The sequence below is a fragment of the Sarcophilus harrisii genome, chromosome 3 (assembly GCF_902635505.1).
Source record: "Sarcophilus harrisii chromosome 3, mSarHar1.11, whole genome shotgun sequence".
Lineage (NCBI taxonomy): Eukaryota > Metazoa > Chordata > Mammalia > Dasyuromorphia > Dasyuridae > Sarcophilus > Sarcophilus harrisii.
The window spans coordinates 519,209,578-519,281,666 of record NC_045428.1 but is presented as its reverse complement, the minus strand read 5'-3'; the positions used below and the strand labels follow the sequence as shown (position 1 = coordinate 519,281,666).

Here is a 72,089-nt window from a genome sequence, read left to right as displayed (position 1 = left end):
GAAAATGATGTTTGAACTGGGTCTAGTAAAATTAGGAATTCTTTGAAATGGAGGAGAGGTAGACATGTTTCCTAAACATGGGGGAGGACCAATATAAAAATACAGAGAGCAGTTCATATTTTTTTTCTTTTTGTTCCCATTTTCCCCTTTTGCTCGCTTTATTTTTCTCTTGTAGTTTTTCCCTTTTATTCTAATTTTTCTCTCCAAACATGATTAATAAGGAAATGTATTTTTTTTAATTAATGTACATGTATAACCAGAAAAATAAAGAAAACATTAAAAAACAGAGAGGGCAGAAATAGAGTTCCAGGTGTAAGGAATAATAATAAGGTTAATTTGGATAGAGTCTCATTTATATAGAGGGCCATAATGTGTATAAAGATGGAAAACATATTAGAGTTCAAGCTATAGACTTTAAATGCCAAGCAAAAGAATTTTTATTTGAGTCTAGAGGTAATAGAAAAGTACCAAAGTTAATTTAAGGGTGCAAGTAAATGACAAAGTACAGAAAGCACTGACCCTGAAATCAGGAGTATCTGAGTTCAAATCTGGCCTCAGACAATTAACACTTAGTAATTGTATGACCTTGGGCAAGTCACTTAACCCCAATTGCCTCAAAAAAGTGATTTAGTAGCAGAGAGACATGGTGGGACTTTTAACTTAGGAAAATAACTTTGATCATTGGGTGGAGGATAGGTTAAGGTACAAGAAGACAAAATAAGAGTTTTTTGTGAAGGTCCAGGATAAATATGACAATGACTTGAATAAGGTCTGTGGTTCTTTAAGTAGAACAGGAAGAGGACATGTTATGAAAGTAGAAATGATAAGATGTGGCAATTAAGTAAGTCTCTGGGGAGCTTGAGAGTGAGGAAAAGATGACACTAGCATTGTGAACCATGTAATTTGACAGTAATAAGGAAGTCTGAAGGAACAATGTGTTGGGCAGGGGAAGAAGATGAAGAATATTAATTCTATTTTTGAATGCATTGAGTTTGTAAATTTATGAGCCATCTCATCTGAAATGTTTAAGTGGTACCTGTTGATGTGGTATTAGAGTTCAAGAAAGTAATCAAGGTTTGGGGGTAGAGAGGGAGGAAGGGAGGGAGGGAGAGAGGGAGAGAGACAGAGAGACACAAGGAGAGAGAGGGACAGAGAAACAGACAGAGAGAGAGAAAGAGAGAGGGAGAGAGAGAGAGAGAGAGAGAGAAAGAAAGAAAGAAAGAGAGAAAGAAAGAAAGAAAGAGAGAGAGAGAGAGAGAGAGAGAGAGAGAGAGAGAGAGAGAGAGAGAAGGCAGGTAATGGAAAGAATTGATTCCTTGGAAGCTATTGAGAGCACTAAGTGAAAGAGTACAGAGAGAAAAGGAAAAGTACCCAGGATTAAATCTTGGAGTACTTCTATTGTCAAGGAACATTTTGTAGATGACGAGCCAGTAGAGGATACTAGGAGGAATCAGTCAGTCCAGGGAGAAATATAATCAAGAAAGGATATTATTAGAAAAATCCAGAGACAAGAATAATCAGCAATGTCAAATGCTATATGGAAGTCAAGAAGAATTAGAATTGAGAAAATTTGCCAATGATTTGGCAATTCAGAAATCAATCATAACTGTAGAGAGAATTGAGTAATGAGAACAGAAGCCAAATTTCAAAGAACAGAGAAATAAAGAGAAATAATGTCAATGAATATAGATGGGAGTCTACATTCCTATATAGGAGTGTAGTTTTTTCTAGAATCTCAGCTGAGAAAGGCCCAAAAGATAAAAGATGGAGAAGGATTCTGGGAAGATGGTGGAGTAGGTTGGTAAATTTCAAGCTCTTCCATTTTCCCCCACAACTAGAACAAATTTGTGTCTCAGGGCAAACATAGACTAGTGAAAAATCAAGAAAACTTGGGGCAGAATTGGCTTCCCCTTGATATAATGCAACAAGATTTGAAGAAAGACCCTGGTCCAGGATTAGCCTTCAGAAATACAAATACCTCCAGGCTAGCTCTGCAGAAACATCAAGTGGGAAATCCTTGGGGTAGCTGGTTGTGGCTAGAGCCTTAGCAGGAACCACAGAGACTTTCAGCTCCAGCACCATTTGTTGAATAGGGCTTTGAGTAGAGGAAGACAGAGTGAACCTCCACTGATTGGGAACACCATGCCCAGCTATGCTACTGAGACACAGCCCTGGGCTAGAAGGAATAAGTACCTGGTGAGTGCAGAAGCAGCAGGGATAGGAGCACTGCTAGCTGTGAGCACTTGCAGGAGGGTGGAGCTCTTATTTGTGGTTCCTGGTCAGAGTAGAGAGCTAAAGGGAAATTTGAAGCACCATCTTCCCCTCCAAACTCCCCCATGATTAGAGGTGCTTACTTGAATGCTTCTTATTAAACAATGCCTGGCAAAGAAGAAAGAACTTTACTATTTAAACATATTATGGGAACAGGGAAGACCAGCATTTATCTTCAGAGGAGTGAAAAAAGCTTCTACTCTGAAGACTAATGTGAAATGGTTCACTGCCCAAAGAAAATTTATAGAACTCAAAAAAGAATGCAAAAATCAAATGAAAGACATTGAGGAAAAACTAAAAAAAAATTTTTTTAAAACCATCCAGGAAAAGCAAGAAGATTATAAAAAAATGTTAACCAAGTAGAAAAGAAGGTACAGAGTCTCAAAGATGAAAATAACTCTTTTAAAATTAGAATCAGGCAAGGAAAAGTCAATGAAGCTATGGGAAATCCAAAAATAACAAAACAGATGGTTACAAATGAGAAAATATAACAGAATGTGAAACATCTCATAACAAAAAAAAAAAAAAAAAAAAAAAAACCAGATCTGGAGAATACGTGAAGAAGAGAAAATGTAAGAATAATTGGAGGCCAGAACAAAGAGAAAAATTTACAAGAAAGAAGGAAAAAAACCCAACCATTCAAATAAGCTGCAGCTACAATTAGAATTGCACAAGACTTCTAGCAGCTACAATAAAAGACTACAGGTCTTGGAATCATATCGACAGACAAGAAAAGAATTAGGCTTGCAGTCAAAAAATCATATCCAGAAAACAATCTATATTTTGAATGAGGAAAAATAGACATTTAATGAATTTGCAGATTTTTAAAACTTTCTATCAACCAAATGTTAATTCAGCAGAAATTTTACAAGAGCCAATATCAAAGAGCAATTTTAAAGAACTCAACATGGACAAACTGTATACAAATTATGTTTTTTTTACATGGGATATATATATATATATATATATATATATATATATATATATATAATGTTTAGGGCTTACACCAACATTAGGGTAAACTCAAAAGAAAGATTGACCTCCACATATAGAACTCAAGAGAAGCATAAAAAGATAAAAAGAACTCTTAAGAACTGTATTTCTGTTATGGGCATACATAAAGAGCGCGTGTCTAATTTGATTTTACTATTATAATATAAAATAGGGGATTAGAAGTGGAAAGGGGTTTTATCAGAAAAAAGGAAAAAGTGTAGGTAAAAAGAGGGAAATTACATCTATAAAGAGGCAAAGGAAACCTATCATATCTGAGGGAATTAAGGAAGGGGGAGGAACATTGTGTGAATCTTACTCTCATCAGATTTGGCTCAAAGAGAAAATATTAGACATATTTGGTTTACAGAGAAACTTCTCTCACCTCATTAAAAAGGGAAAAGAGTAGGCTAAATAGAAGGGAATACAGAAAATAATAAGGGAAAGGTATAAGAAAGGTGGAGGGACTCAAAGAGGGTGGGAGGGATCCTAAAGAGGGAGAGCTGCATGAGGCAAGTGGTTCCCATAAATTTAATCCTGGGGAGGAGGTTAAGGGGGGAAACAAAAAGAAAAGTATAATCTGGGGATAATAAGATGGCAGGAAATACAGAATTAGTAGTTTTAACCATAAATGTGAATGGGATGAACTCTCCCATAAAGCAGAGGTAGACAGCAGATTGAATCAAAAGCCAAAATCCTACAATATGTTGTTTACAGGAAACACATTTAAAGGAGGGTGATACATACAGGGTAAAGGTAAATGGCTGGAGCAGAATCTATTATGCTTCAGGTGAAGTAAAAAAAGCAGGGTAGCTATCCTTATCTCAGATCAAGCAAAAGCAAAAAATGATCTAATTAAAAGAGATAAGGAAGGAAACTATATCTTGCTAAAGGGTAGCATAGACAATGAAGCAATATCAATACTAAACTTATATGCACCAAGTGGTATAGCATCTAACTTCCTAAAGGAGAAGCTAAGAGAGCTGCAAGAAGAAAAAGACAGCAAAACTATAATAGTGGGAGATCACAACCTTGCACTCTCAGAATTAGATAAATCAACCAAAAAACAAATGAGAAAGAAATTAAAGAGGTAAATAGAATATTAGAAAAATTTAGTTATAATAGATCTTTGAAGAAAATGGTATGGTAACAAAAAGGAGTACACTTTCTTCTCAGCAGTTCATGAAACCTATACAAAAATTGACCATATATCAGGACATAAAGACCTCAAAATTAAATGCAAAAAGGCAGAAACAGTAAATGCATTCTTTTCAGATCATGATGTAATAAAAACTACATTCAACAAAAAGTTAGTGGTAAATTGTCCAAAAAATATTGGAAATTAAATAATTTCATCCTAAAGAATGAATAGGTGAAACAGCAAATCAAAGACACAATTAATAATTTCACCCAAGAGAATGACAAAAAATGCGAAAACATACCAAAATTTATGGGATACAGCCAAAGTGGTAATAAAGGGAAGTTTTATATCTCTGGAGGCTTACTTGAATAAAATAGAGAAAGAGAAGATCAGTTAATTGGGTTTGCAATTTAAAAACTTAAAGATCTAGAAAAAGAGTAAATTAAAAACCCCCAATCAAATACTAAACTTGAAATTCTAAAATTAAAAGGAGAAATTAATAAAATTGAAAGTAAAAAAAACTTTAATTAATAAATAAAATTAAGAGTTAGTTTTATGAAAAAACCAACAAAATAAATAAACCTTTGGTAAATGTGATTAGTAAAAGGAAAGAGGAAAAACAAATTGTTAGTCTTAAAAATGAAAAGGGAGAACTTTCCACCAATGAAGAGGAAATTAGAGCAATAATGAGGAGTTACTTTGCCCATCTTTATGCCAAAAATTTTGATAACCTAAGTGAAATGGATGACTACCTTCAAAAATATAGACTGTCCAGATTAACAGAGGAGGAAGTAAATTGGTTAAACAGTCCCATTTTAGAAAAAGAAATAGAACACGCTATTAATCAACACCCTAAGAAAAAAAAAATCTCCAGGACCAGATAGATTTACATGTGAATTCTACCAAACATTTAAAGAACAATTAACTCCAATGTTATATAAACTATTTTAAAAAATAAGGAATGAAGGAGTCCTCCCAAATTCCTTTTATGACACAGACATGGTACTGCTACCTAACCCAGGTAGGACAAAAACAGAGAAAGAAAATTATAGACCAATCTTCCTAATGAATATTGAATGCAAAAATCTTTAAAATATTAGCAAAAAGGTTACAAAAAATCATCCCCAGGATAATACATTATGACAAGTAGGATTTATACCAGGAATGCAGGGCTGGTTCGATATTAGGAAAACTATTAGCATAATTGACTATATCAATAACCAAATTAACAAAAACTATATGATCATCTCAATAGATGCAGAAAAAGCATTTGATAAAATCTAACATCCATTCCTAATAAAAACACTTGAGAGTATAGGAATAAATGGACTTTTCCTTAAAATAGTCAATAGCATCTATTTAAAACTATCAGTAAGCATTATATGTAATGCAGATAAACTGGAACTATTCCTAAATAAATCCCAATAAGGAGTGAAACAAGCTTGACCATTATCACTGATTTTTCTTGTTCAGCAAAATAACTGTATGGATATGCATGCATATATTGTGTTTAACATATACTTTAACATATTTAACATGTATTAGTCTACCTGCATCTAGGGGAGGGGGGAGGGGGAAGAAGGGGAAAAGTTGGAACAGAAGGTTTTGCAAAGGTCAATGCTGAAAAATTACCCATACATATATCTTGTAAATAAAAAGTTATAATAAAAAAATTTAAAAAAGAAATAGTCTCACTAACTCTCATTTTCAAAGATAAATTATGATCCTATGGACCTGTGAAGATAAGAGCAGTGAGTACAAGTGATCAAAAAAACCTGAACAGAACTGAATAGTGGATAGGAAAAGAATATAACCCTCTATAGAATGCCAACCAAATACTGGGACCCTCATTACAGAGCAATCCTTTTGGCCTTCAACTATTTAGAGCTCTTGTTTCAAAGGACATAGTGAAATATTATTGTGCTGTAAAAAAAAATTATGAAAAGGATGATTTCAGAGAAAACTTGGAAGACTTACATGAATTGATACAAAGTGAAATGAGGGGAATCAGGAAAAAAATTCATACAATAACATTATAAACCAAACATTGAAATGTGTAAGAATTATGATCCATTCACTGAATAACTATGATTCCACAGGACCAGTGCTGAAGCAGGTTACTACCTCTCTCCTGATAGAGATATTATATCTTCAAGATCCAGAATGATGCATATATTTTGGATATAGAATTAGATTTGCTTGACTAGTCCTATTTGTTACAAAGATCTGTTTTGTTTTGTTTTTTCCTTCTCCAGGATCCAGGGAAAAGGAGGGGAGGAAGAGGAAATAAATCTTTGTTAATTAAAAATAACATTTAATTTTTAAACTTATCTATACAAGCAGAATATGAACTTACCTCAATTCCTCAGCAAATATTATACTGGCAAATTCACTAAACAAGATGTTTTGATGAAGAGAAAGAGCAGACATGCCTGGTATAATTTAGGGAGTAGCACAAAAACTAGTTTCTTCTGACAATATTTATAAATTCATGGACAGATATGAGCCTGTGTCCACATTACAAATACCCTTGATTTGTCCCCACTAAAAAAAATAAACCTGAAAACTAAAAACTAAAACCTATTTGTTGCCAGGTTATCAGAAGCAAGAGAGGATGAGTCACAATTCTAACTCTTCATTAGTTTAATGAGAAGAGAGAGGTAGGAATAGAGGGAGCTTGTTTGGGTAATTTTCTCACCGTTACAATCAAAAAGGAAATTAAAACAAGAAATAATCACTGTCATGTCTCTGCATTGGTAAATTCAAGGACTTTGGCCTAGAACAGTATAACCACTATATGAAAAAGAGAAAGAAAAGAACAGGAGCTCATTTCAGCAATTTTCAGGACAAAGGGAAAAACAGAAATTTGATTGTAAGCCAAATGCATTCAACCACTGAAAGTGAAGTGGTTAGGGTCTGAATATTCTGGTCCACTCTTATCAACAAGGTTCAGGGAACTCAAGGGACAAAGACAGACACTCAGAGTCAGCCACTTTCACATCCCTTAAACAACCTACAAGGTTAATCGAAAAAAATAATAATCTGAAAGCCTCTAGGGAAATGACACTATAAACAAAGTATGTGTTAGAATTGAATTCATTGCTTTCCCTGGGACCTTTTTGGTTCTGGTCAAGGATAGTGAAGCAGCATGTATAAACCATTAAATTCCAGAAATTTAACTTGATCAAGGCCTTGACTTTCTAGATGGCTGCATATATTACTTTATAATATAATCCTTTATAATGGGGTAAATAAAAGAAGTTGGAAGCTATGAATCATTCCAACTTTAGGGTAAATATATTAGATTAAGCACAGGGGATGGAAGGATTTATTGGGAGTCAAGAGCTAAACTCATGAATATTCATCAATGACACTGTCTCTACTGACATAGGCAAAGCAGTCTAGTCTAAGCAATCTGCACCATTGTTTTAGTGCAGATCCTCATATGTTAAATAGAACATATGCACACATATTACATGGTACCTGTCCTATAGGGTCTAGAAGACTATGTTCTAAAGCAATATAATACATATATCTTGGGAGCAGATGGAAAGAATAAAGTTTTAGACATGTGCTTTTATCAATATGAGAACTCTCAATGAGGAATAAAGATCAGTCACTACTCTGTAAATTATATATTCTTAATTCCCTGAAGAGAATTTAGAGATAAATAACTCTCGATGTCATCTATAATTATCAGTAAATAGATATTGGAAACCAATTCAGGTTAATTGTTTTATTTTATTGTTTCTTTTACTTTATTTTTATTAACTTTAAAAAACAGAATAAAATGGTTATCATGAGGAAATACTAGGCTCAGTGAGTATGAGGGAAGCTGGAGTAATTTTCTATATTTTTCATAAGGCAGATGTTAGGATAGCCACCAGTTGGTACTATCTCTACTTTAAAATCACCTAAGAGAAAGAAAATGTCTAAAGGCAAAATAGTAAAAAGAGCCCAGAACTATCCAGCAAATGGAAAACTTAAGCTTTTAGTACTGATTCTAAATCTAAACAGGGACATAAAAGACTACTTTTTCCAATTATTTTTGCATATAGTAAAACCAAAGGAAAAAATGGTTTGATGGACTCTCCCAAATTCACACATTGACAATATGAGTAATATAGTTCAATTTCCTATGAGCTCCTTGAGGGCAAAAGATTGGTTTTTGTTTTGTTTTATTTTTTTTCAGTCAGTAAGTTTATAAACACTTATTAAGTTCCCATACAGGTGGGGCAGTAGGTGGCAGGTAGATAGAGCACTGACCTGAAGTCAAGAAGACTCAGCTCCCTAAATTCAAATCTGGCTTCAGACATTTATTATCTGTGTGACCCTAAGCAAGTCACTTGGCCCCATTTGCCTCAATTGCTCATCTGGAAAATGAGCTAGAGAAGGAAAAGACTAACCAATTCAGTAACTCAGCCAAGAAAACCCCAGGAGAGATCCTAGTCATAGGGATATTGACTGAAAAGACTAAACAACAAATCTCAGGTATTGTACTAAGTTCTGTGAATACATAAAGAGGCAAAAAGTCCTCAAGAATCTCACTCTCTTCATATATTAGGACAGTACCTGGCATATTGTAGGTAGTTCATAAATATTTATTGACTTGACTTGACTGAGATGAGTGTCCTAATTTTTTTTTTGTTGAATTGAATTGAATTTATTAACCATGATCCCCTAGTATCTCTCTTTCAGATAATACAATTCTGATTCTTCCCATGGAATTATAATTAGGTGTCACAATGGATGGAGTGCCAGATCTGGACTCAGAAGGACCTGAATTCAAATCTCTCCTCAGATATTTTCTAAGTGTGTTATCTTGGACAAGTTAGTTATGTTCCAATTTGATCATCTGTAATATGAGCTGGAGAAGGAAATGGCAAGCCAGTTCAGTATCTTTGTGAAAAAACAAAACAAACAAACAAACAAAAAACAAATGGATTCATGAAAAGTCAGATACAGCTAAAAATGACCACATATATCTTTTAGACAATGATTAATCCTATCCTATTGTATCATATAACCAAGAGGCTTCCTACTTGCCCAAGAATGAGCATAAGATTGTAGAATTAACCAATGAATTCAACATAGAACACCCAGGCAAGAAAATCTTAAATCAACTTGGTTGTCCTCTACAGAAGAAGACATAGCTCTTTTGGGAGTCCATTAGAGGGTCAGATGCTTTAGTCCACTAGAGAGACTCCTGAGGCAAATTAGACCAGGAAAAAAATAGCTATTAGCTTAGAAAGTTTGGGTCTTGCCACTCCAAATTACCTAGAAATAGAATATTTTTTTCTGAATTTGAATTTGCTTATGCTCTCTTTCTGTGTGAATAGATCCCAGACATACATTTATGATCTGGATGGTGTGATAGCAAGAGGATAATTTTTTTTTTTTTGCAGGATTCAAGCATCTAGTTAGAGTGGCAAGAGAGAGACAATAGGCAGCTAATTAGGAATCATATATGAGAGATCTCAAACTGTGGAAGACAAGTAGACTCAGAGACAAAAACAACTCTGGGAACTTTGAGTTGAAGTTTATATTTTAGAAAATGTTTATAAAATAGGGGACTCCTTACCTCCTTCACCCCTTATCAGCTACAAGCAAGATCTGTATCCATGGGGAACTGATTCTGATTAGTGAGTCCTTTACTTCCATCAAAGGCTTTTTCCTATAACATGGCAGATTTGATCAACAACAATGTAACCTATATTACTGATACCAACCTAATATCAGCACCTAAGTCCAGGACCTACACATTAGATCAACTAATGGGATTTTAGAATTGGAAAGGAACTTGCACGTCATCTACTACAAGGCTCTTGTTTTCAGAAAGGGAAACAGTCCCAGAGAGGTTATGACTTGCTCAAGGAAATACTGATTATAAACAGAAGAACTGGAATTTAGCTCAAATTTTTTAACTCTAAATTCAGTGCTATTTCCTCACTTAGTTCTTCACTCTCTATACCTCTCTATAATTTATAGTTGATAGATTTTAACAGCTTAATTTTATGGCAAAATGTGTTTTATGAAAAAATGTAGAATTACATGTAGACATTCTGTGTATTTACATATATTATCCATAGACATACAATCACATCCATACAAATTATGCATAGATATGCACATGTAAATACATAAAACATGCATAGACATTATGTAAACCCACACATATTATATACAGCATGAATGTGTATTCACATATTATACACAGAATATACACATCATGTACATATATGTGTATATGCACATACAACATGCAAATACATACATATACATATGTTTTACATGTATTGTGTAAGTCATATTTGTACTTTCATATATGTATTATACATAGACTTGTATATGTGGTTACATATATCATATCTAGATATGCATTACATTTACATATATTATACATAGACATGAATTATTTATATCTTGCACATAGACACACATGTGGATTTACATATATTAAAATAAACATACATGTGTAATTACATGTATTATACATATATACATATACATTTACATATAAAAATATAATGACTGTTTATCTAGATGAGAGGCTCCAAAATATGTCACTTTTAAACAGATGACTTGGTAAAAAAAAAAAATCCATATATTTATTTATTTATTCTTACTAAGAAGACTTTTTTAAACCAGTCAAAGGATAATATGTTCTATTTGAAATAGACATATGTGATCAATTATGATAAATTTATGTGTCCCAGGAATGATACAATATAAGTATATATAATAAGTATATTACTGTCTGACAGAGTTTCTCCATGGAAGGAAAAACAATAACTACTATTTTAATGTGTTTTAAATGGTTGAGATAGAAAAAAGACACAGGAACTTTAAGAAACAGGTATATATGCCTTGCTAATGTTGTTCAATTGTTTCAGCTATGTCTATCCTCATGTGACCCATTTAGGGTTTTCTTGCCACTGGATTGTTTTGTCATTTCCTTCTCTAGGTCATTGTCCATATAAAGAAATGGAAAAAGAATTAAGTAATTTATCCAGGGTCATACACCAAATGTCTGAAGTTGGATTTGAATTCAGTTCTTCCTGACTCTAGGTAAGGTTCTCTGGGCACACCTACAAATAGGAAATTAATTAATAACTTTTATTTTTCTTAGGCAAAGTCATGAGTAGTAGTTTTTCTATGTGGGAAAAACACAGGTAAGATAACCTTAGTTCAGGGGAATAGTCAGTGGCCATCAGCAAAGGGCAGAGGAGATAGGGAATGCAGCTCACATCTGCACATCATCTGACAGCTTCCAATTCTTTTCAATCAAGGCAGGATATATTATTGTATCTACTTTGTTCCAAGCTCTGTGTTAGAGGGCAAGAGTGTAAAGACAATATAAAAAAGAGCTTGTCCCCCCAGAATTTATATCCTACTTGAGGATGTAACAAGAAAGCAGAGAAAAAGGTGATAACTTGAATGAAGAGAAGACATTTGAAACTCCTTGGATCAGAAGGTAAAGAAACAACTCAAGAAATGAGCCTTAAGTTGAGCAGCTTAGACGGGACACATCCCTCAAGTAGCTAATAATGATAATTACTATGTATGAGCATTTATATAATACTTTATATAGAAACTTTTTTTAAAAAAAAGCTTTATGAAAATTAACTGTTGGCTGTCAAAAAACGTTTTATAGCTGGGGAGACTGAGGCACATAGAGAGATTAGGTGACTTGCACAGAGTCATACAGTAAGTATGTAAAGCAAGATTTGACTCAGCCCTTCCTAATTTCAAACTTTATATTCCATCTGTTAGGAGTGAGCTATCTCTGCAATTTTTGCTGCAAGGGGAAATACAATATGTCCACAGATAAATAAATTATATGGAAAAGAGATGGGAAATGAAACTATGCTTTCTTTGGCAAAAAGAAATCTGAAGAGGAGAAACTTTCTCTTCCAATACAAGTTGATACTTTTTCTGCATGTCATAATCTTAGAAATTTGCCAGGGAGGGATATTAAGAGGTGAAATACTTTATCATAAGATACAAAGTATCACAGGAGAAATTCAACTCAGGTCTTCCTCACTTTGAGCCAGTTCACTATTCATTAAGCCACACTACTTAGCGAATCCAGAATATAAACAAAATAAATGTACAGTAATTTGGTTGGGTTGATGGAAAAGTAACTAGATAAATCAAGAAAGGTTCGTTGTAGCTGAGCTTGAGCTGAGCCTTGAAGGAAGCCCAGTTTTTCAAGAGATGGAAATAAGGAGATGACCATTGTAGACATGAATGATGATGTTTGTCAAGACAAGAAGGTGGGAAGTGGAATGCTGTATGTGAGGAAGTAAGCCAGTTTTACTGGAGTGTTGAGTATGAGAGTAATGTGAAATCAAACTGTAAAGATAAATGGGAGTCAAACTAGGAAGGGCTTTAAATACTTTAAAGTATTTCTGAAAACAATAGGTATTATGAGCCAGAACTTGAAACAAGGTGATAACTCAAGGGAGATGTTAGAAGCCTAGTGTTAACTCAATGAAATTGATACAATGCTTATTGGTTCACACATTAGAGCAAATCCTTACAAAGTATTAAGTCACTGATATTGATAGAAACAATGCTTGTGTTTGTACCTTTAAGAATTCACACGTTAGCTCACATATTGGAGTTCACAAGTATGGGAGATACACAAAGTTAACTTTGTAACTTTGTGAATTCACACCTCCCAAAATCCCACCCTCAGAGGAGGAATCAACCTTTGAGAGAGCATAAAAACAACTGAACTCTAATAGGAAAGCTTCTTTAAGAGTTAAGTGATGTGGCTTGAACTTCAAGTTAAGAATATCAATTTGGTAGTTGTGATTTAGGAATGTTACAATTAATATATTTGAGTATATGATGCATGAGAGACGGGAAAAATTAGAGGCAGGAAGAACAAGGATTTTATGTATGAATGGACCAACTTTATGGATGTCCATCCAATTTTATATCATAGTTTGGATGATAGGCATTTTTTAATTCGTTTTTTTTCCTTTGGTGGATGGATAGATCTAACTCTTGAATGATCATAAATCTCATTTAGCTTACTCCACATTGAGTCAAGGTTTGATGAAGCAAATGAAATGCCTCATGCAAACAAGAGCATCTGGAAGACCTCAGCATCTATCCAGTGCTGGATACCCTCCATGGCAGTAGCAAAAATGATGTGGTGTGCCTATGTCCTCCTGTTTATTACAAATGTTGTAATGATAACTGGAGACTCATTTGAACAATAAAATCAGCAAACATTTTTGGCCCTAATATTTGCTTCATAATTGTCACAAATTCTGAGTATACAAAGGTAAAAGGAAAATGATATCTGTCCTCAATGAATTCTTATTCTGGAAGAGGAGATAATATATGTTGAGAAGTAGAGAATGGTACTTCCAACCTTTCCTTGAGGCAGGAGATCTCAATTTTTTTTTACTTGTATGTGTTAAACTTAGTGAAGATCTCTCATAAAGATATGACTTCAAATTACACCCTGACTGTGACTTGAGATTTTGCAATAACAAGTTGAGCTATAGCTAAAAAGCTGCAGGTGTTTTATTGTCTTGGAAGAACATTCTCCTCCTGTTTTCCTTTCCACCATCTCTTAATTGGCATTTAAGTACTTCTTTTAAAGGATATATATATATATAGATATATAGATAGATAGATAGATAGATAGATAGATAGATATATATATAATTTTATTTCTGGGATTTTCAGGTTTAGAATGTAAGTCTGGACTCCCCCAGACATTAGGAGAATAGGTGTGTGTGTGTGTGTGGGGGGGGTTTCCTGGTCAATATAATCTTATTTTGCAGTTTGTGCTTTGGATTCCTCTACTAACACCTTGTCTATTGGGAGTTGCCATTTTTGGGATATCGTAATAAACTTTTTTTTGCTTTTTTTTTTTTTACTCTGAGAGGAAATAAAATGATCACTTTGCAGATGATAAGATAAGATACTTAAATAATCTTAGAAAATCATTCAATAAACTACAGGAAACAATTTAGCAAAGTTGCAGGATATAAAATAAACCCACACAATCATCAGTATTACTCACAAAGCTCATCAGCAAGCGATAGAAAGAGAAATTCCATTTAAAATTACTGTGGAAAAAACAAAATATTTGGGGGTTTACTGGCAAAACAAACCCAAAAACTATAAGAACCCAATTACAAAATACTATTCACACAAATGAAGTCAGATATAAACATTTGGGACAATATCAATTTTTCATGGGCCCAGCTAATGTATGTGTGTATATATATATATATATATATATATACATATATGTATGTATATATATATATATATATATATATATATATACACACACACACACACACAGTAGTATCTAATTTGGTCTACTTGTAGAATGACATCAAATTACCAAAACATTATTTTATAGAACTAGAAAAAATAACAACAAAATTCATCTGAAAGAACAAAAAAGTCAAGAATATCAAGAGAATTAATGGAAAAAAAAGGCGCAAAGGATGGCAGTTTAGTAGTGCCAAACCTAAAACTATATTATAAAGCAGCAGTCATCAAAACCATTTGGTACTGGCTAAGATATAGAGTGGTGGATCAGTGAAATAAATTAGATCCACATGACACAATAATCAAAGCTATGGCAATCTGGTATTTGATAAACCTTCAAACTCCAGCTTCTGGAATAAGAACTCACTGTTTGACAAAAAGTACTGGGAAAACTGGAAAATAATGTGTTAGAAACTCAGCATGGATCTACATCTTACAACCCATACCAAAATAAAGTCAAAATGGATACATGAATTTGGGCATAAAGCATGATACCATAAACAAATTAGGAAAATAAGATGTAATTTACCTATAAGATCTTTGGAGAAGGGAGGAATTTATGATCAAAGAAGATCTAGAAAAAATTATGAAAATAATGGACAACTTTGATTTCATTAAATTTTAAAAGTTTTTGCACTAACAAAACCAAAAGAAATATCATTAAAAAGAAAGTACAAAACTTGGAAAAATCTTTACAGCCAGTATTTCTGATAAAGGTCTCATTTCTAAAATATATAACAGTGTCAAATTTATAAGAATATAAATCATTCCTCAATTGATAAATGGTTAGGGGATATGTACAGACAATTTCAGATGATGAAATTAAAGTCATCTATAGATATATGAAAAATGCTCTAAATCACTACTGATTAGAGAAATACAGATTAAAACAATTTTGAGGTACCAACTCACACCTTTCAGATTAGCTAAGATGACAAGAAAAGATAATGATAAATGTTGGAGAGGATGTGAGAAAATTGGGACACTAATGCATTGTTGGTGGAGTTGTGAAACAATCCAAACATCAGTTGCAGAATGGCTGAACAAGTTGTGCTACATGAAGATAATGGAATATTATTATTCTATAAAAATGATGAATTTCTGATTTTAGAAAGTCTTGGAAAGATTTACATGAATTGATGCTGAGCAAGAAAAAGGAAATCCTGGAATACACTGTACACATTAATAACAAGAAAGTGTATTGATCAATTATGAAAGGCTTGGTTCTTCTCTGTGGTTCAGTGATCTAAAGTGATCACAATAGACTTTAGACACAACATGCCATTTGCAATCAGAAAAATAATTAAGGAGAATGAATGTAAATCAACACATGCTAAGTTCTTTTCTTTTTGGTTTTTTCCTTTTGCTTTGATTTTTCTCTCCCAACATGATTCAGAAAGCAATGTGTATTAAAAATAAGATTTTTTTTTTAAAAGAGAATTCAAGAAACTGTGAACCTTTGAAAAGTAACAATCTAGATGGCTCTCATCTATTATCCTGGGAAGATATCTCTTTAGAAAGAATTGGTATGAAATACCAAAATATCTACGGATTACATATTGTTATTTTCTTTGAGCTGGTTCCCTGCTCACTAAGAGGTACTGTTCATTCCCTGAGGACTGGATGTAAATTTAAAGGAGCCTTCAATAACTGGCTAGCTGGCTCCTAATGTTTGGAATTTCCCTCCTTACTTTCACTCCCAGGTGGGGCCAAGAACAGATGAAGAATGCTTTATCCTTTCATGTATGTGCTCTCAGCCTGTCCCAGCTTTTCCCTCTTATAACACAATTTTATAATCAAGGCAAGTATTCAGTATAAACTATGAGCACAATTCAAGTATGTAAGATCTTACAGTTTCCTATCTGAAAAAAAAAAATGTGGTCATTATATTTCTAAATAAGCAAGTATTTAGCCTAGTCATCTATCTGTTGCTAAATGCATATATCTGATGTCTGTTTCTTTTAGCATTTTTATTGTTGCTGATTTCGTGATAAGCATTTTTGTTTGTGAAAAGTTACCTATTCTAATTACTTAGGACACTAATAGATGGGATGATAGATGGCCCCCAGATGGGTGTTGGGGGTAGAAAACCCCAATTTGTATGCTAAATAGGTTCATTAGACTACAGGCCATGGTAGAAATAATTATTAACCAGACCACAAAGGCACTGGGTTTGTGAGCAGACCAAGCCACTCAGACTAGAGAAGTGTTCCAGTATAAAAAAGACAAACCAGATCCAGAGGGATTGGAGATTAAAAACAAGATGGTTGGGGAAATGTATCAAGGATGGCATGAAAGGTCTTCAAAAGATAATAAATAAAGTGGAAGGATTGTATGGGATAAACTGAGTGAAGATCCTCTCATAAGGATATGGATTCAACTTATGCCCTAATTGTAATTTGAGACTTTGCAATAATAAATTGAACTATAACTAAAAAGCTGCAAGTGTTTGATTGTCTTGAATGAATATTCCCCTCCTGTTTCCCACTAATTAGCATTTAAATATTTAAATATTAAATATTTCTTTTAATGGCAATTTATTCTTTTGTTTTAGGGATAGATTTCCAGGTTTAGAATGTAAATCTGGACTCCCCCCCAGATAATGGGAGAAAAGGTCAAGGACAGGAGGCCCTTCTGGTCAATATAATCTTATGTCTTGTAGTTTGTGCTTTGGACTCTTCTACTAACACCTTGCCTATTAGGAGTTGCCCTTTCTCTGGAGCTAGTAATAAACCCCTTTTTTGCTTTTTCTTATTCAGAGAGTCTCTGATTTTAATTTGGGTTCCCTGTCCCCATCACTCATGATTCCTTTTGACCCCTTTTCACCTGAGAAATTTTTATGTGACATTAGATATATAGGTATATAAAAAAGATGCACAAATCAAATATATACTAATAATAAATCATAATTTCTTGATCCCCAAATTCAGTTACAAGACCCCATCTGGGGTCATGAACTAGAGTTTAAAAAGCTGGATCTTACAGCTTGCCTCCCTGGCCTGGCATTCCATGTAAGTCCATGGAAATCTGGGGTTGTTAAGCACGCAGGCGTGCGCACACACACACACACACACACACACACACACGCAAATACAGTGTTAAGGAAAAGCCTGATGCCAGCAGCTTGTTAGTTCAGGTTTAATTTGGGGAGGTATTTTAAAGTCATTGAACAGTTAACAAAAGGAAATTTACTTTGACCTAAAATGGCAAGATTATGTAATGAGGAAACAGTAACACTTACCTTTTTTTTGGTGTTCTCCTACCCCATCTCCATATGAAAATGAATTTTTTTTCAGGGCAGGATATTGCAACTCCTGTGGTCTTCAGACATCCACCAAGCCAGAATCCCCAACACCGTGTGGTGGGATTTTTATACCTACAGATGACCAAGAAGGTGATCAGATGACAAGGAAGAGAGGCCAGTCAGGTCCAGGGGATAAATTTATCACCTTTTAGGGAAAACCAATCCTTATTATCCTACAGTGGTATAAATCTTGTTGGCCAGGATGACTCAAGGGATTTATATTATATGGAAATTAAGTCTTTAAATTAGCTGCTAAACTGGAAATTATGGATACCTCAAAAGGTGATTTTCATTCCCTTAGTCCCTATCTTCCTGCTAAAGTGGAAAAATAATCCACTGAGTAATCTAGAGAGTTAAGTGGGAGATATATTTAGTGTCATTCAGATGCAAACCAGAGCTCATGGTCTCCTTGGCAAGTCTTTGGAGGGGCTGCCTCATATTTGTGGCTTTTTTCTCCCCTTTTGGAAGATATGGACCTTTTAAGATGTAAAGGGAGCTGGCATCTTTCTATTCCTGAACATTTGAGCAGCAGGATAGCTGTGACTAGATTAGTTGCAGCTAAAGGGGAAGAGTTGCTTCTGGAGAAATGGTGGGGGCGAAGGGAGATAGAAAGACACAGGGATAGATAGAGACAGAGCAACAGAGAGAGAGAAAGAGATAGAACAGAAACAGATATTGACAGAGGATAAAAAAGAAGAGATATAGATAAACAAAAATAAGACAGAGAGGAGGAAGAAGAGACAAAAATATATAGAGACAGGAGGACCAAGAGAGAGAAGGATGAAGAGACAGAGACAGACAGAAAGACACAGAGAGAGAGAGACACACACAGAGAGGGAGGAAGGAGCAAGGGAGGGAGAGAGGAAGAGGGAGATAACCTATTTTGTTTTGAACTAGACTGTGCACAGTAAAGGTGAAAATATGAAATGGATAATTAACAACCTTCAAAAAGAAATTGGAAATGCCCTAACAAAGATTGAGTGTTAACCTCCAGAAGGATTATATTAATAGTAAAAAAATATATATTGTATTTCATTCTAATCATTCTGTGGTTTTGGACTGTCCCTTTTTTATATGAGGATAAAACTGCCTGCTACATACATGATTCAAGTTTGTATCCTATGTATCATTTTCACTTTCCCCTCTTGCTGGAAAGAACTCTTAGATTGTAGTCAATGAATTTGTTCCTGGGCAGGGGCAGGGAGCCAATCACTTTGAGAATGCAGAGCCTAATTCTCCTAAAGAGAGGTCAAGCTTCCTGAGCTGAATCTGAAGAAGCCAGGAGGGCAGGTTAGGGACAAGGATGAACGCAGGTCACTAACCCCTATAGTCACAGCTAGGTGGTAGTCACTACGCTACATGTATGATATACGCATTATGAAAACATAAACATGATATATAAAATATATATAAGGAGGGAGAACAACCTTAATGTGGAGGACAATCAGCACAAAAGTGGACAAGAAATGTAGCTTTCTGTATATGTGGAAGGAACCATAAGTCAGATATTATGGACGAGTGCCAGAGTGGGTAAAGGAGAGGAAAATATAAGAATATTGGAATCACAGGAAGAAGCCAGCTTGTAAAGAGATTTAAAAACCAAACACAGTACTTTATATTTGACTCTAGAAATAATAAACACTGGATTTTTGTTGGAAGGTATAAGATTGTGGTGACATAGACATGTATTTTAGGAAAATCATTTTGGCAGCTCTTTGCATAAGGAATCGATTAGGGCATACAACTTAGGAAAGGGAGATGAAATAAGTGGCTCCATTGTTACACCTTTCAAAGAATTTTGAATTATTTTAACTTATAATGGGGAGACACCTTATTGGAAAAGATCTTTAACAAAGTTTTTTCCCCACCAAAAGTGTGTATTAACAGACAGTAGGCAATAGGCCCATTATGTGTCAGGCTTTGTGCTAAAGGATGTGGATATGAATAATTAAAAAAAAAAAAAAAAAGACAGTCCTGGCCCTCAAGAAACTTAGATTTCTAGGGAAGGATGACTATACATAAAAAGGAGCTGGAAAAGGGTAGGGAGGTTTCTTCTTTGAGCAGGCTTCTGCCAGCATTTTCCTAGGAGAAAAATGAACAGTGGACAACCTCAATTCCTTCTCCAAACGGAGACCTCAGAAAGAGCTTGAGAATGAGAGAAGTTAGATAGAGGGATCCAGAGTGAGAAGGACAGAAAAGTCAACAAGCAATAAATATGATGAGATTTTCAATTCCCTATATCTTTCAGTAAATTTTACAACTCTAAAACTGTTTTCTGTTGTGGACTGTAATTTGAAAAAGCCTTCCTATTCCTTTTTAGTAACTTTATAAATAATGCCTGCAATACATATGCAAATTATACTCAAAAATGTTTACAAGGTGGAAATATAGGCATATCTGTTATGAGATATGAATATTTCCTCAATTGCCTTTTTCCTCAGTAATAATAAAGTCCATTTTGTTTTGTATTTTTTCCTATCCGGTAGTTATTTTCCTCACAACTTAAGAATAAATTCTTGGTCCAATAGTTCTGAAATTTATCCATGATATTCCTTGGGGTTTTTATTTTGGGGTTCTTTCAGGAGGTGATTGGTGAATTCTTTTTATAGTGATTTTGCCTTTTTATTCTAGGACATCAGGGCAGTTTTCTTTTATGATTTCCTGAAGAATAATGTATGGGGTCTTTTTTTATAATGGCTTTCAGGAAGTTCAATAATCCTTATAATAGTTCTCTTAGATCTATTTTCCAGGTCATTTGTTTTTCCTAGGAGGTATTTCATATTACCTTCTATTTTTTCTTTTCTTTTCTTATCTTTTTTTTTTGGTTTTGTTTGACTGATTCTTGAAGTCTTTCTGAGTCTTTCACTTCCATTTGTTCAGTTCTAATTTTTAATTGCATTATTTTCTTCAGTTACCTTTTTTAGCTCCTTTTGCATTTGGTCAATTGAATTGTTTTGTTCATTGCATTTTTTCCATTTCACAAATTCTGTTTTTCAACAAATTGGTATCCTTTTCATATATATTTTGTAAGGTGTTATATGCTTTTCCCATTTTATCAAATCTATTTTGTAAGGAAGTATATGCTTTACCCATTCCATCAAATCTATTTTTGAGGAGTTTTCTTCAGATAATTTCTGTTTTTCCTTTTCCATATCCTCTTGCAAAAATCTTATTTCCTTTTCTCAATTTTCTTCTAATTCTCTTTTAAGATCCTTTTTGAGATCTTCCAAGAAGGCCTTGTGAAATGGGGACCAGCTCATATCTCTCTTTGGGATTTCATCTGGAGTTGATCTGCCTTTGCAAGCCTCAGGATTTGAGGTCTATTCTCTCTCTATATAAAATTTGTCTATTGTCAGTGTTCTTTTTTACAGAATTGAGATCTGCTTTAAGGCAAAGAAGTGATAGCTGCTTTAGTTTGCCCTGGAGCCAGTGTTTCTAATTGACTTCCAGTGCTGATTAAGCATGGCCAGGTGCAGAGTTCTTCCAGGACTCAATGGCTTACAATTTGCCTTTTGTATTGGCGTTTTGGTGCCTTGCAGCAAATCTCATAAGCCACCCACCTACAGAGCAGAGTGTAATAAGAGACTTACAGAAAGTTCCCTAGTCCATGGATGCAGCAATGCTCTGGCTCCCCATCCTAGCTTCTTACTCAGGGCTCCCCATGCTACGATCTGGGCTTAGCAGACTGTTCTCCTTCCTGATTGGAATAGACCAGTTCTGAACTTTTTGCAAGATATTTTCTTCTAGAAATGTGTTGTATTCCAAATATTTGTGGGTTCTGTAACTTTAAAACCATTTTAGAAGCTTAATCTGCTGTTGGTTTGAGAGAAGGTCAGAAGAAGTCACAGAAAGTTGTGTCTCCTCTCTGCCATCTTTGCTCTCAAGAATAAATTCTTCAACAGCTTCAAAACTGTCACGGGCAGCAATTGTTAGGTCTATGTATACTTGTTCTACTCTAAGTGCTCTTACCATTTTTGTTTTCCTTGACTCATTTTTACTTCTTCATTCAGCATATCTAGGACAGTGCTGTTAGAATCCAAATTTGGTGACTCCACTACTATTACTGGAGAAAAGAGTTTAGTAAAAAGAAGTTTACCAAATCTTTTCCATTGTTAGGAATTTTGCTATCCTCCCAGTTTTACCATTAAATGATACTTTAAAGATGGTCTGGATAATTTGTGTTTCTTGTCAAGCTTTTTTTCAACTTGTTTTTCCCTTCTAGTATTATTTCATGTTATTTTATAAAACAATTTTGATTTTAATCTTCCAACATCTTTCTGCATAAGATTCTGTAAAGTAGTTTATATTCTAAACTATTATGTATTTGACTGTCATATTTCCCTTTTGGTAAAGAGACTGATGTTGCTGACTGTGACAATTTCTAGGCATATTGGTCTATTTCTTGTGGTGCCTAATTAGCAACCATTACATTCCTTTGGAAATAGAAATATGCCACCTGACATTTGTTTGGCCATTTTATTTTTTATTTTTCATGTGAGCTATCTTCTTTAAAGAGTTCAGATGGGAGCTGCTTTATTTGCTCATTATGTCATCCCATTTTAATTCTTTTTTTCTAACTTGGTATTGATATTGATCTCTGTCATAAAAAGTCAATTGTTTGAATTTTTAGACAACTGGTCTGAAAATAATTCCCACATCTGGAACAGTCATTTCCTGTTTTTATATCATCAATTTCATTTATTTATGAATAATTTATTAATAAAAATGTTAAATAGCATCAGATGAGACAAATCTCTGGGTTACTTCAATGCCATATTGACTTTGAACAATTAATAGCTACATTTTTCAATTCAGCCACCTAATTAGGTCTGAAACCAGATAATTTTATTGTTATCTAATTCATATCTTTTCCATAAGAATAGTATGACATACTCTATCAAAAGGTTTGCTAAAATCTAGGCAAATTGTACATGCAATTTCTCATATTTACCAGTTTAGTAATCTTGTCAAAAATACAATGAAGTGAGATATGGCTCAATTTTAACAAAGTTGTGCTAGCTCATTGTAAACATCATCTCTTTTTCTGGATATTAATCAGTCATCTCTGTAATGCTCTGTACTAGAATGTGCCCAGAAACTGAATTCAAGCTCATTGGCCTAGAGTTTCCAAAGTCTCTTCTTTTTTTTTGAAAATAGGGCAACATTCACAGCTCTCCAGTTTTTCTCTCTCTCCCTCTCCATCTGTCTGTCTGTCTATCTGAATCTCTGTCTCTGTCTCTCTCTGTCTCTCTCTAATTCACTCTCCTTTTAAATATTACTGGTAATGATCAGCAATCACATCTTCCAAGTCCTTCATTCAGGATTGAGCATATAGTTCAACTGGGACAGGAAACTTGAATTCATCAAGGAGTAGGTGCCTTCTTACTATCTCCTTATCCCTTAGCAATCAATTTCCCATTAATCATTTTCATTAATCATTTCCAATGTAATGTCTTTCCCTGGAGCACAAAAGCAAATAAAAATTGAACAGCTCTGATTTCTCTCTGTTGACACTTATCATCATCTTATTCACCCCAAGCAAAGGAATATCCTTTCTGGAATCTTTTTGTCTCCTAATAGAGTAAAACAGGACAGAATACCTTTTTGTGTTGTCCTTGGATTCCCCCACGAAGTGAGAAGTTTTGACACTATATTTTCTTTAGAGCAAGGAAGGAAGAGAAAAAGGCAGGAAGCATTTACTAAGCACTGTGATAAGAATTTTACAAATATTACCTCATTTGATTCACACAACAATCCTAGGAGGCAGGTGTTATTGTGATCCCTATCTTACAAGGTGACACAGCTAATAAGTGGCTGATGTTGGATTTGGACAAATCTTGTCTCCAGACCTAGTACTCTATCTACTTTGCCAGCAAGATTATTGACCACCATGGTCATGGCATATTCTTATATTCACCCTCTATTACCTGACCTAGTTTCCAACTTCTGAACTTTTCTCTCAAACTAAATTGATTAGTTGCCCTCACATTGTTTTATTTAAAAATGCCCATTTAAAAAAAAACTTTTTCATGTAATTTCATTCCTGAGCATCTCCTAACTCATCTGGAAAGCTCTTCACTATATTATGCCTATCTTTCTTCTGAACCCTCTGAAATCTATTTTCTCACATTAGTCTTTGTCAGTAGACATAGACTATCCCTAGATTTTTCCTTTATCACATACTCTAGGAGAAAATATATTCCGTTTAAGGTTCCCAACTTTCCACCCCACCCAGCATCCATTTCTTCTTATTGCAGAGAATTGAAATCAACCTACAATTTCCCCTTCTTGGTTTCTCCATCTTTGGAAGAATGAAATTATTTCGTATGCAAATCAAGACGATTATCCATTGTCTGACTGTCTTTCCTTTTCTGGGGGAGAAAGACAGTCAGACAATGATGAAGAGAAAGACAGTGTCAGAGGGAGTTCCAATAGATAGATATCTTGGCAAATAAAACATCTAATCCAAGCCTATGATAAGTTTCCCATAATTTCCTTATTCCATTCTTCCTTTTCTCTAGGTAGCCTATCTATAGTAATCTTCAATGACTAAAAATAACTTCTGTTTCTTTCACTATTTACCATTATGCAATATTCTTTATCATGTTTCTGGATTTTCTCCCAGGAGTATACCTTTTTACTATAAAAATGCTACTCTGCCTTCCTTTTCTTTTTATTTTATTCCATTTTTTTTAGAATAAAATACCTGTCCACAGAATTATGGGTTTTACCATGTAAGTCTTTTTGATATCCATGAAGTCAAATTTGTTCCCCTGGTTAGCTCCTCTGCTTACTGTAGCTTGATATTAAATACTAGGCATCTTTATATAGATGTGAGACTGAGAGATTTACTTCTGGTGCCTTCCTGGGATTGTGTCTCTTGGGATTTTGTAACCCAGGTATCTCATTTGATAGTTTCCTTCATTATAACTATATTCTACTGATTCTAGCATGGAAGATAAACAGATATACTTTTCTTTCTTCCCCATACTTTAAAAAATCTTCCTGATTACATTGTAAAACACATAAATATATTCTTACCTTATTTGTTGATCATGCTCCTTCTCTATCCAGGAAACTGGTACCCCTATATTTTAAATTGTGTTGCAGAAATCCAAATACTATTTTCAGATATTACCATCTTTTCTAACTGTTCATTTCTCAAATTCATTTTTCTCTTCTGTATCCCTTGCCTTCAATGAGTAAGAGTGGACAATACAATTGTCTTCAATTTCTTGCCCAAGATTTCATTAATGTTGATAATAGCCTTCTTCAGAGTCATTCTGACAATGTCATCTGTGCTAACATGAATCACTAAAAGGAGATAGTTTTTTTTTCTTGTTTTAATAAGCCTTAGAAGATTCTCTGTTACATCCTAGATACATGTCCCTGGAAGACAATGGACTTCTTTCTTGCTATTATCATGTGGAACAATTGCTTTTCTCACAAACTCTTCCCTGGAAGTCAGAAATCAATGACATGGTCCCATAAGTCCAATGATCACACATCAAAATAATACTCATTCCTTACTAATATCAGGAAATGAACGTGGTTATAATGGTCTATTTTGATTAAGATGTTATATAATTTGTGGTCATATTAATTCAAGCCTTTACAAGAGTTTTGCTGTGACCTATTAGAAACAAGCCAAAATCCCATCCATGAATATATGACTATAGCTGACTTTAATTTCTTCATCTGAAAATTCAATTGAAATCCTTTGACCATTTATCAATTGGAGAATGGCTTGTATTTTTATAAATTTGACACTTCTTTATATACTTTAGAAATGAGGACTTTATATGAAAGTGTCTGTAAAAATTCATTTGGTTTTGTGGGAAAGCTTTCTAATTTTGTTTATGCAAAACCTTAATTTAATATAATCAACATTATCTATTTTGCATGTCATAAAGTTCTCTAATTCTTTTTTGGCCATAAATTCCTCCCTTCTATGAAGATGTAACAGGTAAAATATCAAATCATGTACCTATTTTGACTTTATTTTGATATGAGGTATGAGAGATGGGTCTATGCAATTCCTAGTAATTTTTTGTGAAATAATGAATTCTCATCCCAAAAGCTGGAGTTTTGTAGTTTATCCAGTGCTAGATTACTATAGTTGTTGATTATTGTGACACACGTATCTTACATATTCTTCTGATCCACCACTCTATTTCTTAGCTGATCCTATATGTTTTGGATGATTGCTGTTTTATAATAGAGTTTTAAGTCTAGTACTAGTAAACCACTGTCCTTTGTATTTTTTCCCCATTAATTCCCTTGATATTCTTCAGCTTTTGTTCTTTCCAGATGAATTTTGTTACCATTTTTTAGCTCTATAAAATAATATTTTGGAAGTTTGATTGACATGACACTGAACAAGTAGAACAATTTAGATAGAATTGTCTTGGCCTACGCATGAGCAATTGATATTTTTTAATTGTTTAATCTGACTTTTTTGTGTGTGAAAATTGTTTTGTAATTATATCTGTAAAACTCCTGAGCTTGTCTTAGCAACTAGACATCCAAATATTTTATTTACTCTAAATACTTAAATGGAATTTCTCTTTCTATGTCTTGCTGCTAGGCTTTGTTAGTAACATACAGAAATGCTGATTTGCCTGGGTTTATTTTATATCATGCAACTTTCATAAACAACTGCTAATTGTTTCAAGTGGGTTTTTGGATGATTCTCTAAGTTTGCCACAAATATCATCTACAAAGAGTAATAGTTTTATCTCTTTATGTTGTGCCATAGTTCTCTTTTATTGTTCTGACTCAGTTTCCCTAATTGTCCTGACTTAATTTTCCTGAATTGTTCTGCCTCAATTCCTAATTGTTCTCAAAACTGCAACACCACACCTTCCTCCTAATCATGATGATCCAGATAAGGATGTAAGGGATAGAAAATCCTATCCAAAAATGACTACTCAGAGATCTCTCTGTAAAGTAAAAAGCAGAAAAGTTGTTAATTTAATAAATTCTCACAAGAATGAGCAATTCCACAGTGAGGAGGGAAAGAGAGAAAGCTCATGGTACAAGGGCTAAAGAAAGGAATAAGATAAACAGTTTTTATAGGTTTTAGTTACAAAGGATTACATCATGGGTTGGGGAACATTAAGAGATAGGTGCCCTTCCTTAATTGGATGTTATTTGTGCCCAAAACAGCAGATTCCCTGGTTCCGGGAGGAACCATACATCAGGCAACTAGTTGTCTAAACATTGATAACTTGAACAGCGATAAATGTCATTATTTTAGGTTAAATACATATATCTAAAATCTAAGTATATATTGGCTAATACTCAACATAATTATGCATGTCACAGAGACCTAGAGAAACTGAAATACAGAAAAGGAATTTAAACATTCTTGGAAGTTCTTCACTTTATCTCTACTCCACTCCACACAAGGAGAAAGACATTCTATCTTAAACATCATGACCTCAACCCTTCCCTACTTAGCAGAAAGCCTCTCTCTATATACCAGAATGTCCAGTGCCTTCCCCCACCCTATCAGAATCCCATTCTCATTCTCAGTGCTCTGACTCTACCCCTACCTCTGTCTACCCCTGTAGCTGAGCCACCTGCATATATCATTGAGAACTCACATTGTTTGTTGGATTCTTGGAGACAATATAGTCTCATTCAGCCCTGGGACCAAACCATGGATCCATTTGGTCCCAGTAAATCTCTCCCTTTCAAATAAAATATTAAAAACTCTCTAATCTCTATCTTGCCTCAGTTTCTCCAGCATTACATTTTGGAGGCCCCAGCAAGATATCAGAAATGAGAGCAGGATTAGAGATTAGAGACCTTTGGGTCTCCGCCTTGGACCTTGGGGTGGCTGGAGATCTGGGTTCTTGCATGGAGAGGCTGGCCCTCTGGATTTCTCCAGAGTCTCCAGGGAAAAAGAGCAGTTTTCAGCCACAGCCTGATGATGAATACTCCATTTCAGCCACTGGAGAGTAAGTCTGGATGTCTTAGGAATAATCTGATCTGTTTAACCTTTTCTGTCTGTCTGTGCTAGCATCTGGATTCTCAGAATAATAGAATGCTGATGGGCATCAAATTCTGAGAAGGGTAACATTCCAGGATGCTGGATGATCCCTCTAGTTTGGTGTCTTCTAAAACACATCTGGTCTGATCTGACTCTTTTTGTGCACTTTTTGTGCACTCTCTGGTTATATGTGTTAAATGTTTTGTTTAATGTTGTAACTGTGCAGTCTATGTCTGTGTTCTGTGTGACTTGTCTGTTTTGTTGGTAGCTCTGCTAAAGGTTTAAGAACAATGAATAAGAATTGGTTATTTCAATATTGCAACTATGCTTAGTATAAAATTTGCTTGTGATTTTAAACTTTTTAACCTGTTGCAAAACCTTATCTGATTGAAACTCAAGCAGGAAAAAACATGTGATTAGAAGTTTTAGGATGATTCTGAAACTGTGGGAAATAATTTTGCTGTTATCTGTGCAACAGGTTGATTATCTGAATATAAGATCTTAAGAACAATGGCTTGTTAAAGAGAAGTTCTGTTAACTTGTCTGAAAGGGTCATGTGCCTCTAATTAGGTAAAGTATGTTACCTTCTGAAACACTTTGGGTGATTTGTTAACCTTGCAAATTATGCTGTAAATCCAGCTCTGCTGGACATGTGGGTTTTATGGAGTCATTTAGCTATCCACTGTATTATGAATCTTAATAGTTTTGAAGATGATTTAGGAGAGACAAGAAAGAAAAGTTGCATGTGGAAAAAAGGTTGTGTGGGGTAGGGAGAAATGGGGAAATGGGATCTTGAAAGGTGAAGATTAAACTTCCCCCCCTTCCCCCCCTCCCCCCCCTCCGCTCAGCTCTCTGATATTTAAGCAATGGAGCATCTAGTTAGAAAAGTTGTAGTGTTGGGAATTGTTAAAGGAAAAGAAAGAGGAAAGTTTTTAATGAAAGGATTTCTGTGTGGGGAAAATCGAGTGAGAAACAGGATGTAATCTTTTGTCCAGGGGTGCAGTTTAGCTTACCTTCCCTCCCCCCTGCCTCTTTGGAGGAGGAGTGGGGAGAAGGGCGGCCATGTGGAATCCTCTCCTACCCCTCCCCCCCACTAAGTGTGTTCCAGCCCATTTCTGCAGAGGTTTGGTTCTAGCAAATGATTTAAGAGATAGACCCACTTTTAAGTTAATTGGCTGAATGTTTGTTTCTTTTGATACATAATGATTTCCTTGATTAAGGGATATAATCATAAATGTGATCCATAAATGTGAACCCATTTTAGGGTTATTTCTAAAAGTTTAATTGGTATTATTAAGAAACTTTCAAATTCTCTTATGTGGTATTAGGATATTCTATAAAAGTTTAAATTGATTGTATTGGGTCATCCTGAGGCCAATTAAAGGGCCTCTGAGAATAATAGTTTTTCTTTATCCTTTTGAAAATGTTTCTGTTATGAACAATATGCAATTTGGAATACTTATCTATGTATTGGGTATTTTAAAGCAAGATGATTTGTATGTATAATGTTCACTTATGAAACATGTACTTAGATAGGAAAGACATGAACTTAACTGGGACAAATTTCTTACTGTTTACCTATTTAAGATTTATCTGAAACTCTGGTTAATAGGATTTTTTTATTGGAGTAAAACTTTCTGGGCTTATAGTTAATGCTATTTGGGAGTTTTAAAGCTCCACCCTCTCACAGTTAATGGGACAATTAACTGGAGTAAAAATGAATTAAAGCTATTTTATCTTGTATGTGCTGAAGGTCAAGTTTTAACTTCTTATGTTATGTTATAGTTATGTCCCTGCATTTTTCCTCCTGGAGTTTCTATAATTAGAGCAATGGTCAATAGAAACTGTTAATGCAATTCAATTATGTCATATCTTGCTGTTTCCAATCTGATTATCTTTATCCAGTAACAGACAGATGATCAGGCTAAATACTCATTTGCCTAAGTATTTAGGATATAATGATTACAGAATTGGAAGTCCTTAAATTTACTTGATTATGTTTTGCTGGTTCTGCTTTAACTTTAAAATCCCTTATTCTGCTGGAATTGCCCTGGCAGACTCAATTTTGGGGATTATTTTTTAGAAACAACCAGAAATCAGATACCTGTCTTGGAACTGTCAGTCTCTCTGATATGTTTCTCCATTCCTGTTACCCCAGTTCCTTAATTAGTATTTCAGTATTCTCAAAGGACCTTGTAGTTTATATCGGGCCTCTAAAAGTTTGGGGTTTGCCTGCCTTGGTCTAACTGTGCATAATCTCCTCAGAAATCTGATCCTTTCTGCAGCCCTGTCTATTCCTCTGGGAGTGGGGGCACAGGTTGAGCTACTCCAAGCCTCACCCTTCTCCCCTGGAGCGGGTTGCCCCTCTGAATGGGCAGCACAACTATCTTGAACCCTGCTGCTCTTTAAGCAGAGGCTGAGTTAAGGGCACAAATGATACAGACCTAACTCACAGTGAACTGTCCAAATCAAACTGGATCTTCTGGCTGAGATACTCCCCAATTGCAGAGATCCTAACATGCTAGCAACAGGGAACCTTTGTACTATTGTTAACTCTGGGGTTATCAGAGAGACACTTAACCTTGCCATAAGTTCTTGCATTTTTCTAGTTTTATTTTGGGTTATTTGCTTCACATAGGGTTGGTCAAAATTATGGTGCTAGGACTTTCCAGGTATCTAGAGGAAGGTAATTCAATGATTTGAACATTCAGAAGAGAGAGAGTGTGGAATGTTGTGCCACAGTTCTCTTTTATTGTCCTGACTCAGTTTCCCCAAATTATCCTGCCTCAGTTTTCCTGAATTGTTCTGCCTCAGTTCCTAATTGTTCTCAGTACTGCAATATCACCCCTCTCTTCTAATCATGATGATCCAGATAAAGAGAAAGACCTTCTGTCTTAGACATCATGACCCCAGCTCTTCCCTACTTATCAGAATGCCTCTCCCCATCCCAGAATGTCCGGTGCTTTCCCCCACCCTATCAAAGTCCCATTCTCATTCTCAGTGCTCTGACTCTGCTCCTGCCTCTGTCTACCCCTGAGTCTGAGCCACCTGCATCTATATGTCACTGAGAACTCACATTGTTTGCTGGATTCTTGAAGATGATAGTCTCATTCAGTCCTGGGACCAATCCATGGATCCATTTGGTCCCAGTTGATCTCTCCCTTTTAAATAAAATATTAAAAACTCTCTAATCTCTAACTTGCCTCAGTTTCTCCAGCATTACACTCATTGCCTTCTCTAATTCTTTCAGTTCCTTTTATTTTTTATTGCTAAAGCCACCATTTTTAGTATAATATTGAGTAATAATGGTGATGATGGGCAGCCATGTTTCACCCCTAAGGTTACTGAGAATGTGTCTGTATTCTCCCCATTACAAATAATGCTTGCTGATGGTTTTAAATAGATGCATGTTAAGGAAAATTCTATTTATTCCTGTGGTCTGTAGTGTTTTGGATTGGAATGGGTACTATATTTTGTCTATAGCTTTTTCTACATCTACTGAGTAGGGAACTTGGCAGGACTCCTTTGCCTATGTTTTCAAATAGTTTACATAGTATTAGAATTAATTGTTCTTTAAATGTTTGGTAGAATTCACTTATAAATCAATCTGGCCCTGGAGATATTTTTAGGGAGTTAATTGATGCATTGTTCAATTTCTTTTTGTAAAATGGGGTTATTTAATTAATGTATTCTCTCCTGCTAATCTAGGCAATTTACATTTTTGTAAATATTCATCCATTTTAATTACATTATCAGATTTGTTGGCATATAGTTGGGCAAAATAGCTTTTAATTATTGCTTTAATTTCTTCTTCACTGGTGGTAAATTCACCCTTTTCATTTTTCATGCTGGTAACTTGTTTTTTTTCCTTTTTTAATCAAATTAAGCATAGGGTTACCTGTTTTATTGTTATTTTTATAAAACTAACTCTTAGTTTTATTAATTAGCTCAGTAGTTTAATTACTTTCAATTTTTTAATTTCTTCTTTGATTTTCAGAATTTCTAATTTGGTATTTAATTAGGGTTTTAATTTGTTCTTTTTCTAGTTTGTTTGTTTTTTTTAGTTGCATGTCCAATTCATTAATCTTCTCTTTTTCTATTTTATTCATGCAAGCATTTAGAAATTGAAAATTTCCCTAAGGACTTTTTTGGTTACATCCCATAAATTTTGGTATGTTGTTTCATTATTGTCATTCTCTTAGATGAAATTATCAATTTTTTCTTTAATTTGTTGTTTGACCTACTCATTCCTTAAAATTAAATTTTTTTCATTTCTAATTGGTTTTCAGTCTATCTTTCTCTGGTCCTTTATTTAATGTAATATTTATTACATCGTAATCTGAAGAGGATTCATTTACTATTTCTTCTTTTTTGCATTTGATTGTGAGGATTTTATGCCCTAATATATGGTCATTTTTGCATATTACTAAGAAAAAGCTATATTCCTTTCATTCCCCTTCAATTTTCTTCATAGTTTCTTTCTTGTTTATTTTGTGGTTGGATTCATCAAATTCTGAAAGAGGGACTTTAAGATTCACCACGAGGATAGTTTTGCTATCTATTTCTCCTTATAAGTGGTTTACCTTCTCTAGGGATTTAGATTCTGTACCACTTGATATATATATATAATATCTATCATTTCATTGTCTATGCCACTATTTAATAAGAATAGTTATATTGTTTTGTTGGGGTTTTTTACTTTTGCTTTATTTGAGTTCAGATTTGTGTGCCCCCTGGCTTTTTTTGTTTTGCTTTGGCTGAAGCATAATAAATTCTGCTGCAGTCTTTTATTCTTACTCTGTATGCATCAATCTCATTCAAGTGTGTTTCTGATTAACAACATATGTTATGATTCTGATTTTTAAATGCACTGCTATCTGCCTCTATTTTATGAGAGAGTTCATCCCATTCACTTTTACAATTATTATTACCACCTGTGTATTTCCCTCCATCCTGTTTTCTCCCCAGGTATGCTCTTATTCTTTCTCTCTACCCTGTCCCTCCTTAGTAGTGTTTTCTTTCTGACCAATCTCACTGTAAACCTGCCCTTCCTTCTACCACTCCTCCTCTTTTCTCTTATCTCTTTCTTCTAGTATTCCTCCCCTCTTTTTTATCTAGCCCCTCCCCTTTTTTCCCTTTTCTCCTCCTACTTTCTTATAGTTTAAAATAAATTCCTATACCCAGTTTAGTGTGTGTATCATTCCCTATTTGAAGCAAAACTGATGAGATTAAGCTTCAGACATTGCTTATCATCTCCTTTCTTTTTCTCTACTGTAATGGTCTTTTTGTGTCTCTTCCTGTGATCTAATTTATCCCATATTACCTCCTGTTTTTTCTTCTCACAATACAATCCTTTTTTTCCACCCCTTAATGTCTTTTTCTTTAATATCAATCACATCAGGGTCAGTTTATACCTACACCCTATGTCTATATATGTTCCTTTTAACTGCTATAGTAAAAGATAAAGTTCTCAAGGGTTGCAAGTAATATTTTCCTATCTAGGGTTGTAAACAGTTACCCTTTAAATAATATTGCGGGTTTTTTCTTTCCTGTTTACCTTTCTATGCTTCTCTTGAGTCCTTTGTTTATAGATCAAATTTTCTGTTAAGTTCTGTAATTTTCAATAGAATATTGAAAGTCTCCTACTTCATTGAAATCTACTCCTTCCCTGAAAGACAATGGTCTGTCTCACTGGGTAATTAATTCTTTGTAATCCCTGGTGCTTTTGCCTTACAGAATATGGTATTCTAGGCTCTCCAGTACTTCATTGAAGAAGTTTTCAAATCATGGGTAATTTTGCCTGTGACTCCTTGATAACTGAATAGTTTTTTAAATTCTTTTTTCTGGCACCTTGCAGTATTTTTTCCCTTGAGATTATAGTTCTGAAATTTGCAACAATGTTTCTTGAGGTTTTCCTTGTGGGATCTCTTTCTGGAGATATCGATGGGTTTTTTTCAATGAATATTTAGCCCTCTTGTTCTAGTATATAAGGACAATTTACCATGATTGCTTAAAGAATGTTATCCAGGCTTTTAGTATTTTTTTTTTTATTGTGCCCTTCAGGTAGACCAATAATTTTTAAATTGCCTTTTCTGCATCTATTTTCCAGGTCTGCTATTTTTCCAAAGATGTATTGATGTATTTTAAATTTTGTTCCATCTTTTCATCCTTTTTTATTTGTTTGACTTATTCATGATGTCTTGGGGAGTCACCATTTGCCTGGTTATAGTTTTAAATATATGATTTTCTTTAATTAGCTTTTGTATCTTTTTTTCCTCATTTGGTTAATTCTACTTTTCAAAGGGTTGTTTTCTTAAGTGGATTTTTTTTCATTTGGCCAATTGTATTTTTAACTAAGTTGTTTTTTTCAGTCAATTTTTGTCCTTCCTTTTCCAAGATGTTAACTCTCTCTTACATACTTGTTTCTTTTCTCCAATTTTTCTTCTAGTTCTCTCATTTGACTTTTAAAATCCTTTATGAGCACTTCCATGAAGACTTTTGGGGTTTGAGATCAATTCATATTGTCCTTTGAAATTTTGTATATGGACATTTTGTCCTCTTTTGGGTTGGTATTTTAGTTTTGCTTGTCACCATAGTAGCTTTCTATAGTTAAGGTTTTTTTCTATTTCTTGCTCATTTTCTTTTTTTCCCACTTTGTGACTTTTAAGGTCAAGCTCTGCTTTTTGGGTTTGTTGTATTGCTCACAGCAGTGGGAAGTCTGGCCAGTCCTGTCTGTTATTAACTGGTTTCCCAAGCTGGACATTTGCCTTTCCAGGCTGGAGGTTGCTCTAGTAGTCTGTTTTGCTATTGAACCAAGACTAAGGGTCTCAGTTACTCATCTACTTTCCTGGACATTATCTGAGCTGGTCTGAGCTCTTTCACCCCAGTGATACTGAACTTTCTCAAGTACCTCGCATCTATTTTAAACTGAAGAATACTTTCACTCTGCCTTTTTATTGGGTCGTTGTTCTACACTCTCTTCAAAGGCTTGGTTTTGTGTGGTTTTAAAGGGAAACTAGGAAAGCTAAAGCAGCTTCCTGGCTTTACTCTGTCATCTTGGCTCCCTAAATAATTTTTTTAAAATGAGAAACATAAAAAGAACATATTTAATTCAACATCATTCTTTCAAAAAACAGAAGTTTATTGATCTACACTTAAAAGGAACTTCACAGATCATGTAGTTCAACACTCACATTTAAGAGAATAAGAAACTCAGACCCAAACAGAGAAATCCCATGTAGAGCAAATAGAACTTAGATCTTAACCTAGGGGGGCGGAGCCAAGATGGCGGAGAAGACACACACGACTTTCTAAGCTCTTCTCTTACCCTCTTTATCAATATTATATCAAGCCTCAAAAATAGTCTTGACTGCTACAATTCGTAAAGATAAGAAGTAGAACAACTCACTGGGCGAAGAAAATCTGCAGTCTCGCCAAAAAAGGTTGGTTCCGGGGCCAGGGGAGATTAGCGCAGACAGGGAGAGAAATTAGGTTACAAAGGTCTCAAACCAGGAAAGCACAGATCACAGCACAAGCTCACAGCCCCAACCCCAAGTTGGGCCTTGGGCAGCTGTGTCCTGCATGGAGGAGGACACAGCCGGTTACCTCAATCGCAGTGTGGGCTCAGCGGGCAAAGGGCTTTCAGGGCGATTTGCATTGGGCAGAGACTCTGGGGCAGGTTGGGGGTCGGTTGGCAGTGTTCCACAGTCCCACAAGAGGCCCGGCTGGGGCGTGACACTTTCCCCTTAGCCTCAGCCGGGGAGCAACCCACACAGCCCAACTGGGCACCTGAAAGCTTTCGGCCAAAGAATCCACTTCCTGTTGGGGAAGGAAAACCCAAGAGCCTCCCTTTCAGGCCAGAAATGTTTCATCTTTCCCTCTCTCGAGGGGCTGGTAACCCCTTGCCTAGGAGACCACCCTAAAGGCTTTAAAACACATGAATAAAAGATGAAAAGACATGACAGCTTCTATGAGAAAAAGAGCAGGTCAAAACCTGAAGAGAACCCAAAGGCAAACAGCATCAGACTGTCTTCCTTTACATGATGCTCTCTAAGAAGAGACCATTAAAAGTCTCAAAGAGGGTTAGAAGATAAATGGGAAAGGAAAGAAAGACTTACAAGAGGCAACAACTTCCTGAAATACAATTGGAAAAAGTAAAAAAATCTGGGAAAGTAAAATTGTGAATTGGAAAAAAAAAGAATTCACTAGAAAGTAGGATTTGTGAATTGGAAAAGACAAAGAACTCCAAAAGAAATAGGATCTTGGAATTGGAAAGAAAAAAGAACACGAAAGAAAGTAGGATCTGAATTGGAAAAGAAAATAATTCACTAAAAAAAAAAATTAGTGAAATGGAAAAAATTCCACAGACCAAAACAATACATTTAAAACTCAATTGGACATATACAGAAAGAAGTAAAAAAAGCTAATGAAGAAAATAATTCAAAATTAGAACGAACAAATAAAACTAATGATTCATTGAGACAAAAGAATTCAAGCAAAAACAAAAAAAATGACAAACTGAAAAACCATGAATTATCTACTTGCAAAAACGACAGACTTGGAAAAATAGATCTAGGAGAGATAATCAGGATTATTGGATTTCTGAAAACTATGATAAAAAAGATCCTAGATACTATTTTAAAGAAATCATCAAAGAACTGCCCAGATTAATGAAGCAGAAGGTAAAATAGGCATTGAAAAATTCTGAACCTTCTGAAAGAAACCCTAAAAAAAAACCCCAAGGAATACTGTGGCCAAATTTCAGAACTATCAGATTAAGGAAAAATTTTACAACAGCAAAAAAAAAAAAAAAAAAACTATTTAAATACCGGGTGCCACAAAAGGATCACCCAAGATCTGGCTGCCTCTACATTAAAGGAAAGAAGGGCCTGGAATATATATTCGAAAGGCACAAGAACTTGGGATCAAGAATAAACTACCCCAAGTGACATTTTCTTCCAAGGGAAGAAGATGGAATTTAATAAACAAATAATTCCATTTGTTTCTGAAGAAAAAAAACAAACAAAAAAATTTGATCTCCAACCATAGAACTCAAGAGATAGAAAGGTAAAAAATAACCAGAATTGTATTTTGGATAAAAAAGAATAATATAATTTAATACTAATTAAATAAAAAGGGTAGATATGGAAAAGGGATGAGGCAGAATAAGGTGGGAAGGAGGGATAAAAAAGAGGAAAACAATCCCAAAAGAAGCAAAGGAAACTTATCTATCTGAGGAATTTAGAGAGGGGAGGAACATTGTGTGAATCTTACTCCATCAGAGTTGCTCAAAAGAAAAAATAATTGACATTTGTTTTAGAAAATTTTCCCCCATTAAAAACGGGGAGAGGAAAAGGAAAAGAAAAAGTAATAAGGGAATGGGGAAAGACTCAAAGGGGAAGGAGGACTAAAGGGATAATATCGGATACAAAGAAATAATAAGTTTAAAAAGGGGTAAGGGGGTTGGGGAGGCAAGAATAATAAAGCATAATCTGGGGTTATTAGGATGGCAGGAAATACAGATTTAGTAATTCTAACCATAAATGTGATGGGATGAACTCCCCATAAAGAGACGAAGCGACAGTCAAAAGAGAACCCTACAATATTTTTTTACAAAAAACACATTTAAAGCAAGGGGAGATACATAAGAGTAAAGGTAAAAAGGCTGGGCAAAATCTTATGCTTCAGGTGAAGTCAAAAAGAGGGGAAAGCCATCCTTATCTCAGATCAAGCAAAAGTAAAATTGATCTAATTAAAGAGATAAGGAAGGAAACTAATCCTCTAAAGTTTTAAATAAACAACAAGCAATTGAAATTAAAACATATATACCAAGTGGTATGGCATCCAACCTAAAGGAGAAGTTAAAGAATTTAAGAAGAAATGACAACAAAACTGTAATAGTAGGAACTCAACCTTGCACTCTCAGAATTAAAAATCAAACCACAAAACAAATAAGAAAAAGAAATTAAAGAAGTAAATGAATATTAGAAAAAATTAGGTATTTGGATCTTTGGAGAAAATTGAATGGAGATAGAAAGGAATATACTTTCTTCCAGCAGTTCATGGAACCTATTTGAAAATTGACCAATATTGGGACATAAGACTAAAATTAAATCAAAGAAAGCAAAAAATAAATCTTTCTTTTCGATCATGATCAATAAAAACACATTCAACAAAAAGTTAGGGGGAAATAGCCAAAAGTAATTAGAAACTAAACAATCTCATCTTAAAAATGATTGGGTGAAGCAGCAAATTATAGATACAATTAATAATTTCACTTAAGATAATACAATGATGAGACATCAAAAAATTTTAGGATCAATTAATAAGAGAATTTTATCCAGAAACTTATTGATTTTTTTAAATATTTTTTTTTTATTTTTTTTAATTTTTTTTATTTAATAGCCTTTTATTTACAGGATATAAGGGGTAACTTTACAGCATTAACAATTGCCAAACCTCTTTTAATTTTTCCCTCTTACCCCCCCCTCCCTAGATGGCAGGATGCCAGTAGTTTAAATATATTAAAATATAAATTAGATAAAATAAATACATGACCAAAACGTTATTTTGCTGTACAAAAAAGAATCAACCTGAAATATAGTACAATTAGTTGTGAAAAATAAAAATCAGGTATGCATAAAATAGAATTTGAATTCAATGTTGGTTTTAGTCATCCCCCAGAGTTCTTTTTTTGGGCATAGCTATTCAGTTCATTCTGCTCCATTAAAATGATTTGGTTGATCTCGTTGCTGAGGATGGCCTGGTCCATCAGAATGGTCATATATATATTTTGTTAAGTATATAGTATCTTCTGATACTGTTTTCATTTCAGCATCAGTTCTGTTTCTCCAGGCCTTTCGAAATTATCCTGTTGGTCACTTACAGAACAGTAATATTCCATAATATTCATATACCACAATTTATTCACCATTCCCAACGTGGACAACCATTCAGTTTCCAGTTTTAAACCAAAAGGGCTGCCACAAAATTGTACATAGTCCCTTTCCCTTCTTTATAAATCTCTTTGGGATATAATCCCATGTAAACTGCTGGATCCAAAGGGTATGCACAGTTTGATAACTTTTTGAGCATAGTTCCAAACTACTCCCAAAAATGGTTGGATTCATTCACAACTCCACCAACAATGCAGCGATGTCCCAGTTTTGTCCTCAACAATCATTATTTTTCCTGTCATCTTAGTCAATCTGACAGGTGTTAGTGGTATCTTAGAGTTGTCTTAATTTGCATTTCTCTGATTAATAATGACTTGGAGCATCTTTTCATATGACTAAAATGTTTCAATTTCTTCACTGAGAATTGTCTGTTCATTCCTTTGACCATTTTTTCAATTGGAGAATCTTTTTTTAAAATTAGGTTAATTCTCTATATATTTTAAATAGGCCTTTATCGAACGTTTGACTGTAAAAATATTTTCCCAGTTTATTCTTCCCTTCTAATCTTGTCTGCATTAGTTTTTTGTACAAAAAACTTTTCAGTTTGGTATAACGAAATTTTCTATTGTGTGATCATTGATCTCTAGTTCTTAAACAAAAACCTTCCCCTTCCACAGGTCTGAGGTAAACTATCCTGTTTCCTCTAATTTATTAATAATTTCATTCTTTAGCCTGGTCAAAACCCATTTTGACCTTATCTTGTTTGCATATGGATAATCCTATTTCGGTAGTTTCAATTTTCCCACAATTTTTATCAAACAGTTTCTTATCCCAAAAGCTGGGTCTTTGGGTTTTCAAGACTAGGGCTATATTTGTTGACTGTTTTATCCCTTTGAACCTAATCTATTCCACTGATCAACTAATCTATTCCTTAGCCAATACCAAAAGTTTTGGCTGCTGCTCTATAATATAATTTTAATCTGGTACAGCTAAGCCACCTTCATTTGATTTTTTTTTCATTAATTCCCTTAAATTCTTGACCTTTTGTTTTCCATATGAACTTTGTTGTTATTTTTTTCTAGGTCATTAAAATAGTTTTTTGGGACTCTGATTGGTATAGCCTAAATAAATAGATTATTTAGGTAATATTGTCATCTTTATTATATTTGCTGCCCTATCCAAGAGATTTAAACATTTTTCCAATTGGTTAGATCAGAATTAATTTGTGTGAAAAGTGGTCTGTAATTTTGCTCATAAAGTTTCTGATTTTCCCTTGGAATAGATTCTAAATAATTTATATTTCATATTCTTTAAATGGAATTTCTTTTGTAACCGCTTTGGTTTTTATATATAAAAATGCTGATGACTTATGTGGGTTTATTTTATAACCACAACTTTTAAGTTGTGGATTATTTCTAATAACTTTTTAGAGAATCGCTGGGGTTCTGTTACCATCATGTCATGGGAAAGGTGATAATTTAGTTTCCCATTCCTATTCTTATTCCTTTAATCTTTCCACTCTTACTGCTAAAGCTAGCTTTCTAATACAATATTAAATATAACGGTGATATAACCCCTCCAGATCTTATTAGAATGGTTGCAGTTTGTGTTTACATTGATGCTTACTGATGGTTTTAAATAGATGCTGCTGATTATTTTAAGGAAAAGTCCATTTATTCCCTATTTTAAGTGTTTTAATAGGAATGGATGTTGGATTTTATCAAATGCTTTTTCTGCATCTATTGAGATGATCATATGGTTTTTGTTAATTTGGTTATTAACATGGCCAATTATGATAGTTTTCCTAATTTGAACCGCCCTGCATTCCTGGTATAAACTACTTGATCATAGTGTATTATTTGGAGATGATTTTTTAGTCTTTTGCTAATATCTTATTTAGATTTTGACAATATTCATTAGGGAGATTGGTCTATAATTTTCTTTCTCTGTTTTCAGCCTACCTGGTTTAGGTATCAGTACCATGTTGTTAAGAAAATTTGTGGACTCCCATTCCTTTTTACAAATAATTTATATACATTAAAAATTGTTCTTTAAATGTTTGGAAAATTCACATTAAAACCATCTGTCCTGGGGATTTTTTCTTAGGGAGGTTTTTAATTGCCTGTTCTATTTTTTTTCTAAATGGACTATTCAAGCAATTTACTTCCTCCTCTTTAGTCTGAATCTATATTTTGGAAGGGTAATCATCCATTTCCTTAGGTTACAAATTTATTCATGTTGAGCAAAATAATTTATTATTTCTTAATTTACTTTCATTGGTGGAAAGTTCTCCTTTTCATTTTAAATCAATTTCATTTCCTCCCTCCTTTTTCTAATCAGATTTACCAAAAGGCTTATCTATTTTACTGACTTTTCATAGAACCAACTCTTAGTTTTATTAATTATTCAATAGTTTTTTTACTTTCAATATTTTAATTTCTTTTTTAATTTTAAATTTCCAATTTAGTATTTGATTGGGGTTTTTTAATTTGGCTTTTTAGTTTTTTATTTTTAAAATTCATTAATCTTTTCTTTCCCTTTTTTTAATAAGCCTCTAAGGATATAAAATTCCCCTTATTACTGTTGGGCTGCATCCCAAAATTTTGGTATGATGTCTCATCATTGTCATTATCTTATGTTATTAATTGTATCTATAATTTTATTTCCCCAATCATTCTTTAGTTGGTTTTTAGTTTCCAATTAATTTTTGGTCTATTTACCCCTTTTTATTGAATGTAGTTTTTAATCACATCATGATCTGAAAAAAGCATTTACTTTTCTGCTTTCTTGCATTTAATTTGAGGTCTTTATGTCCTATTATTGGTCAGTTTTTGAATAGGTTCCATGAACTGTGAGAAGAAATTATATTCCTTTCATTCCATTCAATTTCTCCAAAGATCCAACATACCTAATTTTTCTAATATTCTATTTACTTTTTAATTTCTTTCTTATTTGTTTTGTGGTTTGATTTGTCTAATTCTGGAGTGCAAGGTTGAGATCTCATACTATTACAGTTTTGTTTTCATTTCTTTTCCAACTCTCTTAACCTCCTTTAGGAAGTTGGATGCCATACCATTTGGTGCATATATTTTTTATTGAATTGCTTCTTTGTTTATCTCCTTTAGCAGGATGTGTTTCCTTCCTTATCTCTTTTAATTAGATCAATTTTACTTTTGTTGATCTGAGATAAGGATGGCTACCCCTTTCTTTTGACTTCACCTGAAGCATAATAGATTTTGCTCCAGCCTTTTACCTTTACTCATATGTATTCTCTGTTTTAAATTGTTTCTTTAAACAACATATTTAGGTTCTGACTTTTGATCCAGTCTGTATCTGCCTCCTCTTTTGGGGGAGTTTCCCATTCCATTTTTAGAAACTAAATCTTATTTCCCTCCCAAACCCCGATTATGCCTTTTTCCCAACCCCCCCCTTTTAAAATTTCCCTTTTATCTCGTCTTATCCTCTTTAAACCCCCTCCCCCTTCTTTTCCCTTCCCCTTTTTACCTTTTCTTTTCCTTTTTCTCCCTTTTAAAACAAAAATTTTTCAAAACTTCCAAATTTTTCTTTTGGCCAACCTGATGAGTAAGTCCACAAGCCCCCCCCTCTCTGTTCCCTCAAAGATAAGTTTCCTTTTCCTCTTTCTGGGATGGGCCCTTTTATCCCTCCCTTCCCACCTTATTCTGCCATCATCCCTTTTATATCTACTTCCCTTTTTATGTTATATCAGTATAATCAAATTAACATGTATTCTTTTGTATATCCAAACAGAAATACAATTTCAAGAGTTATTTTACCTTTTCTGCATCTCTTGGTTCTATGGTTGGAGAATCAAATTTTTTGTTTAGTTTCTGTTTTTCTTCAGAAACAAATGGTTATTTGTTTCATTTGTCCATCTTCTTCCCTGGAAGAAAACTCAGCTTAAGTTTATTCTTCTGCATCCCAAGTTCTTGTGCCTTTGAATATCATATTCCAGGCCCTTCTTTCCTTTAATGTAGTGGCAGCCAGATCTTGGGTGATCCTTATTTAACCGGTATTTAAATAGTTTTTTTTTCTTTAAAATTTTTCCTTAATCTGATAGTTCTGAAATTTGGCCACAATATTCTGGGGTTTTTTTATTTTAGGTTTCTTTCGAAGGTGTTGATGAATTCTTTCAATCCTATTTTACCTTCTGATTCTATTAATCTGGGCATTTCTTTTATGATTTCTTGAAAATATATCATTTTTTTTTCATTAGTTTTCAAAAGTCCAATAATCCTCAGATTATCTCTCCTGAATCTATTTTCCAAGTCTTCGTTTTGAGTATATAATTCATGGCCCATTTGTCATGTTTTTTTTTTATGATTCTTGCTGTCTCAATGAATCATTAGTTTCTATTTTTCAGTTCTAATTTTTTAAAAAATTTTTTTTCTTATTTTTTAACTTCTTTCCTTTATATTCAATTAGTTTTTAAATTATTTTTTGGTCTGAATTTTTTTTCCATTTCACTAATTTTTTTTGTGAATTATTTCTTTCAATTCACAGATCCTACTTTCTTGGGGTTCTTTGTCTTTTTCAATTCACAAATCCTACTTTCTTCGGTTCGTCTTTCAATTCCCAAATCCTCTTTCATGAATTTTTATTTTTTTCAATTCAAACTTCTTTCCTGAGATTTTTACTTTTCCCAATTCAAATTTTTTTCCTAACTTACGGGAATTTTTCTTTTCAATTCGTATTTAGGAAGTTGTTGTCTTTGTAACTTCTCTTCCTTTCCCCATTTATCTTCTAACTCTTTTGAGACTTTTTAATGGTCTCTTCTATGAAACATCATTAAAGGAAGAAAGTCTGATGCATTTTGTGTTGAGGTATCTTCAATTTGTGACCTGCTTTTTTCTGCATAGAAGCTTTCCCTCGTTCTTTTCATCTTTTTTATTCATGTTTTAAAGCCTTTAGAGTATGTCTCCTAGGCCGGTTTACTAGCTTCCTCTACAGGGAGAATGTAAACTTTCCCGTCGAGGTATGTGATTTTCGGTAGAGTCTTCCTTCCCCCAACAGGGAGTGTTCAGCATGGCCGAGTATTGAAGTCCCCCAGTTGGGCTGTGTGGGTTAGCGTTGCCCTTGGCTAGAGACTAAGGGGTCAAAGTGTCCTGCCCAGGCCGGAGCCCTTGTGGGACGTGGTTTAGCAGCTGACCACAGACCACAGACCCCCAACCTGCCCCAGTGTTCTCCCCAATCCCGGCCCTGGAAAAGCCCCCGGCCCCAAGCCGACTCCTCACTGTAGATTAGAGGCTAACCAGGGCTGCGCCCTCCTGCTGTGCAGGATCCCAAATGCCCCAAGGAAAAGCCCCATACTGCGGGTTGGGGCTGGACTTGTCTAGATCTATGCTTTACTTCGGTTTGGGCTCTCCTCAGAACCTTTTCTCCCGCTCAATCTCCCCCCTGCCCCCAGAAAGAACCTTTTTGGGGAGACGGATTTTCTTAGGTGTTTTTTCTTCTTTCTTTATGAATTGAGCGGCAAGACTATTTTTTGAGGCTCGATATAATATTGATAAAGAGGGAAAGAAAGACAGAAAGTGGGTTGTCTTCTCCCCATCTTGCCCGCCCCTAGAGGCTTACTTGAATAAAACAGAAAAAAAAGTTAATGAATTGGGTTTGCAACAAAATTTAAAAAAGACCAAATTAAAACCCCAATCAAATACTAAATTGAAAATTCTAAAATTAAAACAGTTAAAAATATTAAATAAAATTTAACTAATTAATAAAACAAAGTTGGTTATATGAAAAAAGCAATAAAATAGATGCCTTTGGTAAATCTGATTAGAAAAGGAGGAAAAATGAAATTATGTCTTAAAAATGAAAAGGAGAACTTTCCACCAGTGAAAAAATTAAGAAATAATAAGGAGTTATTTTGTAACTTTATGCCAATAAATTTGTAACCTAAGTGAAATGGATAACTACCTCCATAAATATAGACTTCCCAGACTAACAGAGGAGGAAGTAAATTGGCGAATAGTCCCATTTCAGAAAAAAGAAATAGAACAGGCAATTAAACAACTCCCTGAAAAAATCCCCAGGACCAGATGGATTTGAATTTTACCAAAATTTAAAGAACAATTGGCCCCAATCTATATAAATTATTTGATAAAATAGGAATGAAGAGTCCTACCAAATTCCTTCTTAACGACATGGTACTGATACCTAAACCAGGTAGGCTGAAAACAGAAAAGTTATAGACCAATTCCCTAATGAATATTGATGCTAAAATCTTAAAAAGATATTGAAAAGACTGAAAACCATCTCAAGATAATACACTATGATCAATGGATTTATACCAGGAATGCAGGGCTGGTTCAATATTAGGAAAACTATCAATATAATTGGCCATGTTTAAAAATTAACAAAAAACCATATGATCATCTCAAAATGCAGAAAAGCATTTGATAAAATCCAACATCCATTCCTATTAAAACACTTGAGAGTATGGAATAAATGGACTTTTCTAAAATAACACGCATCTGTTTAAAACCATCATAACATCATATTTGGAGACAAACTCAACCATTCCCAATAAGATCTATAAACAAGGTTGCCCACTATCACCTTACTATTTAATATTGTATTAGAAACGCTAGCTATGAATAAGAGCTGAAAGAGATTAAAGGAATAAGAATAGGCAATGAAAACCAAATTATCCTCTTTGCCGATGACATGTGGATCTTAGAGAACCCCGTGATTCGCAAAAGTTATTAAAATAATCCACAACTTTAGCAAAGTTGCTGGTTATAAAATAAACCCACATAAGTCATCAGCATTCTTATATATCACTAAAAACCAACAGTCGATTACAAAAGAAATTCCATTTAAATAACTACTGATAATATAAAATTTAGGAATCTATCTGCCAAAGGAAAATCAAAACTTTATGGAAAAAAGACCCTTTTACCAAATTAAGTCAGATCTAACCAATTGGAAAAATATTAAATGCCTTTGGGCGGGGCAAATATAATAAAGATGAAATATTACCCAAACTAATCTATTTATTTATTTATACCAATCAAGTCCCAAAAAACTATTTTAATGACCAGAAAAAATAACAACAAAGTTCATATGGAAAAACAAAAGGTCAAAATTTCAAGGGTTTGAAAAAAAAAAATCAAATGAAGGTGGCTTAGTTACCAGATCTAAAAATTATATCATAAGAGCAGTTCCAAAACTATTTGGTATTGGCTAAGGAATAGATTAGTTGATCAGTGGAATAGATTAGGTTCAAGGGATAAAACATCAACAAATATAGCAACTAGTCTTTGCAAACCCAAAGATCCCAGCTTTTGGGATAAGAACTTACTTTTGATAAAAAATTGCTGGGAAAATTGAAACTAAACGCAGAAACAGGCTTGATCCATACTTAAGCACACCAAGATAAGGCCAAAATGGGTTAACCAGGCATGAAGAATGAAATTATTAAAAATTAAGGAAATGGATAGTTTACCCTCAGACCTTGTGGAAGGGAAGGTCTTTATGACCAAACAGAATTAGAATCTTACATCAAAAAGAAAATTTCATTATACCAAACTGAAAAAGTTTTGACAAAAAAAATTAATAGACAAGATTAGAAGGAAGCAATAAACTGGAAAATATTTTACAATCAAAGGTTCTGATAAAGGCCTCATTTCCAAAAAATATAGAGAATTAACTCTAATTTAAAAAAACAAGCCATTCTCCTATTGAAAAAATGGTCAAGGATATAAAGACAAATCTCAGATGAAAAATTGAAACTATTTCTAGTCATATGAAAAGATGCTCCAAGTCATTATTAATCAGAGAAATGCAAAGTAAGACAACTCTAAGATCCACCCAACACCTGTCAGATTACTAAGATGTCAGGAAAAAATAATGATGATTGTTGGAGGATGGGAAAACTGGGACATGTGCATTGTTGGTGGGTGTGAACAAATCCAACCATTTTTGGAATGTTTGGAATATGCTTAAAAAGTTATCAAACTGTGCATACTCTTTGATCCAGCAGTGTTACTACTGGGATTATATCCCAAAGAGATTTAAAGAAGGAAAGGGACCTGTATGTACAATGTTTGTGGCAGCCCTTTTGTAGTGGCTAAAAACTGGAAACTAATGGATGTCCATCAGTTGGAGAATGGCTGAATAAATTGTGGTATTGAATATTATGGAATATTACTGTTCTGTAAGGCAAAGGGGATAATTTCAAAAGGCCTGGAGACTTAACGGGATGCGGGGAAATACAGGACCAGGAGATCATTATATCTTCAAAAAATCTATTAATGACCGTTCGATGGACCAGGCCATCCTCACAACAGATCAACCAAATCATTTCTAGTGGAGCAGTAATGAACTGAACTAGCTTGCCCAGAAAAGAACTTGGGAGATGACTAAAACCATTAATTGAATTCCCCATCCCTATTTTACGCACACCTGCATTTTTGATTTCCTTAAATTAATTGTACAATTTTAAGTCTGATTCTTTTTAAAGCAAAATAACTTTTGGTCTATACTTATTGTGTATCTAATTTATATTTTAATATATTTAAACTACTGGTCATCCCCATCTGGGGAGGGTGGGGGTAAGAGGTGAAAAATTGGAACAAGAGGTTTGGCAATTGTTAATGCTGTAAAGTTACCCCCATGTATATATCCTGTAAATAAAAGGCTATTAAATTAAAAAAAAAAGATCTTAACTTAGCTTTTCTGACATTCAACCTGAGATATTTCTACTACATCATTGTCACAGATCAAATTGTGTTATAATAAAAAGTTAGAAAGTTACATTATATAAAAATCCCAAGAAGAGCCAGAAGGAACTGAAGCAAAGGGAATTGATAAGCTGGTAGTATATATTCTTTTAATATCCACAATGGGTAGTAAAAGGTAAACTATACCATGCTAGATTCAAATGAAGGAACTAGGGATCTCAGGTAAGAGAAATACACACACATGTGAATCTGCATGTGTACATGTGTGTGTGTAAAATATTGGCTTTTCTGCCTTTTTTATCTCTCTTATTTGAATGTAATCTCCTTGAAGGTAGGCACAGTGGGGTTTTTAAAACTCAATTTTATTTTATTTTTGTTACTACTCTCCTTCTTACCACCCCTTGCTTAACCTATTGAGAATGAAAAAAATAAAATATATTACATAGATATACATATATGTCATTCATATACATATTGAAACAAAAACAATTTCCATATTAACCATGTGTATCCAAAAAAAAAAAAAAAGAAAACAAAGAAAATATGCTTCAATTTGTTCAGTACAGACACTTTCACTATTCATATATGTGACAGACAATTGCTTCCATACTCCTCTAATTTATATGAAATATCATTTATGTCTAAATCATGTACCCAGCTGGACTTGGCAAAATGTTTAATATATTGAGCTCTACTTAGTTTCTGCCAGACAATTCCAATTTTTTCCAATATTTTTTTCAATAGTTTGTTTTTATCCCAATAGCAGATTAATAAAATGCTAGATTACTGCACTCATTGCTTTTTACTTATTTTGTATCTAATCTATTCTACTGTCAACTTTTCTTATTCTTTACAAGTATTAAATGGTTTTGGTAATTAGAGCTTTGTTTTACATTACTTCCTTTGATATTTTTGACCTTGTGTTCTTCCAGATGAATTTTGTTATTTTAAAAAGATCTATAAAGTAGTCCTTTGGTAGTTTGATTAGTTGGCAGTGAATTAATAAATTAATTTGATAGTATTGTCATTTTTTGTATATAGACTTGGTTTAATTATAGTTAGATTTTTCCTGTTTTTTAAAGATTTATTTTCATTTATGTAAAGATTATTTCACAATTGTTTTCATATAATTCCTGTATGTATCTTGGTAGAGAGAGTAAAAAAAATTGTACTATTTGTAGTTATTTAAATTGGAAATTCCTTTTCTATATTTTTCTGCTGAAATGTTTTTGGTAATGTTCAGAAATGATAATGATTTCTGTGGGCATTTAAAAGTATTCTTCATTTTGCTGAAGTTCTCGATTGCTTCAACTTTTGTTAAAAAAGTAGACTCTAGGGATCTGTAAGTATACTATCTTATCATCTGCAAAAAATAATATTTTTATTTCTTTTTTGTTTATGCTTATTCCTTCAATTGATTTTTCTTCTCCTATTGCTATAGCTAGTATATCTAGCACAATATTGAATAGCAAATGTGATAATGGAAATCTTTGTTTTATCCTTGATCTTAGTAGAATGCTCCATTACAGATAGTGCTGGCTCTTGATTTTACATGAATAGTACTTCTATTAAGGAAAGTTTTATTTATTATTACATTTTCTCATTTTTTTAAGAGGAATAAATGTGTCTTGCCAAAAAATTTTTTCGTAACTGCATTAGTACAATCATTTGATTTTTGTTTTTTTTTAATTCAAATGGTCAATTATGCTTATAACTTTCTAATATTAAACCAGCTCTGAATTTCTTATATAAATGCCATGCTTATGGTTTTTGTGATAAATTGCTAAATCCTCATTATTAATTTTTTATTTTAAAATTTATGTCAATATTCATTAGAGATATTGGTCTATATGTTTTAATATTCTTCAATAGGTTCTGCCTGATTTCAGTATCAATACTATATCTTTATTCTATAAAGAATTTGGTAGGACCATTCTATTTATAATGCTACATATTTCTTTTATTAGAACATATTATAATTTATGCAGTATTGAAATTAAATATTTATTAGAATTCACTTATAAATCCCTTTGTCTTGCTCAATTTCTTCATGTAAGAGTGTTATTTAAGTATCCTCTTTTCCTGTTAATCTACTTAAATTATATATTTATAAAAAAAAATCCATCAATTTAATTTTAAATCTTCCTCAGCCTAGGTATGTGATCCTGTTCAAGTTTCCCCAACTGTGAAATGAGTAATAAGAGCATCTCAGTTTCCTCAATTGCAAAATGAGTAATAATAGCACCTACCTCTCAGAGTTATAAAGATCAAATGAGAATTAAATATTTGTAAAATGCTTAGCATAGGGGATGGCATATAGTAGGTAAATGCTCATTTGTTCCCCTTTGCACACAAAGAATTGCAGTCTGGCCTTTAGGTTGTGAAAATTTACATATATTTTTATCATATTTTTATTATACTGATGAAATCACAGATCTGGTCCACTCAAAAGTGACCCCATGAACATTCACCACATATTGACGTCATTGAATGGGACTATTAATTTGTATCTGCCAATTGCTGACAGGAATTAGTTAATGCAGGAATCTCCAGAGAGATATTCATAACAAAATCAAAGGAAAGAAAATGCAATTCTGAACTCGCTGAGACATATGAAGTTTTTCTGTTTGTTTCATACTTGTTTAGAGCTTCAAAGTTAAAGTATTAAATGCATCATCAGAGACAGACTTTTAACAAGTTTGTGTGTGTATTTTATATATGTATATATGTGTTTATATATATATGTATATACATATAGATATGAAATTGTATGTGGTACAATTAGAAGAAAAGTACTGAGTAAGCTACTAGAAGACCCTTTAATGACAATTGAGTGATCCCATGGCTCATAGGAAGAAAAAATATTCTTTGATTATGTATAACTAACAGGCAAAATTAAAAAAAAAAAAGAAATCAATGCAATAACTTTGAATGATATGTCCAGTGTAGATTTCCTAGGGACATTCTATCTGGGTTCAAAGTACTCTCTAGTTCTGGCATCTATTAAAACCATAGATATTATGCTCCCACTGATGTTTTTCTTTATTAGTTAAATTGAGGAAGCAGTTATTTCAAATTATGTAATAAAATCCATAATAAAAAAATAAGAAAATGTTTCCATGGCTAATTTGGGCTATACTCTCCTACAAATATGTGTATGATCTCTGCAATACAGGCAAAGAAAGAACACATACACAGGAGTCAGACCTCACTCATCTCAAGGTTACTTATGTCTTCCAAGAATGTCATCATGTCGATACCACCAGGCCTCTCTCCCTTGGTCTCTGCTTGACATGGGTCTCCTCTGATCCATCCCTCCCTAAAAATTCACTTTATCTCTGAGACTACTTTAATTGACACTATTCAGTTGGTTACTCTTTGAGGAGTGGTCCCACTTCATACAAAGTTCTGGAGCTCTTCTTGGCTTTAATCAAAGGTTTCAGGTAAAGTCTTTGGTTATAGTACTATCTCTTCCTCATTAGAATTTTGATCTCTGACATGCTCTTTTAAGTCAAAGGCAATGACTGTAGAAAGGCAGTTAGCTTGTCTCATCCATAGGGCAAATCATAATACTAGAGAGAATGCAGAAACCTTTGTGGCAGATCTCTTTTCTTCCAAATTTTTGAGTAGATGATAAGAGGTGAATTGCCATTTGTTTTGTTTTGTAGGAACAGGGAGGGATGGGGTAGCTCTATTACTGGTCCAAAGGCTTGAGTCTTTCTCTGTTAAAGACTTCACTATAACTCATGTTGAAAAATCATATATATATATATATATATATATATATATATATATATATATATGATTTTTCAAAGTTTTCATATATATACGCACATATATATCTTTATCAATTAATCTGTAAGATAGACTATGTCTGTTTATTATTCATATAAAAATTTTATACCTAGTAAGTGCCAAATAGTTCTGGAATTCATGGTCACCAATTTTTGTTTTTATGGTATATCTATTTGACTCTCCCATGTAGACCAATAGGCAAGAAAAAAGGACAGAAACAAAAGTAAGTCCAGGGAGAAAAGGTCATTGACTCTCCTATATTTTTAACCATATTCCTGGCCTTTCATACACATATAAGATCATTGGAAGTTTAAAAAGTTTGAGCTCACAATTTATGTTGATGCAAAGGCCTATAACACAGACTTCTTCTAAGTGGCACTTCTCTCTGGACCACATTTAGAAATACCTAATCCTGTGTTATTGTACTCAGTGAGATTAAACTGTTTACTTTTGTAAATGGGAAGATAATATATATATATAATTTCTAATAAATGTATTATTATTAAGGTGATTAAAAGGATCTACATAAAAAAAGAGTATGAGAGTGAGCTGATCTGGATAGGCACTGGAATATGACATATGGGAGAAAAAAATAAGGAAAATTGTGTCACATTAAAAAATTGACTTCTGGAGAAAAATAAATGGACATAGCAAAGAGTATACCTTTTCCTCAGATTTACATGTAATTTTCACAAAAATTGACCATGTAAAGTGACAACCAATGGAGAAAACAGAAATATTAAATGTAGCACTTTCAGACCAATAATGCATTTAACAAAGGACCAAGCACAAATTAAAAGTTAATTGGAAACTGAAAAATCTAGTATGAAATAATGAATGAGTAAAGAACAAATCATAGAAGTAATTAATAATTTCATTAAATAGTGACAAAAATGGGATATTTCAAAATTTGTGGGCTACAGCCAAAGCAGTAATAGGAGAAAAATTCTCTCTCTTAATGTGTACGTTAATAAAAGAGAAAAAAGGCAGATCAAAAATTGGATGTGTGAACAAAAATACTAGAAAAAGAAAAAAATTAAATCCTCCATTAAAACGAAAATTAAAAAAATCAAGGGAGAAATTAATAAAATTAATTAAAAAAACACTAAACTAATTTAAAAAACCCTAGGAGCTGGTTTTGTTTTGTAAAATGAAATAGATAAACTATTAGTCAAATTCATTCAAAAAAGAAAAAAAAAAGAAAACCCAATTACTAGTATCAAAAGTGAAAAGGATGGATGCACCAGTAATGAAGATGATATTAAAGAAATTATTATCAGTTATTTTGCCCAATGATATACCAATAAAATTGACAATCTAAGCAAAATGAATAAATATTTTAAAAAATATAAACTTCCTACATTAACAGAAGAAAGAGTACTTAAATAACCTTATTTTAGAAAAGAAAAGAATTAAAGAAGCCATCAATGATCTAAGAAAAACATCCTCAGTACAAAGTGGATTTACAAGTGAATTCTACCAAACATTTAAACAATATTAAGCAATTTTAATACTATATGAAATATTTGAAAAAATAGGTAAAGAAGAATTCCTATCAAATTCCTTTTATGACACAAATATAGTTTCGATATTGAAATCAGAGAGGGCAAAAACAGAATTAATACTGATACAAAAATTTAAACAAAATATGAGAAGTAAAGAAGTTGTACCAAATTTATTTTATGAAACAAATATGGTATTGATACAAAAACCAGCAAGAACAAAAAGAGAGAAAGAAAACATCATACACTATGATCAGAGAGGATTTATGCCAAATTGCAAAACTGAATGCACTATCAGCGTAATTGACCATATCAGTAACAAAAATCAAGTGATCAAAAGGCTAAGTAGTACCTATCTAAAATCAAGAACATATATTACCAGTAATAGGAATAAATTTGAAGCCTTCTCCATAAGAACAGGAGTGAAGCAAGGATATCCATTATCATGAATATTATTTAATTTCATTTGAAAATGTTAGCTACAGCAATAAGAGAAGAATAATTGAAGGAATAGAACTAGGCAATGAGGAAACAAAACTATACTCTTTGCCAATAATATGATAGTATACTTAAAAAATCCTAGAGAATACTAAAATTAGTTGAAACAATTAAGAACTTTAGGAAAAGTTGCAAAATATAAACTAATATAAATGCACAATAAACATCAACATTTCTATATACTAACAATGAAACCCAGCAGAAAGAGAAAGTCCATTTAAAATAGCTGCAAACATCAGGGCAACTAAGTGTCACATCAGCCCTGAAGTCAGGAGGACCTGAGTTCAATCTGACCTCAGATACTTAACACTTCCTAGCTTTGTGACCCTGGGCAAGTCACTTAACCCCAAGAAAAAGAAAAAAAAAATAGCTGCAAGCAACATAAAATACTTGGGAGTCTTCTGTCAAAAAAAAAACAGCCACTCTATGGACACAATTATGCATCATTTTTCACACAAAGAACTGAAAAATTGTAGAAATATCAATTTTTCAAGAATAGGCTGTTAATATAATAAAAATGATGATTCTACCTAAGAGAATTTGCTTTTTTCAATGTCATGGTAATCAAATTACCAAAAGAATTATGTTATAGAACTAGAAAATATAATAACAAAATTCATCTTGCAGAACAAAAGGTCAAGAAAATCAAGGGAATAAATTAAAAATACTTATAGCTTTACAAAATAGCAATCATCTACACAATCTGCTATCAGCCAAAGGATGGAGTAGTGGATCAGTAGAACAGACTAAATACACATTGTAGAGTAGTAAATGACCATAGTATCTAAGGTTTGCTAAAACCAAGGTTCCAGTTTGGGGGATAAGAACTCATCATTTAACAAAAATTGGAAAGCAATTTGGAGGAAACTAGACAAAGATCAATATCTTGCACTATATACCAAGACAAGGTCAAAACAGATAAATAAAGGATGATATAAGAAGTAAATTTAGGGAATATATGAAAATGTACCTGTCATATGTATGAATAAGGAACAAAGGTTTTACCAAACAAAAGAGAGCAAAGATCATGGGAAATAAAATGGATAATTTTGATTACATGAAATTAATAAGCGTTTGCACAATCAAAACTAATTCAGCCATAATTATAAGAAAAACAAGAAATTAAAAATGATAACAAGTTAATTTGATAAAGGCCTTATTTCTCAGATATATAGGAAATTGGGCCAAATTTATAAAAAATAAGTTATTCCCCAGTTGATAAGTGATCAAAGTGTATGAATAGTTTTTAGACAGAGAAATCTGAACTATCAATAATCACATGAAAAATTGCTCTAGATCACTATTAATTAAAGAAAAAACAAATTAAAATATCTCTGAGGTACTACCTCATACCTATCTGATTGGCTAATATGACAGAAAATAAAAATGATAATTGCTATAGCAGAGATAGAAAAACCATTACACTCATCCACCATTGGTAAAGTTGTGAACTGATCTAATCATTCCTGAGAACAATCTGAAACTATGCCCAAAGGACTATAAAGCTTTTCATACCCTTTCACCTACCAATTCCACTACTAGATTTATGTCCCAAAGAGATCAAGAAACCTGTGTTCAATTCTAGCTTCATCACTTAATAACTATGACTCTAGGCAAATCTTTACATCTCTGCGTGTCTCATTTTCCTAACTCATAAAATTCAGTTAATAATTCTTGCACTGCTGACCTCAGGGCTGAGAAAAGTAATTTATAAATTATAAAACACTATAGAAATATGTGCAATGATGATGAATGTCAGGAAACATGGGATCTAATACCAACCCCCTTAATAATTTGATGTATAACCTGTAGCAAGTTATTCATATTTTCCTTACTTTATTGTCCTCAGCTGTCAAATTCTCTGTTTCCCTGCCTCGAAGGAGTATTGTGAGGATTAAAAGGAGATTAAAAGGAGCTTTAAAAAGCTAAAAAAAACTCTTATGTAAGTATCTGGTACTGTGTAGCATGCAACTCAATAGAAACCAGGAAATAAGAAATGTTACCCCCTTCAATCTTACTATGAGCTTCCTAGCTTCCTTTAAGTCTAAACTAAAACTCTACCTTCTACAAGAAGCCTTCTCCAACCCCATTAATTTCTAGGGCCTTCTTTCTCAATTATTTGCTCTTTATCACTTGCTGTATATATGTTTGTTTTCATGTTGTCTTCCCAATTAGATTGTAAGTTTCCTGAGAGCAGTGTCTTTTTTTGTATTTCTAGCATTTAGTGCAATACCTGGTACATTATAGTTAAATGATAAATATTTTGGTTATCATCTATATGAGATGCCAATTTTTCCCCTCAAGTGACAGCTTTCTTTTTTATCTTAACTGTGTGGATTGGGTTAGCAAAAAAAAAAATTCAATTTTATGTAGAAAAAAATAATCTACTTTTCCTACATTGATCACATCTATCTCTTTTTTAAAAAATTAAAAGCTGCCACCATAGTCCAAGTATTTCTAACTTTTTTGGTTCCTATACTCTTAGCTTTAGCTTCTTGAAAATCACTATTCAATATCAAGTGAAATTCATTCTAGAGTTTAAAATGCATAAACAAAGAAAATAAGTAAAATAAAGATTTATAAAATTTTATAAAATAAACTTCATTTGATACAAAATAATGTTTAAGTAACAAAAGGATATCCAATATATAGTAGAATCTAGTCAAATAAATATTCTATATCTGCATATTACCATAACTCTCACCTTCTTGGGAAACACTCCTCTGCTCAGAAATGTAAAAAGTACTATAGTTCTCTTATAATATATATCAGTTAATGGTATGACTTTTAATATTCAGATTACATAGACAGGAACCACATTTGCATTGCTTTGCCACTATCCTATGTGAGGAAGTAAAAATGCCACTTAACATGATACTAGGAAAAATAGTTGGACCCAAAGCTATATGCAAGAGAAAAAAAAAATTCCATGCAACAAGTGATGTAGTTTTAATGGTACTTAGAGTTTAATTTCCAGCATATTTTCAAGAGAAGAAAATTTTGAAAAGTGAAATAAAAATGACACTCCCTGGCATTCCTTCCCCCAAAACACATAAGACAATTATGAGGACAGCAAAAATTTCTGATTTGCCTTCTGATTTGTCTATCTCCATAAAAATCTATAGAAAAAATGGGCTAAATGAAAATGTATTCAAAATACATTTAATGATAACATAAGGATTTATTTTGGAATCCCACCTATGGATATTGCTAATTTGGACAAATCACTTAATTGCCTTATGCCTCAGTTTCCTCATCTATAAAATGAGATATTTAGATCAGATGGCTCCTCAAGTAGCCCTTATTAGTTTTAAGAATGCATGCTGGCAGCTAAGCAATGTATTTCATTGCTCCATTCATGGAGAGCCCCAGTGTGGAACCAGAAGGGCCAGAGTTCAGATACTGTCTCAAATATTTATAAGGTGTATGATGATGGGGAAATCGTTTAATCTCTTTCAAGTTCAGTTTCTTCATCTGTGAAATGAGCATAATGATAGCACCTAAATCCCAGAGCTGTCATGAGGATCAAAAGGAGAAAACATATGTAAAGTGCTTTGCAAATCATAGAGAATCACAGACCTGCTTGTTATTATCATTCTGTTTTAGAGCAAAATACATTTTTAAAGGTTTAAAGGCATCTTAGAATATTAGTAATGTAGTCAGGAAGATAAGTTTAAATCTAACTTTAGACACTTATTAGCTGTATAATGCTGGGCAAGCTAATTGATCGCTATCTCAGTTTCCTCAGCCATAAAATGAGAATAATAATAGCATCTATTGCCCAGGATTTTTGTAAATATCAAATAAAATATTTGTAAAGTATTTGGCACAGTGCCTGACACATAGTAGTTGCACCTGTATGTGTGTGTGTGTGTGTGTGTGTGTGTGTGTATAAATCACAACTATGTAACTTTGAATATGTGATGTGACTTGGGCAAGTTTCTTAAATTCCCTGGGACTTAGTTTCTTCATCTACAAAATGTGGGAATTGGAAGAAATAGATACTGAACTCCTATCCAGTTCTGGACCTATTCCTATAAATAGTTATACTTTTTGCAGAAAACTTTGTATTGTAGACTGATTTTTTTTAGTCATACTACTGACTGGAAGCTTAGAGATTAGCTAGAATGAATTATTATTATGAATTATTAGAAAGGATAGAAATACCTAATTTATCTACCTCACAGAGATAACATAAGGATAAAAATGAGATAATGTATATGAAATTCAAATAAAGAATTATAAATCATATGAAAACAGTGTGTTCCAAAAGTAAATGGAATAACAAACATTTCCCTAACATACTACAATAAAAAGATGAAAATAAATCTACTATGAACAATCAAACATACCACAAAAATATCATAATTTAAAACTGCCCTAAGATTGTGGAACACCCACTTTGTGGTCCTATATACAAATATTGGGTATCACTTTGCATAGTATTTATTATTTGATTGGGGAGGCATGTTTACTAGATCTCATTATCTCAATCAATGTGGAGGTACAGAGACTATTCGTGAGTTCATTCTACACCTTGATCAGCATAACTTTAACATGTTCTTTTTCTGACCAAGAGCGATTCCCCCTCTTTAGGCAATTTGGTTCTCACCTCCTATAGTTTCACTATATTTCTGTAAAACTCAGTGTTGTTTCTTGAATGACTTTATCTGTATTGTAACTCAGAATTTCAGAACTCAAGCTATCCATCAAACTCAGTATCTCCAACAAAGAACAAAACACAACAAAACAAAAAACAAAAACAAACAAAACCCCCAACTGTCAACTATAAGTATGTGCCAGAATATCTGGAGATCCTTTTTGATTTGAGGACAGTCTTCTGTTTGGTAAATAAAAATATAGCCTTAAAGGCTTTATATCTAAAATTCCAATATGTTCTCTGTTTTCATCAAAATTATAGGAGCTTCTGTAAATGACATGAATATGATGATCACTTTGCTTAATGATCTTTTGTGTATTGAGATAAACTGGAATATAAAAAAGCAAAATAAATGTTTTCCAAAGATGTTAGCCACTATATTGAAAGAAGTGCTAAGTAATAACCAAACATTCCTCACTGATAGCAAGGCTGGCCAAATGTTCTCCCTCACCTCTTTATTTCTCTTTATATGGTATAAATTGTATCCAACTAAAAATATTACAAAAGCTTTTCAGTGAACTCAGGATAAGCATTTCTTTGTTTTTCTTATCATATGGAACACTTCACATATTTGCATATCAGTCTTGCTAAGGGACCATACTAATCTTCTCTAGATCATTCCAGTTCTAACATATGTACTGCAGAAATAACCACAAGACAAACATTTATTAAGCACCTACCACACCACTGTGCTAGATGGTAGGATTAGGATAGGAGAGAGACTAGACCTGTGAGGTCAGTAGCATAAGGTATAGTAGTATAAATATATAAGTAGTATATACAAGTAGTATAAGTAGTATAATTCCTTTAATTTCTTTTTCTTTTCTTATTGGCGAAAGCCAACATTTCTAGTAAAATTTTGATTAATACTGGTGATAATGGGCATCCTTGTTTTATGCTAATCTTATTGGGAATGCATTTAGCTTCTTTCTCTCCATGATTTTAGATAGATACTGCTTATTATTTTAAGGAAGGCTCCCTTTATCCCTCTGCTCTGTAATAATTTTAAAAGGAACGGGTGCTGTATTTTGTCAGGAGCTTTTTCTGCTATTGACATTATCATATGATTTCTGTTGATTTTATTATTGATATGATTGTTTATGGTAGTAGTTTTTCTGATATTGAACCAATCCTGCATTCCTGGTATAAATCCCATTTGGTCATAATCTATTATCCTGCTGATAAATTACTGTAATCTCTTTGCTAATATTTTATTTAAAATTTTTGCATCAATATTCATTAGGGAGGTTGGTCTGTAATTTTCTTTATCTGTTTTGGTTCTTCCTGGTTTAGGTATCAGTGCCATATTTCTGTCACAGAAGGACTTTGGCAGTACTCCTTCTTTATCTATTTTTCCAAATAGTTTGTATATTATTGGAATCAATTGTTCTTTAAATGTTTTATAGAATTAACTTTTGAATCCATATGGCCCTTGAGAATTTTATTAGAAAGTTCCACCTGCTGTTTCTTTACAAAATACATCATTATACTGATTGTTCATTTCAGTGTTTGTCCAACTATATCTCACAGTCTGGACAATTTCATCCCCTTGGATTTTCTTGTGTTTCTAGTTAGGCCAAATTCTTTGAGGCATATTTCTCACAGAGAAGACTTTGCATTTCTTAGTCTTGATGAAATCGTCATATATTGCCAATACACAGGAATATTTGAAGGACTCCCAATATTTGGAGAACTCTGTGGAGAACCTCCATAACAATACCAAATATCTCTGGCAAACTTGCGTCTCTTTAGATATTGCACACCAGATATTAATAATCCAAGCCTTAAGAGAAAATTATCATTTATTTGTCATATATATAAGTAACTTGTTTGAGAAGTACCTTGTTAGAAGAATAAGTATCATGTTCTACTAAATCAAATGTTTGTTAATCAACAATAAGAATAATGAGATCTTATGATCTCTGAACTTTTCACTTGTTTGACTATAAATATATGATCTTCTGTAGAATAATATTAGAACATTCTTTTATATTCCATTCCCATGTATTTATCTTGTATGCCCTTCATAAATGTATAGACAATTATACTTTAGTCATGCAGAAGTAGACATAAGAGCCCACAGTTATTGATTTTTTCCTCAATCTAATATTTTTATAATAAAAGGCCTATAATTTTCCAAATATTTGCAATTCTTTCCCTCTTTCATATGGTGGAATACCTTCAAATACCTTCAAAATTGTGGCACCTCCACACATAACTCATCTGTGTTTACTTGGCCTAGAAATTTTGGAAGCTTGGACAAGAAAGGAAAAGTTTCTCCAGTCATGGTGGAAAGAAACCTGAGTATGCTGGAAGATGGATGAACTCTCAGTTCACTTAATCATATCCAACATAATACAATAACAAAATGAGAAGCAGGATCTTGGCTCAAGAAATTAATATTCTAGGTCTAGAAGTTTAGGTAGTTAAGGTTTAGGTAGTTAGCTATTGAGTTTTACTTTAAACATACTGAATTTGAGATGCTCAAAGGACAATAAGTTGGAGATATCCAATAACAAATTGGTAATGCTGGACAGGAATTTAGGAGAGAAATTAGATCTAGACATAGAAATCTGAGAGTTACCTGCAGAAAATGGTAGCAACAAAATCAAAGAGGTGATGAGACCAGAGAGAAAGACAGACACTCCCACACACACACACACACACACACACACACACAGATACAGAGAGAGAGAGAGAGACAGAGACAGAGAGAGAATGAGAATCTCAGGAAAGAGTCTTGGGGTGGGCTTGGGATAACAATTGGGAAGCATGACATTATTGATAGTACAAGGAAGACTAAAAATTGATTAGACAACCAGAAGAGAGCAGTCACACAAAATCTGGAGGAGAGAGTATTAAAAAGTAATGAATGGCTAAAAGAAACAAAAAGTTCAAGAAAGATAATGATTAAGAGAAGGAAACTTTTAGATCTTACAGAGATTTTTAATGACTATATCAAATGATTAGATGAAAAACTAGACTATCAAAGGCTGAGACATGAGTAATGCTGAGACATGAATTAAGCCAAAATTTTCTGGTGTTTGTGACATAACACATAGCTTTTTATTTTAACTAAATATTCTTTGTAAATAGTTGCTGTTTCATCATGCCTAATAAATAAAAGATGGAACTGGGGAGATTTGACTTTTCTATCTTCTATTCCCCAAATCCAATCAGTTGTCAAATTCCATTGTCTATTTTTATTTCTCTTGCAATTATCTCAATTCAGCTTTTATTTCTGACCACCTTGATTCAGGTTACCATTAATTTCCATACCTTTAGTCTATTCCTTTCTAATACATTTCTCACATTATATTGATCTGGTTTCTGTCTCTTCTCTCGAATAATCTTCACTGATTTCCTTGAAAATAAGCAAATATACAAATAAACATAATATAAAACCTTCAGCCTGTCATCAAAAGGCTCACCCAATTCAACCCAAGGTTGAATAACCTACCCTTCCTTCTTGCACATCACTTCATGCACTTGATTTTCAATTCAATTTAACTTTTATTAAATGTATCTTACCTACAAGGCACTATGCTTTGGACATGCAAAGACAAGAAATGAAAAGACTAAGTTGGACATGCAAAAATAAGAAATGAAAGATGATACTTAGCTGTTTTAGGTTCAGTTTAGGATGTGCCACTAGTACTTGAGGATTAGGATTACAACACAATGAAATGTTCATGGATCATAATATACAATAACAATAACTCTACTTTGAATAAATAAAAAATATTGCATTTTTTGCTTAATGTGCCAAGCACTGCCCTAACCACTAGAAACACAAATACAAAATTTAAAAAATGGCCACTGGGGCGGAGCCAAGATGGCGGAGAAGACACACGCGTCTTTCTAAGCTCTTCTCTTACCCTCTTTATCAATATTATATCGAGCCTCAAAAATAGTCTTGGCTGCTACACATGTGAAAGATAAGAAGAGAACAACTCACCGTCAAGAAAATCTGCAGTCTCGCCAAAAAGGTTGGTTCCTGGGGCAGGGGAGATCAGCAGACTGGAGAGAAATTAGGTTCCGAGGAGAGTCTCAAACCCAGGGTGAAGGCACAGATCCCAGCATGCAAGGAGCCCCCAACCCGCAGTACGGGCTTTTCCTTGGGGGAGTTGTGATCCTGCACGGCAGGAGGACGAGCCCGGGTTAGCCTAATCTGGCAGAGGGGGGGAGCTCGGCGGGCCATAGGCTTATCCAGGGCGATTTGCATTGGGCAGAACACTGGGCAGAGTTTGTTGTCTGCTTTCTGCGGCTGCACTAGCTCAAAATACAGTCCCACAAGAGGCGCCTGGGCGGTACACTTTCAACTTAGCCCAGCCAGGGCACCCAAATCCACTCAGCCCTACTAAGCAGTTTATAGCTCGGCCAGTGCTGAATCCACTTCCCGTTGGGGAAGGAAAACCCACCCAGAGCACTTTTACCCCGAGCCGGAAATCGGTTTACATCTCTCCCTGCTCTGCAGAGGAAGCTGGTAACCCCTTGCCTATGAGACCACCCTAAAGGCTTTAAAACATGAATAAAAAGATGAAAAAGAACAATCGACAGCTTTATGCAGAAAAAGAGCAGGTCAAAACCTGAAGAGACCTCAAACAGCAAAATGCATCAGATGTCCTCCTTTACATAAGTTTCTTTAGAAGAGACCATTAAAAGTCCAAAAGAAGTTAGAAGATAAAGGGGAAAGGAAAGAAGCCTTAAAGAGAGCAACAACTTCCAAATAGAATTGAAAGTTAAAATTCCCAGGAAGTGCAGGGAAACAAAATTGGTGAATTGGAAAAAAAAAAAAATCCAGGAAAGTAAGAATTGTGAATTGAAAAAAAAAGAATTACTAGAAAGTAGGATTTGTGAATTGGAAAAAGACAAAGAACCCAAGAAAGTGGATCGGAATTGAAAAAAAAAATTCACTAAAAAAAAAATTAGTGAAATGGAAAAAATCACAGACCAAAACAATACACAAAACCAATTGGACATATACAGAAAGAAGTAAAAAAATAATGAAGAAAATAATTTTTAAAAAATTAGAACTGAACAAATTGAAACTAATGATCTTGAGACAAAGAATCAGTCAAAAACCAAAAATGAAAACTGAAAACCTGAATTATTCTTTGTAAAATGACAGACTTGGAAAATAGATCTAGGAGAATAATTGAGGATTATTGACTTTCCCAAAACAGATGAAAAAGAGCCTAGATAATTTTACAAGAAATCACAAAGAGAACTCCAGAGAATAGAATCAGAAGGAAAAAGGATTGAAAGAATTCACAACATTCGAAAGAAACCCAAAATAAAACCCCAAGGAAATTTGGAAATTTAGAACCATCAGATTAAGGAAAAATTTTACAAGCACCAAAAAACCATTTAAAACGAGGGGCAAAAGGATCACCAAGATCTGGCTGCCCAATTAAAGGAAAGAAGGGCCTGGAAATGATATTCCCAAGGCACAAGAACTTGGGATGCAGCCAAGAATAAACAATTGCTGAGCATTTTCTTCCAGGGAAGAAGATGGAGTTTAAGAAACAAATGAATTCCATTTGTTTCGAAGAAAACCAAATAAAAAAAAATTTGATTCCCAAGAATAAACCAAGAGATGCAGAAAAGGAAATAATCCCTTGAGAATTGTATTTGTTTGGGATAACAAAAAAAAACATGAAAATTTGAATTGAATAACAAAAAAAGGGAAGTGATAAAAAGGGATGATGGAAATAAGGGGGAAGGAGGATAAAAAGGGGAAACCACCCCAAAAGGCTAAGGAACTACTATCTGAGGGAAAAGAGGGGAGGAACAGTAACTTACCTCATCAGAGTTGGTCAAAGGAAAAAAATTGACATTTGTTTTAGAGCCCCCCCTTTAAAACGGGAGAGGAAAAGGAAAAGAAAAAATAAAGGAAGGGGGAAAGACCCAAAGGGGGGAGGAATTATAAAAAAGTATCTTACAAGAGGGCCGGGGAAAAAGAGGGGGGGAGGCAAAATGTAAAGCACAACGGGTTTTGGATGGGGCAGATTTGTAATTTAACCAAATTGAATGGGGAACCCCCATAAAGAGGAGGCAGATAGCAGACTGGACAAAAGTCAGAACCCACAATGGACAAGAAAACAAAAAAGGGGGGAACATATAGAGGGAAAAGGTGGGAAAAACTTTTGCTTGGGGCAAAAAGGGGAAAATCCTTCTGATCAACAAAAGAAAAAATTGGATCTAATTAAAAAGATAAGGAAGGAAAACCAATCCGTTTGGGGGCATAAACAAAAGCAAATCAATTTCAAACACCAAGGGATGCACCCAGCCCTGGGGAGGTTAAGGAGGCAAAGAAAAGACAAACAAAACAAAGTGGAGACCAACCTTGCACCCGAATTGACAAACAAACCAAAAACAAATAAGAAAGAAAAAAGAAGAAATATAAAAAAAAAAGGATTTTCTTTGGAGAAAATTGAAGGGAAAAAGGAAAATTTCTCCCATGGAACCTTTCAAAATTACACATTAACAAAAAAATTAAATGCAAAAAGAGAAATAGTAAATGCTTTCTTTTCAAAGATGCAAAAAACTACATTCAAAAGGGGGAAATAGACCAAAAGTATGAAACAAACAACTCACTTAAAGAATGAGGGGCAAAATTATAATAAATTAATAATTTACCAAGATAAACAATAACATCATACCAAAATTTGTATGCAGCCAAAGGGTAAAGAGGGAATTTTAATCCTTAGAGGCTTACTTGAAAAAACAGAGAAAGAAAAGATTAATGAATTGGGTTTTAAAACAAAAACTAAAAAGACCAAATTAAAACCCCCAATCAAATACTAAATTAAAATTTAAAATTAAAGAGAAATTAAAAAATATTGAAAGTAAAAAAACCAATTAATAAAAACTAAGAGTTGGTTCTATGAAAAAGCCAATAAAATATGTTTAGAAACTGATTAGAAAAAGGAGGGAGGAAATGAAATTAGTAGTCTTAAAATGAAAAGGGAGAACCTTCCACCAATGAAGAGGAAAAGAAAATAATAAGGAGTTATTTTCTAACTTTTGCCAATAAATTTGATAACCTAAGGGAAATGGATGAGTACCTCCAAAAATACAGACTTCCCAGACTAAAGAGGGAAGTAAATTTTAATGTCCCATTTCAGAAAAAGAAAGAACAGGCAATTAAACAACTCCCTAAGAAAATCCCCAGGACCAGATGGATTTACATGTAATTTTAAAACATTTAAAGAACAATTTCCAATGTTTATAAAATTTGAAAAATAGGGAATGAAAGTCCTACCAAATCTTCTATGACACAGACATGGTACTGATACCAAACCAGGTAGGCTGAAAACAGAGAAAGAAAATTATAGACCAATCTCCCCAGAAATTGATGCTAAAAATCTTAAATAAGATATTAGCAAAAAGACTACAGAAAAACACCCCGATAATACACTATGATCAAGTGGATTTATACCAGGAATGCAGGGTGGTTAATATTAGGAAAACTATCAATAAACCATGTCAATAACCAAATTAACAAAAACCATAATCATCTCAATAGATGCAGAAAAAGCAGAACCAAATCCATTCCTTTAAAACACTTGGAGTTGGAATTGGACTTTTCCTTAAAATAACAAGCATCTATTTAAACCATAGTAAGACATATGTAATGGAGACAAACGCAACCATTCCAATAAGATCTGAGGAAAAGGTTGCCCATATCATGTACTATTTAATATTGTATTAGAAACGCTAGCTATAGAATAAGAGCTGGAAAGAGATTAAAGGAATAAGAATAGGCAATGAGGAAGCCAAATTTACTCTTGCCGATGACATGATGGATACTTAGAGAACCCCGAGATTCTAAAAAGTTATTAGAAATAACCACAACTTTAGCAAAGTTGTGGTTTAAAAAAACCCACATAAGTCATCGCATTCTTTATATCCAAAAAATCCAACAGTCAGAGTTACAAAGAGAAATTCCATTTAAAGTAACTACGGATAATATAAAATATTTAGGAATCTACTGCCAAGGGAAAATCAGAAACTTTATACAAAATTAAACCATTTTCCACAAATTGTCAGATTAACCAATTGAAAAATATTAAATGTTTTGATAGGCGACATAAAAAGATGACAAATTACCAAACTAATCTATTTATTTAGGCATCCAATTTAGACCCCAAAAAACTATTTTTAATGACCTAGAAAAATAAAAAAAAAGTTCAAATGGAAAAACAAAAGGCAAGAATTTAAGGAATTAATAAAAAAAAAAAAATGATGGTGGCTTAGCTGTACCAGATCTAAAACTATACTATAGAGCAGCAGTTACCAAAACTATTTGGTATTCTAAAAATAGATTAGGATCAGTGGAATAGATTTTTCAAGGATAAAACAGTCAAATATAAACCTAGTATTTGACAAACCCAAAGATCCCAGCTTTTGGGATAAGAACTTACTGTTTGATAAAAAAAGGGGAAATTGGAAACCAATATGGAGAAACAAAATTGATCCATTTAAGCCCACACCAAGATAAGGTCAAATGGGTTCAAGGACCAGGCATAAAGAATGAAATTATTAATAAATTAGAGGAACATAGGATGTTTTCCCACAGACCTGTGGAAGGGGAAGGTTTTATGACCAAAGAAACTAAATCAACTGATCACAAAAATAGAAAATTTCATTATACCAAACTGAAAAGTTTTTAAAAAAACTAATGCAGAAAATTAGAAGGAAGCAAAAACTGGGAAAATATTTTACAGTCAAAGGTTCTGATAAAGGCCTCATTTCCAAAATATAAGAGAATTAATTTAATTTATAAAAATCGTTCTCCAATTGAAAATGGTCGGATAGAAAGACAATTTCAGATGAAGAAATTGAAACTATTTCGTCATAGAAAAGATGCTCCAAGTCATTATTAATCGAGAAATGCAAATTAAACAACCTAAGTCATTTACACACCCGTCAGATTGGCTAAGATGAGGAAAAAATAATGATGATTGTTGGGGGGATGGGAAAACGGGAATTGATTCATTGTTGGTGGAGGGAACGAATCCAACCATTTTGGAGAGGTTTAACATGCTCGTTATCAAACGGTACCCTTTGATCCAGCAGTGTTACTACTGGGATTATATCCCAAAGAGATTATAAAGAAGGGAAAGGGACCCAGTAAATGCTAAAGCCCTTTTTGTAGTGGCTAGAAACTGAAATGAATGGATGTCCACGTGGAGTGGCGGAATAAATTGTGGTATAGTTATGGAATATTACCTTCTGTAAGAAATGACCAACAGGATGATTTGAAAGGGCCTGAGAGACTTAACAACTGGATGCTAAGGAAATGGAGGACCGGGAGATCATTATATACTTCCAACAATATAGATGATGACCAGTTCGATGGATCAGGCCATCCTCAGCAACGATAACCAAATCATTTCTAATGGAGCAGAATGAATAACTATATCCCAGAAAAGAACTTGGGAGATGACTAAAACCATTACATTGAATTCCCAGTCCCTATATTTATGCACACCTGCATCTTTGATTTCCTTCACAATCTAATTGTACAATAATTCAGAGTCTGATTCTTTTTGTACAGCAAAATAATGTTTTGGTCATGTATAAACAAAAAAAAAAAAATAAAAAAAAAAAAATAAAAAATAAAAAATGGCCACTGCCATCAAGGAACTTATATTCAAGTTGTGTTGCATTCGAGTGCAAGTGTGTTGCAGAAACAGAACACATTAAGGAGTGGTAGGTAGGATGGGGTATTTTGGGTCTAAAAGTTACAGTTATGATGACTGAAGTAATATAGGAGTAAATTGACATACAACCCTTCCAGAAAAAAAAGGCAGAGTTGATGTCATCATGGTTCTAGATTTCATAGATGGGTTTGAGAGAAAATATTATTTCTGATTTTTTAATCATTACATTTTTATTGACCCCTGCTTTTCTTTTGTTAGTATTGAAATGCAGCAAAATGGATAACCCTGTATATAATTCCAGAGAAATAAAGTAATTAAGAAAATATAACTGGACTTCTTCCAGTAACTTGCTGGCCTGTCAAATTTTGGACAGAAGGAAAAGGGTGTGATCAGAAAGCATTAGCCTAGAAATTAAGACATATGGGTTTCAACTAGTTAATGGTTCAGGAATTAAACAGAGGCATAACTTCTCTTATAGCCTCTATAGTCTTAAATACTCTCTTATTGTCTCCATAGCCCTTTAAAAATAAGGCATTTACACAGAATTACTTTTAAAGATTTTTCATACTCTACAATCCCATGTTCACCCTGCTCAGTTCAGTTGGATTCCAAAGAAATTTAAGCCTGCAATGTACAACCTGGTGTCCCTGGAATTTGTATTGTATCAATCCCAGGATAGGAAGGTAAAAGGGATGGATTTTGACTATATGTAACTGGAGAATTAGAAGGTTTCTTCTCACATCAGAGATTCATTAAAAATAACACTGAAGAAAAGGTAAAGGGAGCAAAGGCAATCTTCTGAGAAGACAGGCTTGGTCATGCCCTAAAATGTTTCCAAGCAACCTCAGCTTTACTGTCTGAATTGAGGAAATTGTTCTTGATTAAATTCTATTAGATTTGCTTCATCCTTCAATCCATTCACATTGACAGCCAGTTTAGACTGCAGGAAAAAAAAGCCAGAAGTTAGCTGGTCAGCTTCCAGCCTCCCTTAAAGCTAGCCAACCTCATTTCTTAGCAGAGCACCTTTAATGTCCACAGTAGTTAAAGAGCATTGTTTTCATTAGCTTGCATTTTCGATGCAAAATCTTTTCTGAGAATTATGAGGAAGAACTTCCAAATAATTAGGGAGTACAATATAGAGTAGTACTTAAGGTCATTTTCATGTACATTTCATTGTGCCAAAACTTGAAGCCATCTCAAAGATTTTCTAGTCCAACCTCTTTGTTTTATGGATGAGGAAACTGAGGATCAATGAATTAAACTGATTTATTTTCTTTTAAATCCAGAGGCTGGAGAGCATAATGGATCTCCCAGAATAAAGTTAGTTGCATAAATATCCCCTAGCTAATTTAACAGTCTCTAAAGGATTCTGCAGATTCTTCATTGCAAACTGAGATTTTTGATGGGAACCTAAATGGACTGATCAAATGCCAAGATTTAATACCAGGAAGACTGTGAGCATCTATTTGGAAGTGAGAATATAAAAGTCCTACTAGTATAGGAAGAAAGGACTATTTAAATGAAACCTAGGAAAAAAGGAGAAGGAAATAAGACTTTCAAGTACAAGATAGAGCTTGTATAATGAAAATCTATTTTATCACTATATAGTCATACCATATATATTGTGTGTCTACAAAGATGAATGGGAAGCATTTCTCTTTTTGACAAGTGAAGTATATACTTTTAAAATACATTAAATCTTATAATTTAAAAGGACCCTTTATTGAATTTTCCTATAAAGTTAAGAATCCATATGATTTTATTTTGTTGATTTGAGTTATTGAAAGTCAGATTTTCTTAAAATAGAGATCACAGGATCATAGATTTTGAGGTGGAAAAAAATCTTAGTGACCACTTAGCTTAATCTTTTCATTTCACAGATGAGACAATGGAGAGAGATCCAAACAAGTCAATTTACTTGTCCAAATTGTGAAAAGAAGATACATCTGTATTTACAGGTCTGAATATTGATTTGCAAATGTGCTTTTGTCCTTTCACTTTGATATATTTTGAACCCTATCCAGACTACTCTATTTTAAGGGAGAATAGACACACTCCCCTAAAAGTAAACACATAACTTCCTAAAAACAGAGAGTTGGGTACATAGATGTATAAATTCATGACAAAACCAAACTTACCTTTGGAGGAAAATATACTTGTTGCTTGTTGTATGAAGGAATTTACCAACTCCCCAATAACCTATGTATATTATCTCAAATTTTATCTTGTTATCTTAAAAATAATAATTTATAGAGCCTCTAAATTGTTCATTGTACATTTATGTTTTTTTAGAATCCAACAAAATGCTATCGATCAAAGAGTCACTACAATGCTTAACCATTTGAAAGAGTATACAGGGATTTCAGGAGAGTAAATTTTTTATCTTTTTTGTATCATGTACTCTTGTGGCTGTCTGGTAAAGCCTGTGAACCCCTTCTTAGTATCGTTTTAACATGCATAAAAAGCCCAGTAAAAGTAAAGATATCACTTTTTCCCATTCAGATCCTCCTTGAAATCTATCCCCAGATCCTTTTCAGGTCCATAGATCCCAAGTTAAAGACCAAGTTCCAAAACAACGTTACTGTTGTCCAAATGAAAAGAAAGCATTTAAGGTAATGAAATAGAGAAGCACAGGACCAAGAAGGAAATCCATTTTATTAAGGACAGATGAGCTTAAAGTGAGTCTACCCAGAAGTTCTAGGCAATGATGAAGTACCCAATGGTCATGTACTGCTTTGGGGAGAGACTTGACTATTTCCCCATGTTTTGGGAATGTGGGACCTAACCCACCTTCCTTCTTCTTGGCAGAACTAGTCATTCCCCGACATCTTATTGTTCCCTTGATATGGCCCACACTATAACATAAATTACACCTGAGGACATAAGGTATGAAAGCTGGTTTCCAAAGAAGAATTGATCCAGATGAGATCCAAGAGCTCTTGAATCCCTGTTTGTTCCAGGGCACAAAAAATTGAGAGAATTCTTTAAGAGATCAATTCTAAGTTCTGTTCTCACTGGTATCAGGAAGTGAGTTTAAAATCAGAGACCCTTCAGCACCTTAGATCTGAAAACACACACAGAATCACACTCACACACATCATAACACACACACACACACACACACACACACACACACACACCCAACTTTACTGATCTGAAGGCTGAAGGCAATTTACTTTATAAGAAACAACACTGTGTAGTGGGAAACCCCTGATCCAATCAAGACTCAGTTTCAAGCTGAGCCTAAAATCAATTCATTTTATCTGTCTCAGTCTTGATTTCTCTGTCCCTAAAAAGGGCTTGGGGACTAGAGGACCTCTGAGATCTCTTCCTGCATTTGATGTATGACATGTTGTCAGAAGCCTTTTAATCCATCCCTACTTCACCCTCATTTTACAGATGGAGAAATCAAGACTGGGATAGATCAAATTCATTCTTAAGATCACAAAGGTGAAAAGTGACAAATCTAGGATTAAAATCTTGATTTTTCAATTCCAAAATCATTGCCCCTTCCATTGTTTATTTTTTTTTTTCATCTTCATTTGTAAAATAAAGACTTGGTTCAGGTGATCTCTAAAGCTTCTTCCAGCTCTAAAAACATTGAGTTTATTAAGCTGAGGAGCAAGAAGAAAAGGACCAGAGACATGAACAAATCCCAAGTGCCATTCAAGAGGGACAGTGCTGGAGGTCCAGCTAGTCTGCCCAGATGTTCAGGGAGGAAATCCCAGTAGTAGTTTGCACTTAAGAGGGAGATGCCTAGGAGGCTATAAGAAACTCCCACTCTCCTCCTTACTCCACCTTTCCAGGAATAGTGATCTAGAGATGGAAGCACTCATCTACTACAAGCCTATCATTTTTTCTCAAGTCAAAAATTGAGATCTGGAAGGTCACTAGTAGAGATCTCAGCTAGCCCAAGCCCATAATTTAACAGAGGAGGAACCAGAGGATCAGAGAGGTCATCTGGCCAAAAATCACACAAGGAGAAAACATCAAAGGTTGATTTTGCATCCATGTTTTCTAATTTTTACCTGAACCATAAATTATGCTATTGGAACTTGGTCTTTAACTTGGGATCTATGGACCTGAAAAGGATCTGGGGATAGATTTCAAGGAGGATCTGAATTGGGAAAAAGTGATATCTTTACTTTCACTGGCCTTTTTATTCATGTTAAAACATGATACTAAGAAGGGGTTCATAGGCTTTACCAGACAGCCACAAGAGTACATGATACAAAAAAGATTTAAAAATTACTCTCCTGAAGGCTGCTATTAACAGTTCCCTGTTAAGCTAATTGTGTAGCTCTGTATTTAACTTAATAATTTTAAAGTTTATAAGACATCTTCAGAAGAAATGT

General features: G+C 33.7%; 1 non-coding gene across 1 annotated transcript; it reads right to left on the bottom strand.

The window, feature by feature from the left end:
* Positions 1-58,610: 58,610 nt before the first annotated feature.
* Positions 58,611-58,714, bottom strand: LOC111719842. The gene has a single exon (XR_002769800.1). It is a non-coding gene; the product is annotated as a U6 spliceosomal RNA (small nuclear RNA).
* Between the last annotated feature and the right edge of the window lie 13,375 nt (positions 58,715-72,089).